At 34.5% G+C, this 69,419-nt stretch overlaps 8 protein-coding genes across 17 annotated transcripts; 6 read left to right on the forward strand and 2 right to left on the reverse strand.

The window, feature by feature from the left end:
- Positions 1-712: 712 nt before the first annotated feature.
- Positions 713-10,358, forward strand: LOC145558242 (protein CIA1-like). 3 transcript variants are annotated; one of them, XM_081619408.1, is made up of 11 exons: positions 713-871; positions 1,460-1,781; positions 1,886-2,032; positions 2,507-2,725; positions 2,869-2,930; positions 4,907-4,972; positions 5,059-5,130; positions 5,690-5,752; positions 6,892-6,961; positions 8,296-8,379; positions 9,967-10,358. In XM_081619408.1, the coding sequence occupies exons 2-11, from the start codon at positions 1,602-1,604 to the stop codon at positions 10,036-10,038; spliced, it is 1,035 nt and encodes a 344-aa protein (XP_081475534.1). In that variant the 5' UTR covers positions 713-871; positions 1,460-1,601; the 3' UTR covers positions 10,039-10,358. The 3 variants fall into 3 exon arrangements, with proteins under 3 accessions (XP_081475534.1, XP_081475532.1, XP_081475533.1); XM_081619406.1 differs by having other exon boundaries at positions 1,481-1,781; XM_081619407.1 differs by having other exon boundaries at positions 1,517-1,781.
- Positions 10,359-11,519: 1,161 nt separating this feature from the next.
- Positions 11,520-19,369, forward strand: LOC145559380 (uncharacterized). Its single transcript, XM_081620802.1, has 5 exons — positions 11,520-11,921; positions 12,976-13,098; positions 15,874-15,973; positions 18,010-18,209; positions 18,592-19,369. The coding sequence occupies exons 1-5, from the start codon at positions 11,565-11,567 to the stop codon at positions 18,937-18,939; spliced, it is 1,128 nt and encodes a 375-aa protein (XP_081476928.1). The 5' UTR covers positions 11,520-11,564; the 3' UTR covers positions 18,940-19,369.
- Positions 19,370-22,305: 2,936 nt separating this feature from the next.
- On the forward strand, positions 22,306-30,998 carry LOC145558243 (uncharacterized). Of its 4 annotated transcripts, XR_014092403.1 has the most exons (10): positions 22,309-22,588; positions 23,040-23,467; positions 24,538-24,637; positions 26,677-26,733; positions 27,187-27,310; positions 27,968-28,050; positions 29,557-29,627; positions 29,714-29,810; positions 30,165-30,232; positions 30,340-30,998. XR_014092403.1 is itself a non-coding variant. In XM_081619410.1 (9 exons), exons 2-9 carry the CDS (start codon positions 23,136-23,138, stop codon positions 30,397-30,399), a joined length of 921 nt encoding a protein of 306 aa, XP_081475536.1. In that variant the 5' UTR covers positions 22,306-22,588; positions 23,046-23,135; the 3' UTR covers positions 30,400-30,998. The 4 variants fall into 4 exon arrangements, 3 of the variants coding, with proteins under 3 accessions (XP_081475536.1, XP_081475535.1, XP_081475537.1); XM_081619410.1 differs by lacking the exon at positions 30,165-30,232 and having other exon boundaries at positions 22,306-22,588; positions 23,046-23,467; positions 30,343-30,998; XM_081619409.1 differs by lacking the exon at positions 30,165-30,232 and having other exon boundaries at positions 22,308-22,588; positions 30,343-30,998.
- A 2,407-nt stretch (positions 30,999-33,405) lies between these two features.
- Positions 33,406-37,946, forward strand: LOC145558245 (large ribosomal subunit protein uL23c-like). Its single transcript, XM_081619412.1, has 3 exons — positions 33,406-33,742; positions 36,768-37,095; positions 37,356-37,946. The coding sequence occupies exons 1-3, from the start codon at positions 33,532-33,534 to the stop codon at positions 37,450-37,452; spliced, it is 636 nt and encodes a 211-aa protein (XP_081475538.1). The 5' UTR covers positions 33,406-33,531; the 3' UTR covers positions 37,453-37,946.
- A 778-nt stretch (positions 37,947-38,724) lies between these two features.
- Positions 38,725-42,608, forward strand: LOC145559381 (uncharacterized). The gene is made up of 7 exons (XM_081620803.1): positions 38,725-39,435; positions 40,235-40,321; positions 40,444-40,488; positions 40,579-40,674; positions 40,833-40,934; positions 42,086-42,240; positions 42,340-42,608. The coding sequence occupies exons 1-7, from the start codon at positions 38,824-38,826 to the stop codon at positions 42,419-42,421; spliced, it is 1,179 nt and encodes a 392-aa protein (XP_081476929.1). The 5' UTR covers positions 38,725-38,823; the 3' UTR covers positions 42,422-42,608.
- Positions 42,609-45,863: 3,255 nt separating this feature from the next.
- Positions 45,864-52,344, forward strand: LOC145558246 (7-deoxyloganetic acid glucosyltransferase-like). 3 transcript variants are annotated; one of them, XM_081619415.1, is made up of 2 exons: positions 45,864-46,482; positions 51,243-52,342. In XM_081619415.1, the coding sequence occupies exons 1-2, from the start codon at positions 45,933-45,935 to the stop codon at positions 52,196-52,198; spliced, it is 1,506 nt and encodes a 501-aa protein (XP_081475541.1). In that variant the 5' UTR covers positions 45,864-45,932; the 3' UTR covers positions 52,199-52,342. The 3 variants fall into 3 exon arrangements, with proteins under 3 accessions (XP_081475541.1, XP_081475542.1, XP_081475540.1); XM_081619416.1 differs by lacking the exon at positions 45,864-46,482 and adding an exon at positions 47,833-48,500 and having other exon boundaries at positions 51,243-52,343; XM_081619414.1 differs by lacking the exon at positions 45,864-46,482 and adding an exon at positions 50,164-50,747 and having other exon boundaries at positions 51,243-52,344.
- Positions 52,345-56,344: 4,000 nt separating this feature from the next.
- On the reverse strand, positions 56,345-60,155 carry LOC145559382 (uncharacterized). Its single transcript, XM_081620805.1, has 4 exons — positions 59,540-60,155; positions 59,093-59,359; positions 58,874-58,938; positions 56,345-57,275 (listed from the first exon to the last, which is right to left on the reverse strand). Exons 1-4 carry the CDS (start codon positions 59,757-59,759, stop codon positions 56,625-56,627), a joined length of 1,203 nt encoding a protein of 400 aa, XP_081476931.1. The 5' UTR covers positions 59,760-60,155; the 3' UTR covers positions 56,345-56,624.
- A 2,107-nt stretch (positions 60,156-62,262) lies between these two features.
- LOC145558247 (DEAD-box ATP-dependent RNA helicase 53, mitochondrial-like) lies at positions 62,263-68,996 on the reverse strand. 3 transcript variants are annotated; one of them, XR_014092404.1, is made up of 9 exons: positions 68,437-68,996; positions 67,465-67,592; positions 66,900-67,308; positions 66,450-66,548; positions 66,121-66,348; positions 64,911-65,072; positions 63,755-64,236; positions 62,993-63,241; positions 62,263-62,584 (listed from the first exon to the last, which is right to left on the reverse strand). XR_014092404.1 is itself a non-coding variant. In XM_081619418.1 (8 exons), exons 1-7 carry the CDS (start codon positions 68,845-68,847, stop codon positions 63,796-63,798), a joined length of 1,878 nt encoding a protein of 625 aa, XP_081475544.1. In that variant the 5' UTR covers positions 68,848-68,996; the 3' UTR covers positions 62,263-62,600; positions 63,755-63,795. The 3 variants fall into 3 exon arrangements, 2 of the variants coding, with proteins under 2 accessions (XP_081475544.1, XP_081475543.1); XM_081619418.1 differs by lacking the exon at positions 62,993-63,241 and having other exon boundaries at positions 62,263-62,600; XM_081619417.1 differs by lacking the exon at positions 62,993-63,241 and having other exon boundaries at positions 68,437-68,993.
- Positions 68,997-69,419: the final 423 nt, after the last annotated feature.

Below are 69,419 nucleotides of genomic sequence, written 5' to 3' on the forward strand. Positions count from 1 at the left end.
AATAATAATAATCAATAAGTAATAAGTAATAAGTAATAAATAATAATAATAATAATAATCATCATCATCATCATCAATAAATAATAATAATAATAACAACAACAATAATAATTGAAATAATAATACTAATAATAATAATCAATAAATAATAATAATAATAATCATCAATAAATAATAATAATAATAATAATAACAATAATAATAATAATAATAATCAATAAATAATAATAATAATAATTAATAATAATAATAATAATAATAATAATAATAATAATAATAATAATGTGTACATTTGTATATACACATATGTATAGTAATAAATAATCAATAAATAATCAAAGATCACTAATCCATAGTTAAAAATCACTAATTAATAAGTTCAATTAAGTTCAGTTCAATTTAGCTGAGTTCAGTCAATCGGAACAGGCCCTTAGAGCAGATTTTTTCCTCTGATCAGGGTAGAGTAACGTTTTTAAGCCAGAAGATGAAACTTCTTTGCCCACTCAGGATTGGTCGTTGTGTGTCACCACCTCCCACCGATCTTACGCAGGTTCTGAAAGAAAGAACATAAAGACCCTGCCAGCTCAGGAAGCCAAACGCCCGATACCGAACCAAATTGTCATCCCTAGAAAGGAGATTTACTATTAGTCATTGTTTTACCTTCTACTCATACAAATTAGAAGCCCAATCCAAATTACCTCACAGGCTCATAGCCCAACCTTACACTTTTTTTTTTTTCTAACCTGAGCAAAACGACTGAGCGACATCCACCCGGACGGCAAACGATCAGAACTCCGGCGATCGGAGACTGACCAATTTCAAAGTCTCTCATTCGCTCACTTTCCTCAAATCCCTAATTCACAATTTCAAAGTAAGCTCTAACTCTTCCATCTTTACAAAAATTATTATTTTTTTCTTTTTATATTATGCTCGTAGTATAAGTTTATCATATGAATACTTTTTTATTTTTGTTTTTTTGATTTGTCTGCTTTTATCTACAAGTAATGCTACTTTTGGAGGTTGGAAGCTCATGATGTTTATTAATTCTTTTGAATTTGATATTAAACTTTTAAACCCATTATCAATTGATTTTTAATTTGATTTTACTTGCTGGGGTTTGATATTAAACTTTCTGAATTTGATTTTCAAAGATGATTTTACTTGCTGGGTTTAGGGTTTTAAATTAGTAATTTAGGGTTTTTAGAGATTTTAGGACTTATTAAATGCAGATTATTGGCATAGCTTGTTAATGGGGTTTAGTAAAAAAAATTCTGATTATTACCATAGTTTGTAAAATGTAAACTTGTTAATGGGTTGGAGTGTTGGATTCTATACAATTTGTCATTTTGTTTTGGTGTTGCACACTATATATATATTGTCATGAATTATATGTTAAAATAGGAGTAATTTTACAAGTATGAAACTTGAATAAAACTAAGCTGTCCTACATTTATTTTAGTGTGCATTTATGTGATAACAGATCCAAGGTTATATTTATAAAGAACATTTTCCATAGGAATTACGTCGCCATCATCATCAATCAAGACTGGAAAGTTTAAACCTTTTACAGTAAAGCAAGCAATCACAAGTTGAAATAGAAGATGAATTCAATTGACGAAATGGGTGAGCTGAGACATGTCCAAACCCTTGAAGGTCATACAGATCGAGTGTGGGGCCTTGCATGGAACCCCACGAACACCAACCTTCTCGCTTCCTGTAGCGGCGATAAGACTGTTCGTGTCTGGGAACAATCTCCCTCCTCTGCTTCCTTCCACTGCAAGGTAAATATAGATTTTTTGTTCCATTATCTGCGGATGTTTTTTTTCTGGCAATTCATGTTAGTCGACGATTAATCGTTAACAATGTGGGCTGTGTTATTATGCAGGCAGTATTGGAGGAAACACACACGAGAACTATCAGATCATGTGCTTGGTCTCCTTCAGGGAATATGTTGGCTACTGCTAGTTTTGATGCTACTACTGCCATTTGGGAAAATATTGGTGGTGATTTTGAATGCATCTCAACTTTGGAGGTATTCATTGCTTTTTAGATAAATACAGAGTAATTTTTAATAATCAGATATGATAAGTTGGAAAAGTAACTTGAATAAAACAGAGCTGTAATGGGTGAGATTTCAACTTCAGATTGTATAAGCTATGACATGTAGGTGGGATTGTAATGGTTGATAATGTTTGGATATGAATAAGGAAATGCTAACTTTCTAGAGCATTCATTGATTTCACTTTTACACTGTATTATGTTTGACTTGTTTTTTGGACTTGTGGTTACTGATTTTTGATCGACTAAAAATTCCTGTTCTTGTATTCTAGAGTGTAAATTATTGAAATGGTTAAATTTATACTTGATTGAATTCTCAATTGCATAATTTTATATTCCATTTTTTTCTTTCTTTTACTTATATATATTTATTTATTTTATTTTACTGATACCTACTTTCAGTTCTGCCTGTATATAATAGAGTTATGCTGACATGTAATTTGTTCAGGGTCATGAAAATGAAGTGAAAAGTGTGTCTTGGAATGCAGCCGGGTCTTTAATTGCTACATGTGGGCGAGACAAATCTGTTTGGATATGGGAGGTTGAGCCCGGAAATGAATTTGAGTGTGTGTCAGTTTTGCAAGGTCATACGCAGGATGTCAAAATGGTCCAGTGGCACCCTACTGTGGATGTCTTGTTTTCTTGTAGCTATGATAATAGTATCAAGGTACAAACTCTTTCTTTATTATGTGCAATCCTTTTTATGCGTATCAACAATGGTTTTATATCTTATACAAAGTAATGATTTTAGTTTAGGCATTAATCTTAGGATTTGATTCATATGATAATAGTCTACTTTCACTATGATAGATATGGGCCGAAGATGGGGATGATGATTGGCATTGTGTTCAAACACTAAATGAGGCCAGCAGGTATATGACTTTGCGTCATTTTTAGTGTTATCTTCTGTGTTAAAATTTGTGTTCCTCAACAAATTATTCGCAAATTTTTGGAAAGCATACTTCAGCAACAGAATGTAGTATGTTCAATTACATGTTGAATTAAGCATGAGCATAATTTTTGCCATCATTTCATGTCGTTATGCATTGAATTAATTATTCACAAATTTTTGGAAAGCATACTCCTGCCATTTACATTTCATGTGAGAGCTTTTGTGTGGACCTTTGCTTTGGGTGATCAAATTCAACGCTAGTGATACATTCCGAAGGAAAAGACCAAAAGTGGCAAATTTTGTGATTCCAATAGCATGTATTATTCACGCGTCTTTCTTCTTTGTGGGATTGCATTCAGTATCTGGAGGCGTCAATTTGCTGTATATCGGGAATACCGGGTACTGTTTTGGATCTGCTGCAAGTTTTCTTTCTGGGCTCTGGATAGGAAAACAAGATGAAGATATTGTGGTGTAATGCCTTAAAGTTGATTCTGTGGTGTCTGTGGTTCAAATGCAGTCTGCTCATATATTGAGCATATTATTACAGTGGATTCTCTGAGTTGACCAGGGATTGTTGGGCTTGCTTTAGTTAGGATTATATGCAAAATTGATATGCTATAACTCGGGAAAATTGAATCTTGAGAGCTCCTAGGATTATTTAAGGTTGTTTCTTCCTGAGAATTGTGATACAACAGTTTCAGGGGTGTTTGTGAGGAATTAGATGAGTTTAATCAGATATAGTAGATTCGTGAGTTAGGTTTTGCATTTTCCATCCTTCTCTCTTGCTCTGGTCTATACTGAATTGTCTAAAGCTCGTGTGGCAATGTACTGACTTTTCAGTATGTGTTCAATGCCTATACCTTGTCCTGTGAGTTGTGTCTGCTTTTGTCTTGGCATATGTTGTCAGCTCTTGCACACTGATATTGTTAAGGACATTTTGTTGTCAATGTTATAGTGACTACTCAGCTCTTTCTATAGCAGATCTCTAGTGGTATTTAATTTCTGTCTGATTTGACTAGGCAAATTGGTGAATATGAATCATAGATAAGAGCATTGTGTGGTTGCCATATCAACTTTTTAACTTGTGAGAAAAAGTGTGTTTTCTTATTAATCGTTAGATACCTTTCTTGTGCACTTATTGACATGGTGTGTTTTCTTATTTGGTCGTTTAGCAAATTTTTATGTTCTTTTGTGATGGCTCTACTGCTGCTTGATATGAAAATTTAGTCATTTTCCCGTGTCCTTCCACCTTCTCACGACGCCTTTGTTTATCTGGAAGCTGTATTGGAAGCCTCGTTAATGTTTGCATGTATTTATATTTCTGTTGGTATTACGGGTATCCTCAAGGAAACATGTTTTGTTATAGAATGGAAAATCAAATTTATAGGAATGAGGAAGAGGATGAGAATTTGGGGAAAATTTGATACTCCCTCTGTCCCCAATTGTTTGCCCCAAACTATAAATCTACTTTATTAAGGCTTTGGGCAAAAAATGGTGCACATGGGTTGTCACAAATATCAATGAGGAGAGAGATAGAGAGAGTGCAAGTGGGAAAACATGCCAAAAGTAGAATGGGGCAATCTTTTGGGGACACCTTAAATAGGAAAGTGGAGCAAACAATTAGGGACAGAGGGAGTAGATGATTGTAATGTTAATGCTAGTTAGTCATTAACAGTGGTGTTAACAATCCCAGTCCTTGTTGTGGCCGGACACTTTCAAATTCAAAGCTAAACAAAATAGAGAAAATAACTCTCCTCAACTTTTTGCTTCCCCCTCTGCTCCTTCCCTCTCTTATAATTATAGCCTTTCTCACTTCCCTTCCCTCTTAAACCTCGTAACTAACTAGCTGTCTTCCTCTTCAAGATATAAGAACAGTTAATCTGCATTAAAGTGCCCCTTCCCCCTAGGCTAGTCAATTCTTCTCAGCTTATTTAAACTTCTATTGTGCATTTTCAGTGGGCATACTTCAACAGTATGGGCTTTGTCTTTCAATGCTAGTGGTGACAAAATGGTAACCTGTAGGTACGCTGTGACCCTTTCTCTTGACCAATTCTTTCTCAAGCATTAATATAGCTGTAGCTAATGTGGTATTTAAACTCCTTCTCCAGTGATGATCTTACTATTAAAGTGTGGGGAACTGACAGCCTGCATGCAGAATCTGGTGATGGCTTTGCACCTTGGTAAGAAAATCGTAATTGATGTTTATTTATCTTTCTTTGAGATACTAAGATGGATGCTCGTGTGTGTTTCTATCAAGGTCAATACCATGCTGAACTCGGGAAGGTCTCTATCTAGTTAGTTAGAATGATTTTAACTCATTTACTATCAAGCTTTTGGTATTTACAAACTGTTGAATATCATGGTTTAGATGACGTCATCATGTTCGATTTGCTCTAATGTACCATTAAATTAGCCGATTTAAGTTCTAACAAGTGGAGGCTACATGTAATGTTAGATTTTGCATCCTTTGCCCTTTTATTATCACAACACATCCCAACCCACAACTTTTACTTTACTAAATTATTAAATTTTGATTATTTTGAGAGTATACATCAAGAAAAATCTAAAAAGGACCCACATGTTTATTTTTCCTTGTGCAAAAGTACAACGAATGGTTGAAGGGCAGTGTGTGAATAGTGTATTCACTTATTAGTTATTGCTATTGCTGCCCTTGTTCAGCAGCATTTTTTTTGGTATATAGATCTTGACATTTTGTGCTAATTTGTTATATTACTGCAGGAAACACCTTTGCACTATCTCAGGCTATCACGATCGCACGATATTTTCAGTTCATTGGTCAAGGTTGTATTCTGTTTTGCTTGAACCTTTGTTATTATGTGGTCTTGCTAATTCTTGTATGGGTGTATATGATTTACACATTGTTTGGATTGAGAGAATTGGAGGGAAAGGAAGAGAAGAGAAAAGAAGGGATTATCCTCCCTTCTTTGGGTACCTTTTGATAGGAGGGAGGGGAAGAGAAATGGAAAGATTCATTTTTACTCCCTCTTTACCAAATCCTTCAAATGGTGGAAAGATTTGGAGGGAAAATATAGCCTTACCTTCTCCCTCCCCTTCCATTCCTCCCGCTTCCTTCTTCATCTCTCCCTTCCCTTTCTCTTCCACTTTGCTATAGTTTAAGTGTCCTTGAACACTTCTTTTTATTTGCTGGGTTTTATATAATCGGGCAATGGGCAAAGAAGCTTTAAAATATTGATATTTGCAAGTGACACTGAAGCAAATTCTTAACGCAGTCTCGTAGATCTTCAAAGTTTAAGCATGTGTAATCCTTGTTTCTTTTGCATAGATCAGTTGCATCCAGTTAATCGAATTTACAAAAACAACTTTTTAATAATGTCTGTGATAAATATAATGCAACATCATATTATACTGTTTGTTCTTTTACAGGTTTTTTCGAAGGATTCCTGTACACGTGCATGTGTTCTTCTGGTAGAAACTCTAGAAAGCATAAAAGAACTATATTATGATGTTGATTTAATACACTAGACACTAACTCTGCAAGTGTGCAGTAAATATTTACAGGATTGGTTTGATGACTTTTTTGGCTGGTTTGGTTTTATTTGTTTATTTTTCTGAATGCTTTGTATTAAAACATAGAATAGAGACTCTTGTTTATTACTTAACAATCAGGAATTTTTGAAAGTGCTTGTATCATTGATAGACTGATGCTGTCCAGACTACAGAATGATGAGTGTCTAAGAATACAAGAATGAAAACATATTGATCCGAGTTTATTGTACAGAAATGCAACGAGGCTCTATTAAGCTTAATCACCATGCTTAGGAAGATGCTTATTCATGCCTAGTATATGTATTCTGTATTCATCTCTTACTCTTGATGTTTGCCTTAGATTTTTATCGCTTATTTCCCCTTTGTTTTCATCACTATTATTTTATTTTAATCAAGGACTTATGGCTTTGTAGGAATAGTGTAATTGCCACTGGGGCTGCAGATAATGCTATACGCTTGTTTATTGAGAACAATGATGGGCTGGTACGCTATATCTCCTGCTTTCTCTTTACACTTTAGTGGCTACTTTGTGACTCTAGGGGTAGAGAAACAAGTTATCAATACAAATGAGGCTACAACATGAACTTGAATTAATGTCGCTCCTGCCACCTTTCATCAGTGTTAGAAGTTAATACATTAAAGCCAACTTCCTTTGATGCTGGAGGCTTTGGACTGTTGTTTTGGTAGATTTAGTTCCAGCAATGCCCTTCTAGTGCATTTTCTTTAGATACACACAAGAAAGCAAGAAGACAGTCATTTCAAGTAGCTTGCTATCTGCCTGTAAAATTATTTTACATTGACTGGTTGGGTTATGGGTAATTTAAATTGAGATGTTAGACAGGCATTTTAATTGATGAATTCAAACATTGTAACAACTGCTCTCCTGCAACTACATTTATGGGGGTTGCTTTAATTGATTCACAAGACAATATTGTCAATGACAAGTATTTTGATGATAAAAAGTGGCTGGTGTAGACAGTAAAAATTGGCTAGATTTCTTTTATCAATCACCAAGGTGTTTAAATTTTCATTTATTCTGCATGAATTTTACTGTTACTAAGAGAAAGATCTCAAATTTAGCTAATAATATTGTAAATGAGTTAGAATTTGAGAAATTTTGTTTGCAGTTTTTTTTTTTTCTCAGAAAGGGAATCACATTGTTTTCCAAAGGTTAATTAGGAGAAAGAGGACGAGAAATGAGAAGGCGTAAAAAAGGAAACAAAACAATAAGCAATCGTGTGTGGTGACATCAATTAGAGTGGCCTAAAAATGGAAGTGAGAAGAAAGCATGAGAACATAAACTTTATTGACCTCGTATTGATATAGGGATATTTTTCGATGGATGGAAAACTTACTTTTGTTGTTATTTTTAAAAGTACTTCAGTTGCATTAAATGAAAATTTACCGAACTCAAAGATAACGAGGGTCTGTGTGCTTTAATTAGGTGGTTTTTGTGGCAACTTTTTTTTTTTTAATAATAATTTGTTTCCGAAGGATTGCAATATGCTTTGCTACCGCTGGAAGAAGCTGGATTGAACTGTGAATTTAATTTATGAACTTTTTCTTTAAGTTTGAGATGATGAATTGACGTTCACTTGTTCTGTTGGGCATTTTCTCAATTGAACATGAAGATGAAATATATTTTTGCATTTATGAGGTGATGTTTCGGTGATTAAATTTATATATATTTTTGAAGCCTCTAGCATAAAAAATTGAACACATTGCAAGCATCTTTTTAACTGTGTGGTTTATGCTTTAAGTTAACCTGTTTTCTACACATCTGAGGTGGTGATTCGCTCTGTTCTTGTACTTCTCAGGTAGACGGCCCCATGTACAAACTACTATCAAAGAAAGAAAAGGCTCATGAAATGGATGTGAATTCTGTACAATGGAGTCCTGCGGTAAAAACTTTTTTTTTTTTTTTTTAAATAAATGGCTAACATGTTAGTGCAAATCTGGCAAACTGATTAAGGGGGGTTGGGTTTCCTTTGGGGGGGGGGGGGGTGGTTTGACTGTTGAGGTGGGAACAGATGTTAGGTACAGGTTGTGTACTTTGTGTAACAAACTATAGAATCAAGCAAAAAGATTGAATAAAATTTTAAAAAAATCAAGTTAAGGGAAGCAAGGAGACTACTTCATGCATTCAAAGATCAGAACTTTCTTACAATGGTGGTGGCTTAAGGCCACTACACTCAAAAGGGTGACTTTAGGCCACTAGTCTCACAATGCCTATACATCCAACAAGCCCTACCCATCTTCCCCTTTTTATAAATACATTAAACAGCCAAAATTACAATCAGACAAAAGCTGCCAATGATACGCCTACCCCCCTACAGCAGTCATTTGTTGTTATTGCTGCTCGCTGAAATTGTTGCTGCTCCACTACCTCCTCTTCTCTTAACAGCGCTTTGTGTCCTTTCTTGTCCTTCCTCGCATATGTAATTATGCTACGTGGCTGAGCCTCTGGGTTCGTTGCACTTTGTTACTGTTTGGGTTAGTATGGCTGTTATGCCCCAGCCACTTTTCATGGCTTGCTTAAGTGTAGTTTTGTCCCACTTTTCAATTGCCATGGCTTGCTCAAGACAGCTATAAGGTTGATTCTTGTGGAATCATTTATGCTGTTATTAGGTTTTCATCATGTTATAAAAGGAACCATTGGGTGATCATCAAATTGAACCACATTAAAAAGACTCCTTGTAATCCTCTTGTTATTTCTCCATTAGAGGTTAAGAAAAGCTCCCATGATCCCCACCTTTGGATTAGGTTTCATTGACCGAACCACATAAACCTCGTGTCCTTTTTTGCTTTCCACGTGTTGGCTGTGGCCTCAGTCCTAGCCACGGTGTGATCGTGGAGTGTTTTTTCTTTTGGAAGCTTGTGTATTGCTCTTTGATGTTTGGGAGGTTTTTCTTTTTTTCTTTTTTTTTTCTTTTTTTTTTTTTTTTTTTTTTTTTTTGTGGGGGGTGGGTGGGGGGGGGGGGGAGGTGTTAACGAATCAGTAAATTTGTACTGTATGCCTCAACATGACGTCTCCTTCGTTCTTGTTTCTTTGTAGCTTTAAAAACACATATGCTTCCAATATTGTATGCAAAGGGTTACAAATTATACAACAGCAGATTCGGTAATCCACCCCTATCTGATTAGATATGTTAGGAAATGTTTTCTGAAGGTCCACTGAAAGAACATTTGAGCTATAACTGGCATACATCATGAGAGTGCCAATATTTAATTTGGATGTAAGAGCATAGCCTTACCTTGGACATTGGGCCATCCCTATGACCATCTTTGTGATCCTGTATGCTTAATTTCTATAGTTTGTGGGATCTTCCCATGATCGGTTATGAAAGGGGGATAAGAGTGCATGTTTCAGATGGTGCAACATCATCATAGTTGATTGACACCCCATCTGATGGGCGGGCAATAAAGTATAATTTACATGTCCAACTATTGATATTCTTGACATGTATTGATGCACTATTGTCATGCAGGAAAAACCGTTGCTTGCCTCAGCAGGCGATGAAGGAACAATTAAGATATGGGAGTACGCATCTACACCATGATTCTGCTTCTCCAGATCAAGAACCTGTTTTGCCTTGTTTCCTCGTTCTGTACTCTATCTGTTGAATTGATGTGGCTGCCTTTTCTATCCTTGCAAGTTGGAGTCGTAGCTAAGCTACATGTATTCCTATGTAATCTCAATTCCAAAATTAATATAGATATATAATTATATATACTCTATACCAAAAATTATTGGTGTGTAACAGAACCATTAGGATTTAGGTGAAGATTTGTAAATCTTATCAGGTTCTTTGATTGAGAATTAGTGAAGTGCTAAGAAGTGTCTTCCTAGCGATTTATTAATGTTGTTTTGTTGGGGATTTTTGAGTTTATCATCATCTGACATGAATATTTGTACTGTATATTGAATACTTTAGATCATTTCTAATAAACCAACTAGTGAGTGTCCTTGCGATTAATATAATTTCTACCAATAGTGAACCAATATACTTTATAAATTAAAAAAAGAAAAATCATTTGACGTTGATGTTAATTGAAGTGTTAGGCATATATCTCAAATGCATGGCTCAAAAAATAAAAAAAAATAAAAAAATCTAGAAAAATAAAATGAAACAATTGCCCGGATCAATGTGACTTTTGTCTCGTCCATCCAAAATAATCCATATTTTGATTATTTTTTAATAATCTGAAAATTAATATTAAAATCCGCTCCAAATGGTAATAGTATAAAATGAGATTTAGTTATGATTAGAGCAATATTATACACTTGTGTTGATTGAAGTGTTATGCATATAAATCTGTTGCATATGTCAAATGGTACAAATAGATCATCCAAATAAGAAATACAATTAGATAATCGATTAGGCAATGTTTGATGCAATTGGATTCCATTGGACTTTGTTACTGGGTTAGCCATCTTAGGATTGCAATTCTTGTTCTTAGAGAAAAATCTAAGTGATGGAAGAAGAAAAGGATCGAAAAATTGGAGATTTATTATTATTATTATTATTATTATTATTATTATTATTATTATTATTATTATTATTATGTTAACATTAGTAAATTACTCAAGATTTGGTTGTGAGTTTGTGAATATAAGAAGCAAAAAAAAAAAAAAGTTTACTTGTTCTTGTTAAAAATCAAACTAGATCATATTAGAAAATTTCACCAAATCAGATCATATCATTTTTTTGTTTGCTAATTACCGACTTTAATTTCATATTCATAAAAATCATATATTTAAAAAATACACGTTGAGACGTCTTACAAGATTACACTTAATATGAAATAATATATTTTTTTTCTTATACATTAATTTAATCTACGACAACGACTAAGTTATAAAATTTTAGTCGAATCAAATAATTCAAATCAGATCCGACCACAACAATTCAATACTACGTATTTGACCCGAAACGAAAATAAAAATTTCCCTCCCATTTTACCCGCCAAAACGAGGAACCTTTATATAAAAATTGAAAATTGAAGAGAAATTGTTCCTCTTCTTCACTCAAATCCCCAATCTCAAAAATCAGATCCTCTGCACTTTCAACATCAACCTACGATTATGAGCGACGCCGGCAACGGTGGCGCAGCTCCGACGGGATGCTACAAGTGCGGCCGACCTGGTCACTGGTCTCGCGACTGTCCTTCTAACCCTAACCCTAACCCTAACTCTAACCCTAATGTCAATTCAACTTCTTCTTTCCCAAAATCCTCCAACAATTTCTCAAAGTTCAACAATGGTGGTAATGGCAACAGCAGTAGCTTCCAATTGAAGCCTACTGCTTCTGCTTCGAAGCCGAAGAAGGTGCCTAGAACTCGGCCTAAGCTTACCCCGGAGTTGCTGCTTTCTGAGCAAGGTCTTGGGTACATTCTCCGCTATTTTCCTCGTAATTTCAAGTACAGAGGTCGTGGTCATGAGGTAAAGATTTGATTCCTTTTGTTTTCTGTTGATTGTTTGATTGAATTGAGGATGAATTTGGGAAAATGGTGCATTTGTTCATTTGAGAATTAGTTGCACTTTTTTAGCTAATTGAAATGAAAACACCCTTTTAGTGAAGGGTGGAGATGGTAAATTATGTTAGAATGGTGGTTGTTATGGTGAAAGATTGTGTGAAGAGATTCGAGCCGCGTTTTGGATTGGGATGTGGGTGTTGAACTGGTTGTAAAATCTACTATTTGATTGGTGTGATTCGAAATTAATTCATATATGGCCGTGTGCACGGCTTTCGCAGGCTAAAAAAAGTAATCAGAGCTTCAATAAATGACATTTCAAACTTGTCAATGGTAAGTGGAAAGAAGGCTTTAGTACTAGGTTGTCTTAATGTGTCCCACAAGAAGCAAACTTTGTTTAGAGTCCTTGTGTTTGGAAATGACACCAAGATAGGATCAACCTGATACTTGTACCTACTTGTGTTGAAGGAGCATTGGTTATAACTTATAAGAAATGTGAAGAATTATTTCATTATTTGTCATCATTCCATCTAGTTGTTCCGCGTGTTGTTAACAATAGCTCCCCTGTGACCTATTGTACTCGGATTTTATTTCACATTTAGCATCCGTGTTGGATCTTTGACATTCCATGGGTATGTACACTTTGACACTTATTTTGAGCAAAAGACTTGGCATTTTTTTGTAGAAAAATAGCCAAGTTTGACATGTACCCATGTCCAAGCCCAAAGCATCCGAGTAAGATAGCTTTTAACTTAATTTCAACTATCAAATTTAATGTACATTCTCGACTTTGTAGAAAGTCACTTGACTTGATTGAAGGATGAAACTGCTTAAATGAACCTTTTTTTGCTTTTTATTTTTTTGTGAGAAAATGCTCAAATGAACTTTACAATCTTTAGAATAGCTATGCTTGGTGATAAGGTCATTGAAAATTTAATGGATTACAAAATAATGGATGAACATATTTTTATTCGTTCGATGTATTGTGAATTTGTGATCATTGTTATTTATATCTGCTACAGGTCAATGATCTGAGGAATTTACTTCGTATGTATGCCGAATGGCATGCACAATTACTTCCATACTTTCCATTTGATCAGTTCATACACAAGGTAGAGGAAGCTGGATCTTCAAAACGTGTGAAGGTAAAATTTCTTTTCTGAGGATTAATTCTCCTAGCATTCTTAAATCAATCAATCAATCAATCAATCAATCAAAGCCTTAATCCCAAAAGTGGGGTCGGCTAACATGAACCAAATTTGATTATTCCGTGTAGTCATCAACATATATCTTTCTCCTCCATCCCTTACGATCCAAAACTTCATCCTCACGTAAATCCATGCACTTCATATCCTTCCTCACTCCTTCCAACCAAGTCATCTTTGGTCTCCCTCTTCCTCGTTTAATCCCTCCATGGTCCCACTCTTCCACTCTTCGCACCGGTGCACCCTCGGGTCTCCGTCTTACATGTCCAAACCAACGCAGACGATTTTCCCTTAATTTATCTACAATGCCCGCCACACCTACTTTCTTGCGAATAACCTCATTTCTGATTCTATCTCTTAAAGTGTTTCCACACATCCACCTTAACATGCGCATTTCCGTAACCTCCATCTTTTTAATATGCTCTTTCTTAGAAGCCCAACATTCTGTACCATAGAGCAACACTGGTCTTATGGCAGTCCTGTAGAATTTTCCCTTCAACTTTAAGGGAATGCTGCGGTCGCATAGCACTCCCGTGGCCGCTCTCCATTTAAGCCACCCTGACTTAATCCTGTGGGTCACGTCTTGATCAATGTCACCATTCTTCTGGATGATCGACCCTAGGTACTTAAAACATTCACTCATGGTCAAATCCTTTCCATCCAAACTCACCACTTCATTGCTTGTCCCCCTCTGAGTGCCAAAACGACATACCAAATATTCAGTCTTACTCCGACTTAGCTTAAACCCTCTAGATTCCAACCTTTGCCTCCATTGCTCCAACTTGACATTAACCCCATCCTTAGTCTCATCCACCAAAACGATATCATCTGCGAACAGCATACACCATGGAACCTCATCTTGAATTGGTCTAGTTAATTCGTCTAGAACCGTTGCAAAAAGAAAAGGGCTTAATGCAGACCCTTGATGCAATCCGATTGTAATAGGGAAATCTTTTGTCAACCCTCCGCATGTCCTCACATTTGTTGACACATCCCGATACATATCCTTAACTAGGTCTACATACCTTCGTGGGATACCTTTCTTCAACATTGCCCACCAAAGTATCTCTCTTGGCACCTTGTCATATGCCTTCTCTAAATCAATAAAGACCATATGAAGATCTTTCTTCTTTACCCTATAAAACTCCATCATTTGTCTTATCAAATGGATTGCCTCCATAGTAGATCTCCCAGGCATAAAACCAAATTGGTTATCTGAAATGCTTGTGCATGCCCTCAACCTTTGTTCAATCACCCTTTCCCACAACTTCATAGTATGGCTCATAAGCTTAATTCCTCGATAGTTAGAACAATCTTGAGCGTCTCCTTTGTTTTTATAAACCGGGACCAAGGTGCTCTTCCTCCAATCTTGTGGGATCCTTGTAGCCGTCCATATCTTGTTGAAAAGGTTTGTTAACCAATCAATACCAATCTTACCCAAACACCTCCACACCTCTATCGGTACCCCATCAGGGCCAACCGCCTTCTTAGGTTTCATCTTCCTCAGTGCAATCTCCACCTCTACTCTCCTAATCCTTCGCACATACTCCATGTTGATTTCTTCATCACTCATAGAGGTATCTCCTATCACAACTCCATTACTTCCATTAAATAATTCATCGAAGTACCCCTTCCACCTGTCCTTGATGCCCTCCTCTTGCACTAGGACCATTTGGTTCTTATCTTTGACACACTTCACCATGCCAATATCCTTCCTTGCCTCTTGTCTTCTCTTTGCCATCTTATAAATGATCCTTTCTCCCTCCTTGGAATCAAGCTTTTCATAAACCTCCTGATATGCCTTTTCTTTTGCTTGGCGAACAGCTGCCTTTGCCTTACTCTTAGCCTCCTTATACGCTGCAAAGGTTTCATCACTCCTACATTTTCCTAAGGCTTGATAGCATTCCCTTTTTTGCTTAATTACTGCTTTCACCTCTTCATTCCACCACGAAGTATCTCTCTGTACCGAAGTTCTTCCCCTTACTTCCCCCAAGACCTCTTTGGCCACTCTTAGGAAACAGTTCTTCATTCGTAACCAGGTCATGTCCGGATCCACCTCTCCATCCCAATCCGCTTCTTCAATTACCTTTTCTGTAAAAACCTTAGCTTTTGCATCCCTTAGGGTCCACCATCTTATCCTAGCATTCTTAAATGCTTGCTATTATCTCTGTATGTAGTCTGACTTTTCTTTTGTCAAGTGTTTTTTTCTTAATATTATTATTCTTACTTTAAAAATTTTGACCTGAAGTTTCCTCAAATCAAATTCCCAGATTTGTAATTTGGTCTTAAGTTCTGCTTAAAATATACAAGTATTTTAGTTTCATTGGTGTTCCTTGTCACCAAGCTGCCTGATCTAAAGTGGTGAATGGCCTTGACTAATTGAATTTCAATATAATTGTGTGATTTTTCTCTTTGTAATAAACATTTCAAAGGATATAATGAATTCAGGCCATTGTTTTCAAATAAGAAAAAGCTGAGTCAATTAATTTTCTTGAATTCATATCGGGTACGTGCATAAGTGATGGAAGTGATAACACCCTGGCAATCTTTCTAGAATTTTTATCCCCTTTGCGTCAGCATGTCATTATTTTAATCTACTTTGGGATTTAAACTATGTTATCGTTGTGTAAATGACAAAATCTCAGGTTGCTAGATTAAATTCTACTTTTCCTGGTCTACTTTTTGATACTGATCTCTTTGATTTGATGTTCCTAGACATGCATTGCTGAGTTAAAAGAAAGAGTTGCTAATGGAGGGGATCCCACGAAACTGAACGAGTCAGTTACTGAAAATGAAATCTCGTACGATAAAGAAGGTATCCTAATTTGCTTTGCACATATTCAGAGTATTATACTTGTCCTATGTGTTAAATTGTCACTGTTTTGAAGATGGAGCTACTGTTAATCTTATTCCTTAATGCTTACAAGGAGAAGTAAAAGTATTATTTTATTGGTTGAAAATGTTAACATGTTGAAGTAAACAAATAAGAGGCTCAATGAGGTTATTTTATGCCACAAAAGAACATTTCTTATTTTGTACTCCCTCCATTATTGTGTTAATCTACACACTTCACCCTTTTATGCTTACCGAGGTAACAGTCTAAGAATTAATATCTATTATTATGCTCGCGCAAAAATTGTAAAAAGTTTATATCTAAAATTACGTATCAAGACAAATCTAAAGTTACTTTGTAAATAGTGTCAATAGTCAAAGTGAGTAAATTAAAAAAGGAAAAGGAGGAGGGTTTATTTTCTTTATATGTTGCTGTCAGTCATATTAAGCTGGTTTTGCAATGGTCTTGAATGGATAAATGACATGATATAATTCTATAGTCTGGTTTCTGCTTTTCTATTTTGTGAGAAGGGAATCCAATATTAATCAGACCTTTAATTATGATGAACTAAGGTTGAACATTATATTTTGGTCCATCTTAGGTTCGTCTTTATGCTTTTCAATCTATGTCTGTCCCATCAACCTGGCTTGGAATTTGAGAGAGCTCTTAGGTTCATCTTTGCTTATTATTGTCTTTTATACCTACAGACAATGATGACCAATATGACTTAGAATGAAATTCTGATTAAAGGATGAACCTTAAAATGGTTAGAGTGAGTAGTGGCTCAGGTTAGTAACCAGGAAGACCCAGCCCTACACAAAGCCACCTTGTTAAGCCATGGGCCGTGCCTGGGCTGCATTTTCAAAATTTGGCCTGACATGGTTGTTAACTAATTGAAATTGGGGATTGCTTAAGGGATTGAAGCCTGAAATAATTGGCAGCCTCACTTTAAAATCGTGGCGTTTGTTTTCATTCTGATTTACCTACAACCTCTAAAATTTAAATAAAAATGGTGGGAAGGGATATTAGTGTGAGCACTGAGCAGTAGTTTTGTTAACTGACAAGGTTCATGTCCTGCCCATCCAAAGATGGTGAAGAAACTGATTTCCTGATTAAACTTATTGGCCTGTTTAATTGTGATTTGAAAGGTCATTATGCTAGGGCCTTATTCTACTTGGCTCTCTTGAAATCATAGCATGGAAGCTGGTATTCTTGCATGATGATAGGAAGCTCTTTGAACTTTTTTCCTTTATATACAAGTATGATTGGTTTTCTGATTGACATGATGAGATAAGTGTGTGTCTTGATATCATTCATAGCGATGGTGGGGGGATGGGAAAGGGAGGAGAGGGGGGAAGTGAGAAGTAGGCTTGCGTTTCCTTCCAAGTCTTTCCTTCTTTGGAAAGCAAACATGAATTCTAAATTAATTGCATAAGAAAATTAATACTGCACTCTCCCTTCCCCTCCATTAATTCTCTAATCCAAACATAGCTGAAGGGTTGAGGTTACTATTGTTAGCCATTCAGATGAGGTTTGGTTAATTTCAAAAGCATTTTTCTGTAACAGCATGTATCTGTTTTTAGTTTTCTTCACAAGAAACCTTTTGATATGCGATGTTAGGGAATATGAAGAAATTCATTTTCTTAACAATGAGCTGAGGACCCTTTTGCCATAAGATGGACTTTGATCACATATTTATGTATGTTCTCTGAGCTGTATATCTGTCTTAGTTGAAGCTTAAATATTGAAATGCGCCTCAAAAGGAAACTTTATGAGTGCTGAAGTAGGACTTGAGTTACAGGTTTTAAGGTTCCAAGAGAAATCAACTCTAAGGCAGCTTTATATAATGTTTGAAGAAGTTTTTTTTTTTTTTTTTTTTTTTTTTTTTTTTTTTTTTTTTTTAATTTTTTTAAATTTTTTGGTAATAATCAATCAGTGATATTAATGAACATCTGCACCTAGAAATTTCTAGATGAATTTCAGTTCTTCACATGCTTGTTTCCATTCGATTCTTTCAGATGTCCTAAATGTGGATGAGCCCACTCATAACCAAGAGGACTTACCTTTCAATGGAAATGATGCTGATGAGATGCATGACCGGACATTTAATGGGACTAATGTTGATGAGATGCATGACATGCCTTTCAATGGGAATGATGATGATGATGATGACATGCATGTAGACATGCTCAATGAAATATATGACAAGACTATTGAAGTAAGTTCCAAACCTCTTCCAGGGTCTCAGACTCTTGGTTTAATTTAATTTGTTATGTTTTTTTTTTTTTTTGTTTGTTTCTGAAAAGCATAATTTCAATGATACCGTTTTTCTTCGGAACTTGGAAAAGGAAAAGCGTAACTTCTTCTAGACTTGTGATTGACAGTCTAGAAGCTATTTGGCATGATTAACTTGTCAAAATTAGATCAAATGCAAGCAATAGAATGGAATAATTATTGAGATTAAGGAAATTAATCGAGGCATTCACTTAAGCCAATAAACTAATAAATTGATCATAAATTAGACCTGTGTCAACCTTTTCCTTTTTTATTTTGGCTGGGATACCTAAGTTTTTTTCTTACTGATACTTGTTTTGCAACAGGAAACATCCATATCTAGGAAATCTAACGCTATAAGTGCTGATCTGCCACCAAGTGACATTTCAATCGAACAAAGAGATCAATCATTAGGTGATGGTGGAAATTCCCTCTCTATTGAGATAACAGAAGAGCAAAAATCACTGATGGAAGCCAAGAAACTGAAGGCTCTTGAAAGAGCTGCTACCCTGGGTGACAAATCAATGAAGAATTCAGATCAATCATCAGTTGTAGGAGCTGGCAGCCCCAACCCTACCGAGATTACAGAAGATCAAAAATCACTAATGGAAGCCAAGAGACAAAAGGCACTTGAGAGAGCCCGTGCTCGCAGTCGGCTGTTGCCAGCTTCTTGACCTTTATAGGTGCAGTAGACATGCTCTTGGTTTTGCTTTTACTTCATCTGCAAATTATAGGACTCTTCTGTGGTTGGAGCAATATCACTGTAAAATCTCTGATATGCTTTTGTAAATTTGCTGTTGTGCTTCTATCCTGAAATCCTGTTTGCTTGCTGATAGAATCTTTAACACATAGCTTTGTCTGTTCAAAGGATCCGCAGCTGGCAGGATGTCTGGTTGACATTGGGCTATAAGCATATAAGTGACAGGATTAAAAACCGGCGAAAATGGGTTGAATGTTATATACTAGTATGTGAAGCATTCTCATAGATGTCAATTCTTGTTTTATAAAAAGTGATGTCCTGATCCTCTTTCTTTTTCCTCTGCAAAGAATTGTGCTTGTGAAAATTATGGAGTTATCAGAGATAAAACTCTTTTTTCCTTTCTAGAGTACATTGTTTTGATATGATTGATATAATAGTGCGAAATTAATCATTACTGCACTCAAGTCTAGGATGGAGAGTGAGTGAGAATTATTGATGATGCATAGATGTTAGCTGTAAATAATTATAGAATATAACTAAATTGGATTTTCAAAATTCATATATTTTTTTTGCAATTCTAAAAATAAGAAAAGGTTGAAATTATCTATAACTCCCCCCCCCCCCCCAAAAAAAAAAAATAAATAAATTAAACACAGTTTTAAAAGGAGCATGGAGTACAATTTGTAAATTTATGACAAAATCACATGTTATTGGTGTTATTAACATGTTATAACTTATAATAGTGAAACTTTCTTTTTGTATTTTCTTATATATGAAAATAGATTTGAAGAAAAACTTGTCATTTTTTAATAGTGACAAAACGAAAAATCATGATAGTACATGAGACTATGAATGCAATTTTTCTTTGTCTTGATTTAGTATTAATTGCTAATTATGTTTCTTCAAGATAGTGACAATATGAGTGATAAAACACCATTAAATTTGGATATCTATTATTAATATACATGAGTCATATATTCTAATGTGCAATCCATTATTGATCGAGTTCAAACAAGTTGTAGAATTAATTATAATCCTAGTGTTTTTGTCATTGAATCAATGTGGTTGTGACACATATAAAATGTACAAATTGATGTTTAGAATTTATATTCTAGCTACACTTTTGAAAGTTAGGTTTGAAGCTGCATGAACTACTCACACGTCATTATCTTCAATCCCACCAATGCTAAACAATCACTGTACAAATCTTGTGATAGTCATATAAGAGCTTTTATGCAATATGAGCTAATAACTTGTATGTTGAACTTGTTTGCTTCCATTTAGATATTAGCCCGTAATTTCAGATTTTTAAAAATTAAACTTTTTTTTAGTGCACCATAACACTTTATGCGCAAAATTATTATAACACTGCTTTATGACTCTTCACTTTTAAATACCAATGCAATAACTAAGAGGAGGAAAAGAGTTCAGGGTAGTTGATCAAACTTATAGTCGTAACTTTCTTGCGGAAACATAAGATTGAGTCTTACCAAGAATAGTTTGAGATATTTATTCCCCTTTGAGTAACTTCATCTTACTATATAAAACAAAAACTCATGCAAGTACAATAAATCCTTATTTTATATAGCCTTAAGGCTAGATATAATTATGAAGTTATATGAAAAAAGAAAGTAATGGATTTCTGCTACTTTGTGCAACTAAATAAAAAAATTGTAGTGTGCATGTGTATATAATACTAGTAGTTATGCACACCTCTTTGGCGCACTTTGTTTGTTCCTTTTCATTTCTTTTTGAGCATTGTTTCTTCTTTTCCTTGCAAGTTGCAAAATGGTTGGGAAAGAAGGGTGGAAAGGACATATTAGAAAAAAGCATGTAAATAACACATTGCAAAATTAAAAAGAAAGCACACAACACTAATAATAATAAAGAATATTTATACTACTATAACAAAATCACAAACCAACACAAATTAAAAATCCTATGGGTAAGATACATGATCATCGGAAAGTACTAAGGGTCTATTCCGATTTACTGAAAACAACTAAATTGAATTGATTGGGGCTGAACTGAACTGAACTGAATTGAATAAAGTTGATTGAAATGAAATGTTTATGAGAGAAGGAAATAAGGACTGAATTGAACTAAACTGATTGAAGCTGAATTGAAATTAAGCTGAACAGAACAGACCCTAAGTCTAGTGATAAATGGTAAGAGATATCACTTATGATCTTAAGGTGATGAATATAGGAAGTAATGCTTAATAAGTTAATAAAATCAACTACACTACTTTACAAAGATATTACATATTGTCTACGCTAACCTAATTTTGTTTAAATTTTAACAGGTTTATTAATAACACACTAATTGATGTGAATATGTTTTATACTCTATCACGCCCCTCACACGAGAGTCCATTAGACTGTTCTTGCTGCAATGTTAAAGGATCAACTTAATCAAAGTTTTAAGTTAATGGTTAAGGCTATGAATATGTAATATACTCTCCTCTATATCAATTAATTTAGTTAACCACTTATTGCTAACATGGCTAATAATACTTTGTACTATGTATATAAGAAATTTTGACATCTTTTAGTACACCTGTAGTAAATGCCGGTTTAATTGTATTGTATACTTGTGAAAGATGCCGGTTCAATCGTATAGTAAAGTAAAGGGGGAGGAGAGAGAAAAAGGCGAGGGGTGTGAGGTAGGGCTGAGCAAAACTACCCGAAAAACCGAAAACCCGAAAAACCGATCCGTAACCGTTCCGAAAATTAGGGTACCCGATCCAATAACCATAACGGTTCGGGTACCCGTTCCGATAATTTGTTATCGGGTATGGTTATGGGTATCATTTTAAAATTAACGGTTACCCGATCCGATCCGATAAGCATTTTTTTTGCTTTTTTTCCCTACTTAAATCTATTAATATAAATCTAAATTTTTACTTTACTTCATAATCACTTTATTATATCAATGATTAGTAATATTATTAATAATTTAGTCAAGATCATATGGTATTGTTGTTAATTAGTTGTAAATTATATCATAATAACTACGTAATTAAGTATAATTATCATTATTGGATATCTTATTGGGTACCCGATAACCGATCCGAAAATCCGGGTACCCGAAGTCCGGGTACCCGAACTTATCGGTTCCGGTTATGGGTATCAGTTTTAGTGATTTTGGTTATCGGGTACCCGAACCGTTAGTACTAACGGTACGGGTACCCGTCCCATGCTCACCCCTAGTGAGGTGAGGCTCCACAATAATTGGCATCAAATGCTGCCTTATTGGGATTCTCACTGTTGCTGAATTCCAAGATCTGCAACAACACACACTACAACAAAACCTGGAAAAATAAATTCATAATTTTCTCACACACCAACGCATACATTCACTCTCTCTTTCTCTCTCTTCCCCCACCCACCTTTTTGCCCCCCCTTCTTCGTCTTCCCATTGGCAGATACCCTTCTTTCTCCAATCTCTCTCCTCAATTCACAATAAAGCAACACACTTTAAAGTAGTAGCGTTGGTGGTGCTTGGGTTTTTTGTTTTGTTTTGTGGGTATTTTAATTTTTCCAGGAAGATAAAGAAGAAATCTCATAAACCCCCTTCAATTAGGGCTCTTACTATTTTCCCCCTTTTCAATTTTTCTAGGGGTATCTTCTTTCTCTACTTTTGATTCTTTGTTAGGGTTTTCTTGTTTATTTGATTAGTACTTTCCTTAAGTTTTTTTTTTTTGAATTTCCTTGCTTCCCTTTGATTTCTACTTCGAGCTGCTTCTGGGGTTTTCTGGGAATTTGTAAATTTTAGCTGGGTTTTGATTATTATCTCTTCTTCTTTCCTAATTTTTGTGGGTTTCTGGTAAATTTTCAGTTTGATTTATTTTTAGCTGTTTTCGGTATCTAATTACTAATTAGATTAAGCTAATTAATTTTTGTGCTATAATTAATTTTTTGTTTAGTTAAAGTTTGCTCCTTTAGTGATTCTAGATGAGGTTATTAGAAGTTTTGAGTTGAATTTTATGTGTTTTTTCTTTGAGTTTCCTTGATTACTTATGTGTTGTTATAGACTTAAAAGTGCTTTTTATGATTTGATTCTGATTTCTAGGTGTAGAGTTCACGCAATGTGAGCATGTGACATTTGAAAGTACGATTCTTTTGTGGGCGTAGTTCTTTGTGAATTTTGTGATTGGAGCCAGTAGAGATGGCAGCTGAGTCTAATACAAGCTTTCATCAGGAAGACGCCCTAGCTGCTAGTTTGCATCGACATGCTATATCGTTTCAGTCGGGGGCAGTAAATAGCACGTCGGAGATGATCCCAATTGGTAACTATTATGGGATGAATAGTAGTAATGGAAATCTAATGTTTTGTGACAATTCTAGCATCATTAGTAGTAGCAGTCCCACCACAACTCCTGTTGGCAGTTCATCTGGTACTCTTCTTTTGGATTCGGTGCCTGGGCTAAAGCACGATGCTGGCCTCGCTGTTGAATGGACAGAGGAAGAGCAGTACAAATTGGAAGATGGCCTTGTCAAGTTAGTACTCTATTCTTTAGGTTATGTTTAGTAGTTAAACCTACACTTCACATATATACGAAGTATCTTGTGGATTATGACTTAACTTAAACATATGTGCTATGTTAATATTCCCAAATTTTAGAAATGTGAAGTAAATTTTCAAGTATAATGTCTTCTAGCTAGTTGAAAAGAACAGTTTCTGTTGCCCTGCTACAGTAATCATTTGCTGTGAAGTATATAAGTAGAAGATTGCTAGTGAAGACATGCATACCTAACTTCATCTGCAAAGCTTGTCAACATCTTGATTGTCTTTAACAAATCTATAAATTTTTATTACTTCTCAAATGTTCTTTTGGTTAGCCTTATTGTTTTGATACGTCTATTTTTTGTCAGATTGAGCTTGTTAGGGAAACTTGAATATTAGGGTATAGGGAACATTTTATCTGGGGGTCCTTGAGAAAAGGAAAGAGAACTCTCATTACTAAATTTTAATCTATGTATTTGGTTGAGATGTTGTAATGCCTTTTGCTGATTATGCTGCATGTAGCTGTGTACTCATCATAAGAGGTTTTTCCTATTATTGTTCTCCCCTAGGCATTACAATCTACAAGAAAATATTTTTTTGGGTGCTAGAGGAAATGTGTCTCAGGTATAAAGTGAAGAACTAGGGATGGCGGCATTGTGGGTAGTGTGAGATGAGGTAGGGGGTGGGGTTGTTAGGGGATTGAAGCATTCACATTGGCCATGATAACTATAAGGGTAGAAGATTCTGAAAATGAAAATTTTTCATTTTGGTGAGGAACTAAACATCTTGAAAGGGAATAAGATTCAATTCCTTAACTAACTACATTAGTTAATTTTCTTTTTTAATATCTTTCCTGATTCCCCTTCCTTATCTTTGTACTGTTGTACGTTCCATTACTTACATATGGCCTCGCAATGTGGTCTCCAAAGCTATCCCCTCAATATAGTCATTTATGTTATGAGCCTATCATTGCTATTCTATGCCTTTATACTTGCCATTATTTTTAAGTTGGCAAAAATCTTGTATTAACCCTACTGCCCTACTTTTAATATGTGATTGTCAGGTATAAAGATGAGCCTAGTATCTTGAAGTACATCAAAATTGCCGCTCTTTTACGAGACAAAACTGTACGTGATGTTGCTCTCAGATGTCGGTGGATGACGGTAAGCTGTTCAATTTTTACTTAATCTACTATCTTCTCTCCCATCCTTGTAAGTTTACATAATAATGAAATCTACGAGCCTCATCTACTTTTAGCGATGATTGTCTAGTATGAACTTTAATGGGAATATGATATAGGTTGTCACTTAAATATCTGAGCTGGGATTACAGGATTGGTAGTCGATATTCGTTTTTTTCTTTCCATTTACATATGGTTTATTTTGGAGTGGATAATAGGGGAAGTATAGGCCACAGGACAACCTTTGTATAGACTTAGCTTCATATTTAGCGAAAAATTTTCAAGTGAAGATCTTTGCAACATGTAAAGTAAAGATGCAAGGGCTGAAGGTTTCTCACTTGGACAACCAAGTAGACCAACCTGCTCTTCTTTTTCCTTGTGATATTGCCATGATCCCTTCTTCATTATGATAGGTTGTTGTACAATAGCTACCACCAGCTCTTTCCACTAGTATTTCATAACGCATTTCTCCACTAAAAGTACTTCCGTTACATATCAGGAATATCCCCTTAAGAAGTCTGCTGAAGTGCTGAAGAAACTTATATAAAAAATAAAATAATATTGTAATGGGAACTTTCCCTTACCTGCACATAAGGGACAGAAGTCAGTGACTCCACTTTTTTGCTCCTTCACAGAGCCTAGCAGATTAAGGCTTCTAGTGCCATAGTTGTATAACAAAATTTCGTTTCTGGCCTTATTTGTTGTAATTATTGATGCAAGACTTCATAGGGCCGTGGTGAATTGCAGAAGATCATATCAGAGATATCCCTTGCCCCAAATGAGAAGATATTGGGGAGTAATTGAAGGGTACCACAATTAAGGTAATCCACTGTTCTGGGTGGATATGGATGTTTATTATGTGTGATGCGAGGGTAAATTCCGCACCATATATTCGAAGAATGAGATTTCAGTATCACCTTTTATTTAGTTTGCGAAAGGCAAGTGTCTCATCAGATATGTCTCCAATTTGATGTCATTATCAAGTATAACACTATTTCCAACCATCTTTCCTATTTCACACCTCAGTGGGTAGGGATTATGCTTAATGATGATGTTAGATCAGGTGAAAAGTTTTGGGTATTTTTATTAGCCTGATCTCCCAATAAAAAATATAGTTTGTTCTGACTTAGAACATTTTTGCTAAAATGCCATTAAGGTCTTTCAGCTTCTCTGGTAAAGTGGGGCAGCTCATGCTTCTTTCCAGAGGTCTGCAACTCTGTGCTTGTTTGTTTCACTAGTGTAACCTTATGTGTACTTTTGTGAGAAATACATTTTCATTTCTTCTGACAATTATCTTATTGGGACACTTTAGTGCTGAAGGCTTGCGTCTTTGTTTGATGCAAATGTGCTCTAAAATACAACAGAGGTAGTGACTTGTGCAAAACTGTTCTATAAGGCAGTTTTAACCAAAAAATGGGTACCTACTCACAAGAGTTCCCATAGGTTTGTAGTTGTTTGTATGATACCTAAGATTGATGGAAACCTCTATATCTAAGTTGGTGGATGAATTAGTTTAAAAGTAAATCCAGCTTTAAGATCCCAGCCACTGCCTTGCTTTAGTGTCAAACAATGATTATACCACCTAAAGCTCTTTGTACTTTTAAATGGGACCTGTCGTCATTGGCCCATACTGTGTAACCAGTTTCAACTGGAACACCCTTAATTCATTCTCCTTCATTGTGCATGTGATATCTCCCTTAGTTTCCCTAATCTCTAGATTCTTCTTTCTTTCTTATCCCCTCCTCTCCATAAACCTGGCTACCATATATAAGAAGCAAAAACTTAGGTCACTAATTAGGATTCCTCAAAATTAAAGGGAAACCAGAACCCTAATTGTACCCCTGTGGGAAATACATCTACTTGTCAAGCTGTCATTATGAAGATCGTTATTTTATTGTGTTTTCAGCTGATGGAATGCTAAATAATTATGCATAATAGGATTTAGTAGATTATGTTATTTATATAAACATTTAACTAGATATGCATTTGGTTCTGACAAATAAATTCTTTGCATTTCCACAGAGAAAGCGAAGAAAACAAGAAGAATCACACTTGGGAAGGAAGGGAAATTACAGAAAGGTATGGTTGACGATGTTTGTATGAAGCTGTATGCATTTCCATCATGGTTTATTCTCTTGTTTGAAGTAGGCTGATAAGTGTTGTGGACATGTGGGTTAAGGTCTGTATGGGTTTTCCAATAAATAAACTTATTAAGTGCACTTCATGCTTTAATGTGAATGTGTTTGTTACTTCCTCCGTTCTCTTATTTTTGGTTTACTTCTCTATGCTGTTGGTGAATTTTTCCAAAGCTTGTAAAAACCAATGAAAAGCAAAAATGACTTGCTTATCAAGTAATGCAATACAGAGTAGAATTTTCTTTGATACATTTTATCTGCCTCTTAGGAGACAGTATGCTAGTACTGTATAAATCATGCTTGGTGAACTTGTAAGGCCACCTATGTAATTCTGTTGCTAGTTTGATATTTTTTGTTAATGATTGGTTATCTAATGATATCCTTCACACTTTCCCAGGATAAATTCGTGGAATCATCTTCAAAGACTAATTTACCATCACCTTCAATATCTAACATGAACATGACTCCATATTCTCTTCAGCCGAATCAGATGGATCATAATCAGCGTGTAAAATGCCAAGGTCTGTCTTTCAACAATTATAAATTTGGACATCTGGTGTGTAACAGTTACTTTTTACGAAGCATATTATTTGAAAGAAAGTCTCTGTCTATTATGTTAGAGAAAGTTTGTCTATGTCCGTTTGCATTGATGTATGATGACAATTTTCTATCAACTTTATCATCATAACTTTGCTTCTTGACATACTTCATATGCTGTTGACATTTCTTTCTAAGTTTAGTGGTTGTCTCCTTGGAGTTTGGAAAATGCTGTCCGTATCTGAGGGAATTTTCTGAAATATTGATGCGAATATGTATCATATTCTCATGTGCGGGATATTTTTTTGCAAAATAGTTTCCATATCTTAAGGACTTTTTCTGCTCAAAACATAGCAAAATTCTAAGTTTGCTGTTGTGAAATAGTCTAGAACCGATCTCCATGTAGATCATTTTCAGAAGCAGTTTGAGGCATCATCTCTTTGATGAACTTTCACTTTTGGAGCTGTAAAAAAAAAACTCAAAATTAATTGACACACTCATCTAGACAATATATATCCTATATTTGGTTTAAGTTGTAATTTAATAAAGGTCTTGGCAGTTGGCCAAGTACACACTTGTTTACTCTATGCAATTGGCATTTTGCTCCTATTAATCTCTTTTTGGATTTTAATTGATAACAGTGTTGACTGGCAAAGCTAAGCATCTATTGGAGCAGAATATTCAAGCCCTAAATCATATTAACAGTAATATATCATTGCTGAAGGTGAGCTTCTTCTGACTGGAATGGAAATGTGGAAGTTTGTATTTTTTTTTTTGAACTCAAATTTTACAAACAGATTTATCTGCATCTATCTTGTTTGCTTTGAGAATATAAGTACTACTCCTTTGTTCTATATATGTTCTCAACTTTGGCATTAAAAGAAAATACTCCCTGTATAAGGTGTCGAGTTTCCTATTTCAACTTGTCTCAAAATAGTTGTTATGACTTTTTACTCATTTACCAAAGTATTTGAAACTTTCACTAATCTAAAAGTTGACCGGGAGAAAGTAACATAGAAGGGAGGGATTCTCAAAAGGTGGTGAAAGACAGTGTATCAAATTACGCTTTCTCTCTCTTGCTTTTTCTCTCCATGATGCTTGACTAATAACATAGAAGGGAGGGATTCTCAAATTTATGTGGACTCCACTTTCTCATTGAACAAATGGGTTAAACTACCTGTCTAGTTTGTTCTTCTATGTGTTGTATGCCATGTGAGGAATATTCTGAGCCTTGATTGTTGGATATATTCGCAAGTAACAGCCAGCCATTCTGCTATGACTAAGAATGTAGGTTTCCTCCTTCCTCCAGCATCCTAGCTGAGAACCTTGTTAGAGGCAACTGAATTATAGTACATACAAATAATATGGAGAGATTTGGCCACGAGTCTTATAATTACAACTGAAAATCTCCAAAATTTATTACTCTTCCCCATAAATGACCCTAATAAGTGCCTCGGCTGCAGATTATAAATGTCTACCCTCTGCATCCTTTTTGACGCTGCATGAGTGCATGGTTTCCTATTTTTTAATATCTCAAAATAATTTGCAATTTCAGTTCCTATAATTGCTTTGTTTCTCCACTCTTGTTCTCTTACTTATTTATCTCAACACAATTTCTCTTACACCCCCCCCCCCCCTCTAATAACTTAAATTTTTATTTGTATTTAACAACTATTCTTGATTTTTGCAAAATGAAACATGCACTAATTCTAATGAGGGAGTACGAATTTTCTGATCCTGTAAGGTTTGGGTTCCACTGATTTATTCAACTGTGGGTGGTAATTACTATATAGCGGAAAATTGCCAACTTCATATTTCTCTCCAAGTCTTGCTTTTTGTGTATTTAGCCAAACTGCAATGATATTAAATTAAATTATTCCTCTTTCAGTTGTCAAAGTCCTCAAAGACACTGTTACCTGTACTTGCCGTTTCCATTTGGTTGCCTCTTTGTAATATTGTATAATGTTCATGAGATACGAGGCGTCTTTTTTTTTTTTTTTTTTTTTTGTCTGGAGTGTTGCCATTTGAATCTGAATAACATAATAAATAATGTGGTGCACTGGTATCGTATGTTGGTCATCCTCCTTCATGTGAACTGAACACCGCTTTTGGGTTCTTTTAATAGTGAATATAGCTCCTCAATATTGTCCTCTTTTGATTTGGTTGGTAGATTTTATTTTATTTTAATTATTTATTTATTTTTTTGTTTTAAACAAATCTTTGTGTTCAGTTGCAGGATAACATCGATCTCTTTTGTCGTACAAGAGACAACATTAACAATATCAATGCCATCTTGAATGAGTATGTATTCTTTTTTTCTTAATCATTAAAGTAAAATTGCCATGTTTTCTTCTGGTTTTGTAATTGCAAACTTTGATCTACTGCAGCATGAAAGAGCTTTCAGGAAAACTTGGCCAGATGCAAGAGCTTCCAATATCTATTGATCAGAATCTTGCAAATAGTATCTTGCCACGTGACAATTCGGTAGCTTCTTATGTCTTGTCTTATTCTTATTTCAGTCGTTTTGTACGTTTAGATAGTCCCAAGGATTGCTTGTAGTTGGCTATGAAGATTGTTTCTGTAGAAATTTATTGAAATATGAAAAGTAGTCTCCATCACATTCATCTTTCTCCACTTCCAGTGTCCCATGACTCCTGTCTCACTTCATTTCTTTCTCCACCCCTGTACCCCTCTACCTTTTCACCACAATCATGGTTCTCAACTTCTCATCTTGCTGATTATCCCATGCATTATGTGTGAAGGGGAAACAGCCTGTAAATATTTTCGACTTGTATCTGCTAAATGGATTCATTTGCTTACCTCTCCGTTGTCTTACAGTAGTAATGAAGAATGCTGCCATCTAATGCTGATCTCATACAATCTTCTTTCCTTTCATATATCAACCTGTAAGGCAAAAATTTAAAATAAAGATGACCTATCATGCCTATGTATGTATTCTGTGGCAAACATAATTTTAATGCAAACTAACAATTATTTTTCATTGACGTTCCAGTAGACAATGATATTTGGAATGCATAGAGGATTGCAACCCAAGCTGGAGTCAAGATGTTGATAGAGGATTCGCAGGAGTATTGGGTGAAGATCTGAACTACAAGTACAGAAGCTTTTGCTGTAAATTTATTTAGGACCTCCTTTATGTTGTGTACGATTCAGTTGCATATATTCGGTCTGTGTGTAGAGAACACAATTTTGAACCTGCCGATTGACATCAGAAGAAAATGGAATCTGGGCATCACGTCACATCATGAAAATGCAGAGGTTGCCGACTACTTAAGAAGAACATGTGTCTCAGAGCATCTGGCCATCCATGCTGTCTCTTGATCATGAGCTGAACTGTGTATAGGATGATGTCACTGAAAAGTATTAAGTAAAGAAAATAACATGCTAGGGTTGCCATTTACACTTTTAAGTTATAACCCTGTTCTTACCCCAATAGGCCAGTGTGATGGTAGTTGCTCGGTCTCGAACAAGGATGATTCTGTAGCTTTCGTTTGAGCATTTCGCCCTAAGAAGCTTTATTTTAATTTTATTGTATATTATGGTGGATGAGTAGAACTAATTTCTCCATCTTTGTGCTGCTGCCAAAGACAAGGCATTGTTGTATAACTTGTATTGTTGTAGAAGTTGTACTGATCTGATTTTTATTTTATTTTTCTACATTGTAATCTAATTTTCTCACTGAATTGGCCAAAAAGTTATCAATTAGCTGTTGAAGTGTTGATATTAGAACAATTGTTTTTGCTAAGTTTATTTTAACAATTATACTATTGAACTAGATTTGCTTGTTTATATATATATATATATTTTTTACTCCCCTTGGAGAACATACAAGTTTATTTCCGTGATCTAATAATGTACTTTTGCGGAGAAAATGGATATACCCGCTATTGCCTTACAACCGCTACTTCTAAGTAGCGGTTTTACTTTGTGATGAACGGAATTTGTTTATCACGGAGATTAACTGGAGGTAGCCTACTCCCCTTGCCTATTAATTAATTCGAAAGAATTATTTCATTGCCTTGCTGTTGGTTTATTGATTTTTAGAATGTAGCCAATTTTCAAAATCAGATAATACGTATAAAGTATGACTTTTAATGTCAAAACCATAAATTAAAATTTGGCTGTGATAGAGTTATTGTTTTATTGATACACAATAAATGTTGGGATTATAAATTGATTGGCTGAATATATGGAAGAGCAATCAAAATCAACATTTGTGGATGTTTAGCTATTCATTGCTAGCTAGAAAGTTGTTATGTACGAGATATTGTTTTTCATTACTAGCGAGGTTTTTTTTTTTTTTTTTTTTTTTTTTTTTTTTTTTTTTTTCAGCAAGGGAGGGGAGTGGTTTAAGGAGTAGGGTTGGGTCAGCTGACCATTTTCAGGTAGTTCGGGGAGGTGGCCGGCCAGATTCCGGTGGCCTTGGCTTGGGTCTAGGAGTTTCACGGTGGGAGAGGCAAAGTGGCTTTAAAAAAAAAACATCATTTTATCAGGTTGTCAGTCATTGTGACTATTAAGGGTAAAGTGATTGCAAAGTTGGGATTAGTAGAAGTAATTCATCCATAGTTCAGATTATTAAAGTGAATTTTTTCGATTTTAAAAATTATTTTACTACCTACTCTTTTCAAAACATTAAAAATTCCCACTAGATTGCCTAAGCCCTCACACATGATGTCATTGTGTGTTCTTCTATAGCTTCTCGATTTACATGTTTAACTGCATTTTTTTCAACAAACATTAAAAGTGAATTAGGGAAAACATTTGGTATTTGACATAATTCCAGCTCACACAAAAATAATCAAGTCACTAAACATGTATCAATTATTATTTGTTGTTCTTTCTATAGGGTTTATCTCAAATTTGGGTAATTTTTCAAATTGATATAATTTTTTAAATTAAACATTATTCACATTGATTAACTCTATTTGAAATAATATATATGCTCAATTTACGATTATAAATCTTAATTTTAAAAAACAATTAAATTAAAGAAAACCCCAAAATACACATGCATTAACCCTAATTCTTCATAACTATAGTATTGATTTTGGTATGATTGAAGACATAATATATCATTAAATATATTACATACCCCAATTTCATTTAAAAACACTAAATGAAGAGCACCACCTTATAATTAGTCTTTCCTTATTTCGTTAATGCCTAATTTTGTGTTTAATTTAGATTTACAATTAAGGAACTGAAGAACATGTGGTAGATATAAAAAAAATCGAAAAAATGTGTCGATAGGTCTCACAATGACGCTATGTAACACCTCGACCAAAACAAATTAGGATGAGGCCTATTGTCACGAAATGCGTATCAAGGGCCAAGTGGCCAACAACTGTCCTCACAGACCAACACAAGTCCTTCCAGACAACTCCCAGCCAAGCACGCTTAACTGAGAAGTATCTTAACATATGAGCTACCAAAAAGGAAGATGCACATTGGTTGTATGAGTAGTATATTAAACTTCTTTAAAGCAATTATGAGGGTTATTACACGCTATATAAGAGACTTTGGGCAATTTGGTGAGAAAATATACAATTGGTGGTTTGTAAACCCAAGTGTGGATTAAAGAGGAGAGATTATAATATACAAATCTCTCTTTGTTTTTTCAAGTGTTATATTTATTAAATCCGGACGTGTTTTAATAAGTGTTACACTTCCTTTTTTGACAAAAAGCTACATTAAAATATTACTATATCTCTCTCCTCTCATGATCCCCCCCAAACCCACTATTACTTTATTTATTTATTTTCTATTATATATCTCTTCTCACATTCGTTACTTTTCAATAAACTATAGAACTCCACTATCTTTCTTTTACAATTTTTTAATACTCCAAATCCCCCATTTAAACACGGAGGGAGTACGTATATAATTAAAATGAGTTAGAATTTTAAAATAGGTCGTTTTCGACAAAACTAGTTGTATCTAATTAGTCCCTTATAGACTTTCCTTTCTTTTTTTATAAAATAGAAAAGGTGAGATTCGACTCTTGACCTCACACCTAAAAGTCGAAGAATTAGCCGATTACTCTAGCCTCCTATCTCCATTATAAACTTCCCTTAAGATAGATAGGGGAAGATGTTTTAAAGTGGAAAGGGGCGCAACTAAGGCTTATCCGATTACCACCCGCTTGTCACTCTCTAATCGTCTTCTTGAGTTGAAGCTATCAGCAATGGCTACCACCGCACCAAACCTGCATTCTCTCTCCTCAACATTCACCCTTTCTAACCGTTCCTCTAATGTCTCTGCTACTTCTTTCTCTTTCCAAATTCCCAGAAAAACCCCACAAATTTCCTGCCTTTCCTCCAAAAAACCAGCATTTCTTCACCCAACTCACCTCACCACTGCTGCTTCTTGTACCCAGAAGGGTTTCAATGTTCTTGGTATGTTCCCTGCTAACTTTGACTTTGTTTAATTTTGAATGATTAATAATTTCATTGATTGTTGGTGTTAGTTATTTATTTAATGTTGAATTGTTATGGGTGGAAATGTTTCATAATTTTTGTAGGATTATTGTTGATGTTTATCCTCCAAATTGGAGCATAATTTTCTCTTGAATTGCTGAGTTACAACTTACAATTTTTGAATTTTAGAAAAAGTTAGTGAGGCAATGGTGTAGATAGTAGACGGGATTCGATACCCCAGACTTTAGCCAAATAAGCTAGTTGGTATCTGCACGTTTAAGCATTTATGATGTTAAAGGTGAAGAAGAATTGTGTTGGGTTTTTCTATGTTTGTCTGAAGGTATTCATGTTCAATTTGAATACCCTTGGTTAAGGAAAAGCACACATTTCTAAGTGTACCTTCTATTGTGGAAATCAGTTGTTTGTGGGAAAAATATGACTGAAGGGTGGAGTTCCTTTCACATTATTGATCACCCAGACAGTCTTTTTGGCAGAAGAGAGCAAAATAGTGGGAACTGTGATGAATTATTGCACTTAAACTTGGAAGGTTATGAGCTTGCCTAAACAATTACCTGAGTATGACTTATTGTGTTTCCGAATGTAATGGAATGCGCATGGTAGGGCTTCTATGGACAGTCAGTATAAGTGGTTTACTAAACGTTTGAAGGAATTCTTGGTTGTGTAAAGGATGCATTACTTTAGATACTATAGGAAGGATTTGCATACATGAGAATGCAGCCTAGTCAAGATTGTTCACTATATTGAACCCTTTGATTTGTCATTTCAAAAGTAAGAAGCTGTACCCGTAGATGCTAAAGTTATATTATAGGTTTTGAAGCTTTCGGGTCTAAATTTCAATTCTAGAGATCCTTTTGGGCGGGGGTACTATTTTAATGTGAATTGAAAATGGCATCTCAATCTTGTGATTGTATAGTTTACTCTTTTGGGCTTTTGGACTTGGTTTTCTTTATTATTGACCTTTTAATGGCCATAGCTACTTTGAAACTTTTGATGAATACACTTACCATTTCGGAGTATCGCTTGATTAGAGTGCAAGATACATTTTTGATTCATGGTTTACTTTGTAGGAACTGGGTTAGAAGCGAAACTAGGTAAAGGGTGAGACTGAAACTTTGCTCTTTTGATGTTTGTAGTTTGGTCACATGAATTATGGAAAGAATTCTATAGAAACTAATTGTGTCTTTTGCTAGTGAAATTTTGAGCTAGCTGTGATGGGCAGATCAACTTCATTGTTATAATGTAAGTGGCTTATCAGCTCGTGTGTTACATTCACCAGCAATGTAATTGACAAATCTGTTGTTTTGCTTGTCTACCATGATGATTCTATAGCTTATTTATACTTATTCTGTGACGTTGAATCTCTGCCGACTTATCCTCAGCAATTGGTGGTATTATGGGTTTGGAGGAATTTAGGACAAGTTTTTTCTGTCTATAAATTTTTTTCCTCCTTTAGGCATTATGTTGTTAATGAGGCTTAGTAGTATTAAAAACATTGTCGTTTTCCTCATATAGATCCTAGATATTCTTGGCGCGACATCAGGAAAACATTGATATTACTCAAACTAGTTTGAATCATATGCTTAGGTCAAAGACATGTCTAGTAAAAAAGATTAATTTGTAATCATGATAACTTATATACTGTTCTAGACCGCCATGATTAGTTTGTAAAAACAGTGCTGCACTTTTTCAATCTCTTACCAGCTTTATGTTTACGGTTCTTAAGAGTGATACCAATTTATTGGAACATAGTAGGGATTCAGTAAGTGTTTCAGCTTATGGTTAAGCTGCACCCTTTTGCTTCTAATTAGTCAAAGCATGCTACATAATAGTAAATTTCTTCTGTTTTTCTCCTCATAGCTTTGAGTGAGTGTGTGTGTGTGTGTGTGAGTAAAGGTGTGCACAATACTCTCTCAAATGATTGTGCTATGCTTAATTTCTTTATTATTTTTTTTTGTTTGAGATCCCATGTCATTTCTTGAGGTTAATAAAAATATTCCTGCATTCAATTTGAATACTAAAGGTCTTCTGTAGATCTCATGCCTAATCTTCTTGACATGCTCAGTGTCTACAGAGTATACTTCAGGTTGATCTTCTGTGGAAATATTACCTTATAGTTCTTCTAACATACTAGGGTGTGTCTGAGCTATGTGTTGGTCTTTCTTCTAGTGCTTAGAAGCAGGCAATCCCATGGTGCTCATGCTCTGGTATGCATTCTAATCTGTCATCAGATTGCTCTAGTGATCAGTGAGAATGCCTAATACCCCTCATATACTATAATTCTGATGCTTGTAAAGATGATGCTGATCTAGATGGTGCTATTAGGAATTGAGTTGTCGTTAAATTACATTCAAGGTATTTCTGGTGCGTCATCATTGTTTAGTTAGGACATTGAGTGACATCAATTTACTGATGTACTACATCCTTTCCTGAAAGTTCGACCTTTTGTTTTGGGGTGTTTCAAAAAGTTCAACTTACTCTCAGTTTTTGGGGGTAGTTCAAAAGGTTCAAGTTTTACTTATTTGGGCAACCTCGTATTACCACCTTACTTCCCTTACCCCCACAATATTTACACCTTTTACTGTCCGTCTTACTTTACCTTTTTTTTTTAAACACCGACCCACCTTTTATACTATATCTCTTATTTTATCTATCTTTTCTTACATCCTCTCACTTCAAACTTTCCTAGTTCGGGAAGAGGGAGTTTGTTATGCCATTTTTTTTCTCCCTCATCTAATATAATTGAGCTGTGTAGTCCAGTTTACTACTGTGTTATTTTGATTGTCATGCTATTGCATATTTATTAATAACATGACAGACTTGAAGCTTGTCAAATTAGATTTCAGTGGTCAATCACTCAATCAGTCTGTTCAAGCAGCTCTTATTGGGAATTTGGGATGTCTGTTGTGTAAAATAGCAACTTTTTTTTTTTTTTTGACATTTAATTGTATAACTATTGGCTAATCTAACTAAATATTACTTCCAGACGCAGTTTCTCCGATGAAGAAGCCTGGTTTTGGCAGGAATCTGATGGTTGCCCAAGCCACCGAAGCAGTTGCACCAACCACAGAGGAAGCAGCTGCTTCTCAACCCAAAACCTCGAAGAAGAATAAAAAAGTGAAGTATCCTCGGAGAGTACTTGATGTGTATCAGATCCTTCAAGTCCCTATCATTACTGAGGCTGCCATAAAGAACATTGCTGATGAGAACTCACTGATGTTCACTGTTGATGTTCGTGCTGACAAAAAGATGATTAGAGATGCTGTCTGCAACTTTTTTGGTGTGAAAGTTCGCAAAATAAACACTTTGATAAGGTAAACTTTTAAGATCTTTTACCACCCATTATGCTGTTGCTAAATCATCCTCTGACTAATTAGGCATTCTATACATGGTTTTCATAGGGTATTATTACTTGCAAATCGCATTATGATGCCATAATAATGACTTTTTTTTGACGAAATAATAATGCCTTTTTGAACAAATGCATTATCACTCATTTTCTTTCAATTGGATTCCCTAAGATCTTGAGTTTTCAGCTTATTCTTACTTTATACATTTTTATGTTGTTTTGCAGACCTGATGGAACCAAGAAAGCATATGTCATGCTAAGTAAAGAGTACAATGCTTCTGATCTCGCGAAGAAGATAGGAATCTTCCCAAGCAGTAGCTAACTTTAAAGTTTTATTAGATGTATAGTTGTGGCCGTCTTTCTCCTTTCTTGACGAGGGCAGCTGTGTTGGAGCCTTGTTTAGAAATAGAATCACTAGCTATTTGCATTCATTAAGTATTCCACTGGTTGTCTTTCAAGTCTCCAGCTGTTGTAAGGTGAATGTTTTTTTGGCCATTGTGTATCAAGTGTGTAACTAATATTTCTCAAGTTTTAGTCATTTCTTTGTTTTCTTCTCGAGCACCCCGGTTGCTGTATTCTGTTATGTATTTTTGTATTTTGCATACACTGTTGTATTATTAAGGCTGAGGCAGGTAAATTACTGTCTTAGTCGGCGGATGAGAGCTGGGTAGAAAGAGTTCATATCAGATTGGTCAGGGTGGAAGCAAACAATGCTGCCTATCAATTAGGAGTTTTAGGACTGGATGTACTTAGCAAATGAATTCACCTTCTAGCTTTTCTTTATTTTTATTTTTTTGGTTTGTTTTATTTATGTTATTTATATGCCTTCCTATCAGTATTATTTTCCACTTCTATGCACATTTGGCTTTCACAAATTTGCACGCATCAAAGATCATTTATTTAATCAAGGTCGATGTAAGCTTGGTCAAGCGCAGGCTTTTTCGTTTGGTCAAACATCCTTTTTTTTTTGGATAAATGGCTTTTTAAGCTAGTTGAAAAGATGACTTTTATAAGCCAAAATAAAAAAAGTCCTTTGGAGTAGCTTTTGACTTTAGACATTTGGATACCTAAGTTTCTAATACATCCAATAATCAACTTTACCAAACATATTATTAAATAAATAATAATGAGTAAACATCAAACATAAACCAATACAACCAATCAAATTAGCTAAGCCAAGTAGCCAACAATTGCCATCAAGCAAGGCTTTAATAAGCCAATATTGAACAAAAATCACACATCCTCGTTCAAGTTCGAGCTAACCTTACAAGTTTAAAACTATTTATGAGTACATTTTACAACCTTACAAGTTTACAGCCATATACGATTATACGAGTACATTCTATCAAAACTTACTTGCACAGGCTAAAACTCGAGTCTAGTAACTTGTTTGCACCTCCAATGGTAAGAATTCAACTTGTCCATCTTCATTCTAAAATACCACATTTGTTTCCAAGTCAACATTTAAACTCCCATCCTCCAAAACCTCAAGCAATTGTCCTTTCCTTAATAAGAAAAACAAATAAAATCCTCTATAATTAATATTTTTTTTTTCCTATAATAAAAAAATTTTAAAATCCAACAAAATCCCATTTCATTTCATATCATTTTCCCTTTCAAAAGCCCTAAACACTTCCTCCACTTCCACTTTCTCTCTCCTAAACCCCCACCACCTTCCGCCGCCGTTCTCACAATGTCCGCCGCCATGAATCTCGCCGCCGGAAAACTCCACTCCCCCTTCCTCTCCGGCACCACCACCACCATCTCAACCACCTCCCTCCGCCGCACCCTCCTCCCTCTCCCCCGCACCAGCACCCCATCCTCCTCCGCCATCCGCATGTCCCTCCGAGACGACGGCCCCTCCCTCGCCGTCGTCGGCGTCACCGGCGCCGTCGGCCAAGAATTCCTCTCCGTCCTCTCCGATCGCGACTTCCCTTACCGCTCCCTCAAACTCCTCGCCAGCAAACGCTCCGCCGGCAAGGAGATGACCTTCGAAGGCCGAACTTATATCGTCGAAGAGCTCGATGAAGATAGCTTTGATGGGATTGACATTGCTCTGTTCAGTGCTGGTGGTTCCATTAGTAAGCAGTTTGGACCTTTGGCTGTTGAAAAGGGTACCATTGTTGTTGATAATAGCTCCGCTTTTCGAATGGTTGATGATGTTCCTCTTGTTATTCCTGAAGTTAACCCTCAAGCTATGTCTCATATTAAGCTTGGTTCTGGAAAGGGTGCTTTGATTGCTAATCCTAATTGTTCTACTATTATTTGTTTAATGGCTGCTACTCCTCTTCATCGCCGTGCCAAGGTTTAGGATTCTTCTATTAATCTCTTTTTAATTTGTTTGATTTCTTGTAATTTTGTGATTTACAGTTGATGATCTTAAAAGGGTTTGCAGTTCTTGGTAAATGTTGAATTGGGTTTGTTTTGGATTGATTGATTGATTATTGGTTGTAAATGGGCAGAAGTTTTTAGAGCAATTGGGGAAAAAGAAAAGAAAAGATGAAACTTTGTTTTGAAGTTGGATTTTAGGATATAATGCTGCTTGAACAAATTGAAATTAGGATATATATTTATGTTACACTGTTGTTTGTGTTCTGTTTTGATGATATAGTATTGGTTGTTATAAAGTTAGAGCAGAGATGTGACATTGTCATTATAGGTTTGCAATTTTATTCGATTGTTCGGATGTTATTGGATCGATAAGTGTCGTGATCTTAGCAATGATATGCTAATAGTAATAGAACTTTTTTTGCAATGTTGATTTGGAAAAGGGGTTGCTAATTTGTAGGGGCCTAAGCAAGTGGTATGCTAATGGCAATAAAACCGTTTTTGCAATTTAGAGTTGGGAAAAGTTTGATACTTGGGAAGTTGGGATATAACTAAAGGGCTAGTGTTTAGCAGTAATAATGTTGCAATTTGTATGACAGGTAGCAACTATACTTGGTTGTTGAAAAATTTGAGGCTTTGAACCTTGATTAATAAGATACCTATATAACTAGTTTCCTACTTGAGTTTCTAATAATGCACATCTGAAATCGCTTTTTTTCCTCTCTGATTCACTTCCGTCAAATCTTATTAATCAATCTATGTTGTGTGTTTTGCAGGTTACTCGCATGGTTGTTAGTACATACCAGGCTGCTAGTGGTGCTGGTGCTGCTGCGATGGAAGAGCTTGAGCTGCAAACTCGTGAGGTTTATTGTAATTCATATTTCAATGTTTATTAATTTTCCATCTCTAGTATATCCATTAGAATTGAAAGCAATTTTTCTTTTGACCCATGAATTTATCCAATATTACATCGTTCTATGTGAAGGTTTTGGAAGGCAAGCCTCCAACTTGCAACATCTTTAGCCAGCAGGTATATATTTTTCTATGTGGCATTCTTGATTATGCTTTTACTCTCTTCTCTTTTCACCATTTGTTGTGCTTATCATTTTCTTTTATGCAGTATGCTTTTAATTTGTTCTCCCACAATGCACCAATTCTTTCAAATGGATACAATGAAGAGGAGATGAAATTAGTAAAGGAAACCAGGAAAATTTGGGTAAGCATATGAAGGGCTATCTATTGATTAATTATCGTACCATAGTGTCAGTTTTTGTTGTTGTGGTTTTGGTTTATTGCTCTTCATTGTACTCGGATGTTTTTGAGTATTTTTTTGCCATGAAACATTTTTATAACCTTGCTCTTTTTATTCTGTAGGATGATATTACTGTCAGGGTTACTGCTACATGTATTAGGGTCCCTGTTATGCGTGCACATGCCGAGAGTGTAAACCTTCAATTTGAGACCCCCCTTGACGAGGTACATACTTCATTTTTTTTATGATCTGATTGTCACTGAGCCACTCTTTTCTGTTTCCATGAGATTTGTGAAAAAATCTTCTTGTAATTACAAATGTGCATGTCAGAACTGATTTGTTGATGTGCCTTTGCAATGTAAATACTTGGCAAAGAACTTATGTTTGAGTGAGGATTGTTGCTTGTTGGTTCAGAAGTACTTCAATCAATAATGATTACTGACATAGGCCTCTGAGGGAATTGTTTTGAAGGAATATGTTTTGGGTGGGGGTTTAAGTAATCTGTCAAGGTAGCTTAAAGGAGCTCGAGGAGGGATTACTTAAACTAGTTATTCTTATTACTGACAATGATCTTAAGTAATCTGCCAAGGTAGAATAAGATTTTCAATCAATGAGTATTGATGTCAGTTATTCTTATTCTCACAGTCAGTCAGTTTCACAGCAGACATCTTAGAGTAGAAACCTTTTGGATGACTTGAGCTTTAAAGTAGTTTGACTTTGCACTGTCAGCCGATTTGGCCTTGGATTTGCTTAGGGAGAGGGAAGGTATGCCAATTAACCCTATCATGTAGAAGCAAGATAAACATATACCTTTTAAAAAACACTAATGTAAGAGCACTCTGCATTATAATAGCACCATGTTCCATTTGCATTGGTTAAGTTTACAGGCCCCACAAGGCCTTACTACTAGATTACCATTGTGTTCCTATATCTGGAATTATGAAACTATAGTATGTTTGGGGGCATAATCATCATTCTCTCACTGGAAAAATGCCCCAAGTTGTTGGTTACTTGTTCTCTTACAAAGATAATGTGCTAATAGCTTATGTTTAGCAGTACTATTATCCCTGGTCTCCCTCTAGGACTTCTTATTCACCATTGTTCTGTGACATAAAATATCTAATTCAGCACCTTTAAAATGCTAGAGTTCCGACTACCTCCCTGACAGTCAGAGGCTCAGAGCATGAGGTGCATTTTTGTAGATGATAAACAACTCAACACAACTGTGTACAAATTAATATTTTATTTTATGAAATAAAAAGTGTATACTCCTTTTATTCTTATTTTGGACATCTACAATGATCTTTATTTGTCTTTTTATTTTATTTAATATGAAACCTCTAATTGATCTACTCCTTCACTGAATATTAATTAGGACACAGCAAGAGAGATTTTAGAGAGCGCTCCTGGCGTGGTGGTAATAGATGATCGTGCATCAAATCACTTTCCCACCCCCTTGGAAGTTTCCAACAAGGACGCTGTTGCTGTTGGCAGGATAAGGCGTGATGTCTCTCTAGATGGAGATAATGGGTATGAGCCTCTCTTATTAATCTACCCTTGGCCTTCTACATATCATATTTAATATTTTAATTTAGTAAGTAAGAGACCTAAGAGTGGTGATTTTTGCAGGTTGGACATTTTTGTATGTGGTGACCAAATACGCAAGGGAGCAGCACTTAATGCTGTCCAGATTGCCGAGATGCTGTTATAGACTTGTAGATTTATTTCTAATTTCTGATTTTGTTTTTTCATATTTTTTTCTCTTTGTGCTGGGGTATATTTGGTGCCCCCAATTTTCTGAGAAAATTTTGCAATTAGCAACCTGTATCATGCTGATCTTTACAACTGATTGGATTACTTGGCTTATTGAGGTGAAATAAGACGTCTCTTGTGTATGACTATCTATTCTTTTTTACCCCAAGTACCAGGTAACATCTCATACCGGGTAATCGGTTTCCCAAATTCTAGTATATTGAAATCCATTCCCTCTTTGAACAATGTACCTGTAATCAACCTTCTATTCATAATTTTAGGATTTATGGAAAAGTTGTCCTTTCCTAAAAATAGTAACTATTCGTGATTCAGTTTTCTAACACATTGTTATTTAAATTATGCTGTAATATTACAAGTGTCCCAAGACTCACAACTATTGTTTGAAATTGTATTATGTAATATCATGTCATATCCTTTAGATGTCGATTATTAGAAGTTGGGATAATGTGTCAACTAATTACGGATGTATTATGTGTATTATTCTAGCATCCTACCTGAAGCGCAAGTTATTCTCTTCATTGCCTGCTATTATTTTTTCTGTCAGAAGCTACAAACTTATTCTTTGCTTTTGTCAAGAATATTCTATATGAGAAACATAAATGAATCAATGCACGCACAAGCGAGGTATAGATTATTATGAGGGTAAACTGTTCTTTATAATTGCTACTAAGATTAATTATTGTTAATTAAGAGCTCATCGATGTATAAATTAATTCATTTCGCTTTGTTCTACCTGTACATCTATTTCATATCTCTATCACCAAAATATTATCCAACAGTTAAACATGGGAGCAGAACAATCTACTGCAATCGAGGAAAGGATAACCGAGCTTGAGAGACAGATTTCTTGTATTAAGATCGAGACATCTTTCACAAACGCTAGTTTGGATGCCTCGAAGAGGGAAGCAGAGGAACTCAGAGAACAGCTTTCGACATGTGAAAAAGTTCAGAAAGACATGGAAATGAAATTGCATAAGGTATGTGATCAACTCTCTTTTACTGAGTCTGAATTAAAGTCTAACAAGGCTGAGTTAGAAGTGTCTAAGAAAGAATTCAACGAGCTCCAAGATCAACTTTCTGTGTACAACAATCAAAGCCAAAACATAGAAGTGGAATTGCGAAAAGTACAGGATCAGCTTTCTTCAACGACTTCTGAGCTGCAGTCTGCAACAAATCAATTAGAGATTTCGAAGAAGAAGGTAGCAGAGCTCGAGGAAGAAATTAGCAGTTGTAAGAAGGAAAATGAAGCTGTGGAAACAAAGTATCAAGATGTTCAGGTTCAGATTACAGAATTTGAATCAGAGTTACAGTCTACCAAGAATGAACTGAAATCCTCGAATGAAAAGGCAGAACAACTCGAAATTCAGATTTACTCCTGTAAGAAGGAAAATGAGGACATGGTAAATGATATACGTAGGATACAAGATGAAATTTATTGTATGAAAACCGAGTTAGAATCTACTAGAAGTGAACTAGAATCCTCAACTCGAAAGGTAATAGAGCTTGAGGATCAAGTTTTTACCAATGAAAACGAAAGTAGAGATGCAGAAGAAGAGTTACGAAAGGTACAAGAGCAACTCTCTGCAACCAACAATGAGCTGCAAGCAACCAAGATGTTGTTGAAATCGTCTGAAAACGATGTGCAGGAGCTGAAACATCAGTATAACTCTTGCAAGACAAAACTCGAACATATGGAAGAAGAACTGAAGGAAGTGTATGATTATCTTTGTTTGAAGGGAGACGAATTTGACACTTCGAGTTGGGTTCTTCCTAAGACTGATGATAATGATCACATTGTTATAAACAACAAACCGATGTCTATAACAATTGATCATGAAGAAGTTCGACTTGATGATTAATTATCACTTGAAATGGGTGTTCATAATTTGTTTAATTGCTCATTAAAAAACTTTGATTGTGAACCCTTTTTATTTTAAATTTACACAATGATCTTTCTTTTTAGTGAATAAATTTGAAGCAAAATCAAATGAATAAAAAAGATGCAGTTGTATACTGCATCTATATATCTTATAAACAGAAGCATCTTTATCAATTGTATGTAGTATACTCTCTTTTATATGTAGTACGCTAAAAAATGCAAGTAATTCTTCTCAAGAAATGAATTATACTCCCTCAGTTCCATAATAATTATTAGCGGTTAATTTAGTTTTAGTTTGATCACAAAGTCAACTACTTTTGGTGTTTTGAAAATAAATTATTTAAAAGAAAAAGATATATGCCGCCCTTATTGGAAAAAATTAACAATAAATAAGCATTTATTACACCGATTTACTCGTGAATTGTCGATAAATTCTCAACTTAATACAGAGTATTAAAAATGGAAAGATTTAAATGCTTATATGCTACCCTTCATTACCGTTATTTAAATTATATATTGGAGTTCGTTTAATAAGCTGATTTGGAAAAGTTGTCCAACTCAATTTTTTGTAAGATGTGTACGAGCTATTCATGCAGTTAAGTTAGAAGAATCTGCTAAGGGCCTGTTCTGATTATTAACTGAAATGAACTGAACTAAATATTTTATGAGAGAAGAAAATTAAAACTGAACCGAATTGAACTGAACTAAAAATAAGCTGAAGAGAATAGTACCTAAAATTACAAGATTTTGTGAAAACGCACCCAAGCATACAAACACATTCAAAGCAACCACGAGTTTAAGCAAAATTTATAAGTAAATTAATTAGCAAAGTTTTATTATAAAAAATAGTTAAAACATCTAATGCAACTAGTAAGTCAAACTAGTTGTATTATAATAATAAGTTAGTCAAAAAATTCTGGCTGGTCGATTTATTTTAACTACGCTAAAATTTAATCAATTATTTATTTGACAAACAAGATCAAGTTGCCATATATTTATCATATCTTATGTTTTGTCAATTTAGTTGTGGGGACCTTAAGATTCCCATTTGTTTTTAGATTTGAGGTGGGGATATTCTAAAATTACTTTGTAGTTAGATAAGAACAATTTCTCCAACATTTGGTAAAAAAATATAATCATCCAAACATTAATCTATAATTATATTTAGTCAAAAAGATGCGGATTGATAACATATTCTACTACTACTTGGTATTTGTTAGGAACCCTTTTTTTTTAATTATTATGAATCTAAAGTAATAAACTATCAAAATCTATAATCTATAATATTATTAAGGAAAATTTGCCAAGAATAATACCACCTTTCACCGGTCTTCCAATAATGGAACCACCTTTAGATTATCTCAAAATAACACGACCTTTGACACACATCTTCTATAAATATTACTCCGTAAAAGACTAGAATCCTTTGAACCTAATATATTCAACTCATTCCATTAACCAAATATATAGCTAATTTTAAGTAAACATTGTAATTATTATAATCTAAAGAGATATATTAGCCTAATCAAACACCTCTATACCATACATTATTCATACACTTTCATTAAAAATGGAAGATTTTGTAACAAAAAAGACTACCACACCACATGTAGTGATCTTTCCATTACCAATCCAAGGCCCCGTTAATTGTATGCTTAAACTAGCCCACCTCATCCTCTCCTTAAGCCGAGCCACCGTCTCGGTCACCTTCCTCTCCACCACCTCCATCCACAACCGCCTTGTTCGCCACTCTAACGCGGCTGCCCGACTAGTCCACTCCTACCCTAACTTCCGGTTTGAAACGGTTTTGGATGGGGTGGTGGAACATGATGGGGATGCCCAAGGGGCACTCAAGCTTGTTGAATCGACCATTGCGTTAGAGAGGCAGGCACAAGAGGAAGGGAGCAAGCTGAGGGCGGTGTTGCGTTACGGCTCGGCCGAACCGGAGTTGATGACACCGGTTACGTGTGTTTTAGCGGATGGGTTTTATGGGTGCATGGTGGATGTAGCCAAAGAGTTGAGGGTGCCTCTTGTTTATATTGAAACTATTAGCCCTTGTGGTCTTTGGACTTATCTTTGTGTTCCTAACATGGTTCGAGCTTGTGACCTCCCTTTTCAAGGTTAGCTTTTCTAATTTTTACACTTAACTACTAATTTTTTTTTTTTTTTTTTTTTTTTTTTGTACATGGCATTAGAGTCAACATGACATAAAGGTCACTCACAATTAGGTTCAAACCTCATTCATCCCCTACTTTCAAGTGAAATATTTCACAGTGGGTATGGGGGTGCATTCACGTTTCTAGTCCAGTGAACTCGCATGTGAGAGAAAAAAGGGCGGATTTGGAGAGGGGAGGGGGGAGATTAAGGAAATCTATCCCTTAAATAAGTCTCATGAAATTTAATCCCGAAATATTAAAGATATGAGATGAAATGATACCACTACTCCATCACCTCAACCTCTTACATTGCACTAGTATGAAATTATCAAGTAGATACACATGATGATGATTGCAAATTTGTCAAATATTGGATACTTCTAGTATATTTTAGTTGGGGCATGGAAAAAGGCCAAAGTATACACACTACCGACAAAATTTCTTAGTTTTCGATATTTGGTCTACTTGATCAATAATTGTGTGATAAACAAATAATCATTAATTTATATCAACTTGTCATTTATGGAATATGATCCTACTCCTTTAAAATAATTTAGTCAATGGATGCGATTTCCGCGATTTGTTAGCATAATTTTATACTTATTTTAGCATCCACTTGTGTTCCTCTGCACATGGATCTAATAACTTATGAATTACTTCGTATTACGAAAGCAACATATAAAGTTGATTGGTTAAAACTTAAAAGAAAATTAGTTTATTCTCTCGTGTTAACTAATCTCATGACCTCTCTTCCTAACTTGCTCAATGTTTTTTTTTTAAATAAAAAATTACTCGTACTTACCAAATGTGGCCGAGTTTTTTTAAAGCGTTCTATTTTTATTATTGACAAAAAGTTAAATTTTAATATTATTATATCTCTTTTTTTTTTACGGTTCCGATCTAAATTCACTAAGCAATTTTTTTATTATTTATTTCCTCACTTTTTTTTTCCGGTGAAATCTTTCCTCACATTTATAACTTTACAATACGGAGTAATTTATATTTAACCTCATTATCTTTCTTTTATAATTTTGTAATACTCCAAATTCTCATTAATCTCTTAAAAAAACACAAAAGAAGTGTTTGTTGGTATCAAATTTTGTTCGATAGTATATCATCCTAATTAACCCAAAAACTAAAACTACTACAGGTTGAGTAATTCTTACTTTAGAAGTAGCAATTTTTTCATTATACTACCTCCTTTTTTTTAAATTTAGGAGGAGATCCGAAGAGTTTGGTCTACAAACTAGGCTCAGGAACTTCCATACTAAAACCAATTAACAATAATATGAGTAACTCCTCTACCTGCTGTCATCTTTTTTAAATGTGGGACACTCAAAAGTGGACTACAATGAGTTTTAACAATATACTTGGTGATATATAGAGTTTAGAAACAAACTAAAGCAAAATTAGACAACAACTACATTTCCTAGAAATGGAAGATGATCATCTAACAAAGCATACTCAACATCATCCTCATGTAGTAATCTTCCCTTTACCAATCCAAGGTCCAATAAATTGTATGCTCAAACTAGCCGATCTCATCCTCTCCTTAAGCCCCGCCACCGTCTCCGTCACCTTCCTCACCACAAACTACACCCACCGCCGCCTACTCCTTCATTCTAACACGGCTGCCCGCCTAGAACATGACTATGAGCCTCGCTTTCGATTCGAGACAGTCCCTGATGGACTTGGACCAGATGACAATCCCCGTGAGCTTCCTGACTTGACCATGGCTCTAGAGGGTCAGGCTCAAGCTGAGGGTAGCCGGCTCAGGAAGGTGCTGGCTTTCGGGTCGGCCGAAGCTGGTTTAAAGAAACCGGTTACATGTGTTATAGCAGAAGCGTTTTATGGGTGCATGGTTGATGTTGCTAAGGAGTTGAGAGTGCCTCTTGTTTATTTTGAGACTATTAGTCCTTGTTGCCTTTGGACTTTCTTTTGTATTCCTAACATGATTCAAGCTGCTCAACTTCCTTTCCAAGGTTAGAGATATTTGATCTAATTCTCATCTTCCTACTATTGGTTGTTAATTAAATACCACTTTTAATCACTGTAAGGCCATGTTCACTTTACCTTATTTAATTATGTTGAACTTAAATTATTTTTACTGATTCCCTATAATATTTTTTCTTTAGAGTTATTAGTTTTTACTGAACTAAAATTAATTTTATTGAACTAAAATTATTTTTACTGAATATAACTTATTTTTATTATTGAACTGAAATTATTTTTACTGAATATTTTTATGTAAGGTGAACTGAGCAGGGTCTAATAGTTTGTACTTACATGTTACAACGTAAACATTAGCTTATGGAAAAAATCATAAGTAAATTATATTTACATAAAGGTGATTGTTTTGTAATTTTTTTCCTGTTACACCACCCATAGGTTTATATACCTTATAACTAGCTCTTACTATCAATTTGAAATTTTAGTTGATTTGGCCCTTTAACATGGTATCATGGTTTAGATTAGATATTGGGGTTCATAAAAGTTTACCTTAAAACACATATTCGATCTTTAATTAGCTTTCAATAATTCTCCTTCAATTATATGTGCGCCACCTTTATACAATATTGGTGTTCTTTATTTGATTGGGCACACATCTTGAAACTTTTAATGTCTATCAACTTATCAAGTCTCAAGTGTCAAGAGGCTTCGGTCTTATCCTTCATACACCGAAGGAATTACTCCAAATTATATGTTTTGTTATTATCTCAATAGTAGGCAACTAGGCATATATTGTATATGATTATATGGACCATGATCTCGAAGTAAACTTCACAAACTTCACATTATTAAATCGATCTTCTTAGGATTAATTAAGCTAAGCACGCATATTAAATTAGGACGACTTGATATGATAATTGTTCTTGTTGAGATTCGACAGCCCGTATCCGAGGTCCGTGAAGACCCTACCGTCCAGCTAAGCACCTACACATGAAATTAGGATTAGCTAACCCCAGGGTGAATCCGGGGATAACTACTTCGCCGATGGTAAAGTTAAAAAGTGTTTTAAGAGAAAGAAGAGATGATATGAAGAGAGAGAAAGAAGGAGAGACAGGGGGCCTTTTTATAATGACTTCAACTGCCAGATGGTTGCATGCCATGCAAATCACTTTATGCCAAGTGTTGATTAATTAACGCCACGTGCTAATGTTCAAGAGGCCGATATCTATGTCGTTATGAGATCTTACCAATATGAGTTTTATGACTAAAAACCCGGCACGTACTCGTTTAGCCTGTGAACCAATAAATATCGGCACTATACAAGTTATCAGTATCTCCCCATACAATAATGTAACAATTTGTTTGTAGTTATTTATTGGATTGACAAAGATTTGATTGAGGAAATAAAAACAAGTTAATTAATAGAGTCTAACAGTAATTACATTAAGTATGAAGAACGACAGAAAATTTATAATTTTCATTTCATATCATTATGTCATACATAGAGTATTATGCTATATTGTATTCATTAAACAATGTTTAGTCAAGATTACAATAATTATGTTTTTTTCTACTTAATCACAGACTATACCCTACTATTTTTTAAAAGTTTACCAAACTAACACACACATTGTTTAGGTACGTAGCTAGGCAATATAAAGAGTTATAGAACAATGCCAATTAAATTCAACATCAACTAATAAATTTCTTAAAAATGGAAGATCATCTAACAAAAATTATTACTCCTAGTAATAATATCACAACAATATCACCCCATGTAGTGATCTTTCCATTACCAATCCAAGGTCCAATCAATTGTATGCTCAAACTAGCCAATCTCATCCTCTCCCTCAGCCCCGCCACCGTCTCCGTCACCTTAGTCACCACCGATTTCATCCACCGCCGCCTACTACTCCACTCTAACACGGCTGCCCGCCTAGCACATGACTATGGGCCTCGCTTTCGCTTTGAGACGGTCCATGATGGGTTTGGACCCGATGAGAACCCTCGTAATGTTTCCTTGTTGACTATGTCCCTAGAGGCTCAAGCCCAAGCTGAGGGTAGCCGGCTCAGGGAGGTGTTCGGTTTCGGGTCGGCCGAAGATGAGATGAAGAAACCGGTGAGTTGTATTATTGCAGAAGGGTTGTATGGGTGCATGGTGGATGTTGCTAAAGAGTTGAGGGTGCCTCTTGTTTATTTTGATACTTGTAGTCCTTGTTGCCTTTGGACTTACTTTTGTATTCCTAATTTGCTTAAGGTTGTTGACCTTCCTTTCCAAGGTTTGTTCATTATTTTAACTTTTACTTGTTTCTTTCTGGTTAATTGCAACACTTTAACTTTTATGTTCATTAACATATATTTTTATTTACTTTTTTTTTTTATTATTAAGAACGTATATAAGAAAGAGATTTTCTTAAAAATAAAACTACATTAAATGTTTAAATTTAAAAGTCAACATGTTACTAATAATCAGGAACAAAGGATGTAAAGTATGTTCATAAATTTGGTTAATTTCAATTAAGTGCAGATAAATTCAGATAAAATAAGTCGATTAGATTTGAACATCTTTATCCTAAGTGAAATGGTTGTTACAAAATATGTATTCTCTTCTCTAATGTGAATCAAGTTATGTATACACATTTATAACATAAGATCTCAAAGTCAACATGACAAATAAAGTTGATAAACTTATTATTTTCTTCCTTATTTGATGAATTCTTTGTCAAATTAACAATTAATCACTTGATAATATTTCCAATTTCACTTGTATGTAGATGATGAGGAAGGCTTAGATGCATCAATAACAAGTATACCAGGAATGGAAACTTACCTAAGGCGCCGAGATCTTCCGAGCTTCTGCCATGCTTATGATCCCAACAACCCTGTTATCCAACTAGTACTTAAGGAAGCTCAAGAATTTCCAAAAGCTCAAGGGCATATATTGAACACCTTTGATGAACTTGAAGGCGACTATTTTGCTCATATTCGAGCATTATGTCCTAATCTATACAACATTGGACCCCTTCACTTAAACCTTAAGTCTAGGATCCAACAAGAAACAACCAAATCTATTTCAAATAGTTTATGGCAAGAAGATAGAAGTTGTTTAGCATGGCTTGATGCTCAACCCCCAAAATCGGTCCTTTTCGTGAGCATTGGAAGCCTTGCATCCATGACAAAGGACCAACTCATGGAGATTTGGCATGGTTTGGTTAATAGCAAGACTAGATTTCTATGGGTTAGAAGGCCTGGATCAATAATCAACAAGGACGAAGACACGAGTCAGGATGACTTAGAGATGATTCCTGATGATTTAGTTGAGGGTACAAAGAAAAGAGGGTGTATTGTAAGTTGGGTACCACAAGAAGAGGTCTTAGCACATGGTGCACTTGGTGGGTTTTTAACACATTGTGGTTGGAACTCGACTTTAGAGAGTATTGTTGAGGGTGTGCCAATGATTTGTTGGCCATTCTACGTCGATCAACAAGTAAATAGTAGGGTTGTAAGCGAAGTTTGGAAGATTGGACTAGACATGAATAAGGATAATTGTACTAGAGTTGTGGTTGAAGAGTTGATCAAAGAACTTATGGAGACTCGTAGAGACGAGTTTTCGAAAAGGGCTGATGAATTGGCTAAGTTAGCTTCCCAAGCTGTGGCTGAAGATGGATCTTCCTACAATAGTTTGAATCGTTTAATAGATGACATTGTGTCCATGAGATTTTCTATATAAAACAATGCTCTCCAAGACTGAATAACAGCAAACTAATTAAGCAAGTTCAATTCATCAATGTAGAAGTTGCTTAAAATTTGCTCATAATTTCATTATTAGCATTTATGTATTCAATCTTTCTTTTAATGTCTGATGTACTTTCAATTTTGTCTACGAGATGATAAAAAAAACAAGTGTATGTTACTTTTAACTTCATAATAAAGGATGGATGTTATATCAAAGGCAATATTTTTGTTGGAATGCGCTGACTGATACGAGGTTAGCGTGCAGTGTATGTTGACCTGTAAATTAAAAGTAATTTTTTTTTTTAATTCTTATTTTTTTGATAAATTAACTACGTTAATTATTTTAGTTTTTTTGAGATTGCAAATCGTATATATTGAGCTTATTTTTAGAAAACTTCAATAACATGAATACACTAATACTAGTAAATGAGTCTAACTTTTAAGACATGGTAGTATGAACTCATACAATAGTACCAATACGATCTTGCTAACGAGCGCCCCGGGGCGTTAGTTAAGGATAAATTATATTGGTTAAAATGGTATTAAGTTAGGAATTCATGACAAAATCACGCGTCGTTCGGTGTAATTAATGTTAATTTTAGTCTAATATTTGCACTTTAATTCTCTTATCTAACGCCCCGGGGCGCTCATTAGCTTTTGCCTAATAACAATTGCATGCGTTATGGTCATAGGACATAGGTACACCTATTGGTTACATTTTCTTACTTGTAAATACTACGAAGTATATAACACGATTGGTCCTTGGTTGGATCAGCATGGCTAATTGGAATTTGGGCTCCTAGAGATGGACTAAGCCCACTCTTGTCTCGACATGACATGAGAAACACTTTCATTTGAAATTAACTTATTTTCAAAATTAATATACTCCGTATTTCGTATAAAATATTATTGCTATCTTAAATTTTATAAAAAAAATATATATTGAACATTAATTAGGGGTGGTACCAAGCAAGCTATAATCGGTCCCCTATGTTCCCACCCATGTCAAAAGGTATTAGGTATATGAGTCGGAACATATATACGAAATTACGAAGTATGTAATTCTAAAAATCCAACATAATATTAAAAAAGGGCCCACTATTTCTAATAAAAATAAATAATACATATATGTAAAGAATATAATAGACCCAGTTTACAATAACTTATTGTAGACCCAACCTTCTAGTATACCATACGAATGTGATTATATCATACGAAATGTGATTATATTACTACAAAAGTGATTATATCATCCTCAAACTATTATGTAAATATATCACTCAAAAAGTGAATTTATCATGTAAATTACATTATTCAAAAGATGATTTTTAAATTTTATCATCCTAAAGATAATTATATAATCTCATTAAATGATTTACTATGAGATTATATAATTCAAAATATGTCTCACAAAAAGATAATTATATCATCTAAAAATGTGATTATATCATCTAGAATGTGATTATATTATTTGAAAGTGTCAAATTTTAGGTTTACAATAATTTATTGTAGACCGGGTCCATACAAGACCGACCAACTAATACATATATAAGCAGATTGTAGCCTATGACATCGTGCATAAATCGGACCCTATCCATTTAGTAAGCATGGCCTCTTTCAGGACCAGAATGGATTGTGTCTAGCCTAAGCCTAATCCACTTACAAATACGAAGTATGTACTATGTACAGTTGTACACTATCAAAGCACGTCAATACAACCCCATGCCTAAAAATGTCGTAGAACAATGAAAGAATAATAATGTGTCTACTATTGTACTCTCTCTATTTCATAATTATCGCAACACTTTCTCTATTTCATAATTATCGCAACACTTTTCTTTTACATTCGATTTAAAATATTTTTTAATGCAAGTGAGGGAAGAACCCAAATAGAATAAACGGAGCCTGGAAGCTAAGTGGTCACCCCTCCAAATGAAGATTTTTTATTTTGATCGGAGGTGAATCGAAATAAACAATCCTCTCTTCAAGCACCACTCCCAAGTTGGCTAAGCGATTAGCTACCTTATTCCTTTCTCTAAAGCAATGAATAAAACGAAAATTACAACCAAAAAACTAAATTAAACGGTAAAATCTATTATTATTTTATTATTTCTCTATCCTCCTAACAAGTAAATATATATCCACAAATTCATCCTATATTGTCTATCCTATAAAATTTATAAAACTTTGTACAAGACCTATCATTGCGATTATTACGAAACAGAGATAGTAGTACAAATTTAAAAAAAGTCTCCTACATTGACATGCAAATAGAATGATGAAAACCTATAAAGAAGAAACAAGCAAGTAAAAAGTAGAATGTAGAAGCTTAGCTTAGATGATTTAGATGACTTTTTTTTTTTTTTTTTTTTGATAAGAATGATTTAGATGACTTTTGGGCGAGCATGAAAGTTGAGACATGCATGCAAATGCAATAATATAATATAATTGCAAGTAACAAAAATCTCAAACTCTGGAGTTTCCTTTTGTAATCATACGTCAACATCACTTGATAACAAGTCATACACATGACAATTACAATTACAATTACAAATACAAATACAAATACACCCCTCAAATTTGATTTTTTTGTCTTGGAAAATTAAAAATAATTATTTATGGATTTTCTATCTTTTCTTACATTCTCTTTTTTTAATTTTCAGATTTTCTCTCTCCTAAATAAAGCTACGAGTAGTATAGGTAAGTTATTAGGGTCCTGAGAATGTAAACCCTATTAAATATGACTCGTCAACTTAGGCGACCAGACCCATCTCTTTCATCTTCTCTCCATTTCTATCTTCCTTTGTTTTTTTCTAGATTTCAATTCTTATTTCATCCATACTTTGTAGTACTACATATATACGTGACTATCTTATGACATGTGGAGTAACATTGTTCACGTGTAATTTAGGGTTATTATAGTTAGGCAAAGAATCAATTAAAGTTAGTCTAATGGTTGGAGGTTGGTGAATTTTTTTCAAGCCGGTAAAAGAGCGAGATTTGATTTTCTTCCCTATCAAGTGAGATCCCTTGTAATTTTCACTCTATTTTCAATGGATTTCTTTTATATGAAATATAAAACGGGGTCAACTAGACTCATTGACCTAGGTATTGTACATCATCACACATGTTTACCAATCTCTAAGCTAAGGGTTTGTTTAGAGGTGAGCTGAATTGAAATGATTGGAGCTAAACTGAATTGAACTGAATATTTTATGAGAGAAGGAAATTAAAAACTGAACTGATTCGAGCTGAACTGAAATGAACTTAACTGAAATTAAGCTGAAGTGAACAAGCCCTAATTCCATTGACATTGACATACATGCTTAGTAGAAACATTATAACAAATGAATATTAATTAATAACTATTTTTACTAAGACGATTTCAATAAATACAAGACTCTAAGAAGAATTTTTTTCTTCTTATGTATAAATTAATATTAGTCAAAGTGAAGTGGGTGAATAGTGTAAAACTTCAAAACTGTTCACTTTAGATAAATATCTATCACAGAGGAAGTATGATAATCTTGAATTTTTTGCAACCTTGGGTTGAAGAATATCTATTTTACTCCGTAGAAGCTAAGGTAACCCTCCCAGATTTTATACTGGTATGTATAGTTGTATGTTTTAAATAGCTAGTGAAGTATTGTGTATAATGTATTCTTGTAATAAGTCACATCAAAGTTAAAAGATAATTTTCATTATACACTCAATTTTATCATATTTAAGTTATTTTAAAAAAAACACACACACGCATTTGTTCATTTCATCTGTTCTAATTATTTAAATATACGTATAAAAATAATACTGGATATACCATGTGCACGCGTAAGTACACTTACGTGTAGTTTTTATAATTCATACCCTAAAAGTTAAGTACTCCTTAGTCCTTACTTTGTATGTTGTCCATTTCAATTCCCCTTAATACCACATAAACCCATAAATCTATTAGGGCAACAGTCCATTGTTGTATTTGATTATATACTATACCAATCAATATTGCATTTTAAATTTTATACCTCAACAATAAATATAATAAAATAAAATAAAATAAAAGGCATAGTATATAAATGTAACATTGTCCAAGTGCATTACAAGGAAATTCTCCATTTCCCTATACCAACATTATAAGATTGTGTCTTTCTGTGATATCTTAACATCAATCAATCAACATAACACTATCATACTTTGAAAACTAAAAATAGATTAATACTAAAAGTAGTTATAAATCAGTCATACTCAATATTTATGATACTACTACTATAAAACATCACTTACTACAAAAAGGCATCTGAAAATTGTCACTCCAAAATGAAGTCAATCACGTGACTTTCCCACAGTTTAACAATAAGTAAATAAACTACTATAAATAGAAACCTAAATACATTTACTCTAATAAATTAAAAAAAAAACAGTCTCATTTAAAGAAACTGATAATAAGGAAAAGGATTGTTATTGTTACACACCAACAACTTAGGCATATGATGAATGCTACTACTATTACTACTACCACCTTTCTCATGATCATTGTTATTAGTCGTTGTAAGACACGAATTATTCTCAACATTCTCATTCTCATCCTCATCCTCATCCTCATCCCCATCACCATCACCATCACCATCGTCGTTGTTGTTGTCTCTTACAACCGGGAAGAGTTGTAGGGTAGGAGACGATGGCGGTCTTTCACCAAAATTACGATCTTTAGAAGTAATAAAGGATGGTAAATAATTATGTTTAGAGGAGAGAGAAAACGGAACAGAAGAAGGGAAACAACAAGAACAAGACGAGGGTTGGACCATCATAATATTATTATTATTATTATTATTATTATTATTGTTATTATGAGTAGGTGTAGTAGTAGTTTGCCACGTGGAATTCCTTTCTCCTGCAAATAATAAATTTTTTTCACTTGAAATAATATTGAAATTATTAGAATTATTATTGGTAGCATGATTATGTTGGAAATCATGGAATTGGATCCAACCATCAGATGAAAAAGGATTTGTCGTGGTATCTGATTTTGTTAGGGCTGCTGCTTCTTCTGATATTTGTATTGGTGGATCAGATTCATCCTGCTCACCATGCAAAATATAATAATTCAGTAATCATAATATACAATTATACAATTCTATATAAATATAAAATCAGCCATATATATTTAATTTAACAAGTTTAATTTGTACTCCATAAATTTTTTCATTCCAAATCAAATAAAAGTTTGTACTCTCTTTGTGTTTTAATAGATGTTACGGTTTAACTAAACACGCATGTGGAGATACGACTTTGACCATTAATTTATCTAATTATATGCTTGTAAAACTATAGAAAAATTGATATTACCAAAGTATACATTATAACGAATCTAACAATTTATTATATAATACAATATTTGTTTTTAAACCAATAGTAGATTAATCAAGTCAAAACAATTATGTAAATAATGAAAAAAGTCAAAGTGTACACTTATTAAAAAACTATCATTTGCACTTATTGTATGTGTGCGAGATGAGTTATAAAGTTATAACTAAATGTATAGATATGATATAAGTAATACATTATACACTCGTTGTATACAAGAGGTACCTAACGAGATAAGATAAATTCCGTCCGTGTGGAGTGTTATAAGATGTGAAAGCACACACCAAAACAAGTCAATAAATACTGTGAACATGTTGTACGAGTTATTGTTGTTGACAAAATTAAAAACTTACAAATAAGAAAAAACACTGAATTTAACCCTAGGATAGCCTTTTTCCCTTCACATGCTTAAAAAGTGAGGGTAATTGAGTCAATTAAGTAGGTAAAAAATCATGAAAAAGGTAGGGTTTTGATTTAATTTTAATTATAATATGTGGGTGAAAATTGAAATTGAAATTGAAAAAAAGATGGGAGTTGAAAACAGAAAACACAAAAACACAATCAGAAGGAATTGAAAGAAGAAAAGGAAAAGGCATGCAAAGGTCCCCCGACAGAAAGAAGGAAGGCAGCTTTTTGATTCTTTTCATTTCCCAACAAATTTTGCTTTTTCTCTATCATTCCACAAATTTTTTTTTATTTTTTATTTTTAATTTTATTTATTTCTTAATCATACAATATAAGGTCGCACAAGTTTTTAATTACATGAATCATAATGATTATCTAATCATCAAATAATGGATTATCATCTATCCTAGGACATGGCTAAAAATATGTACCATGCACATTATTATTATGACATAATTGTAATGGATAGACTGGCTAAAAATATGTTACCATCACTTTAATTATGAAATTTGAAGAAATTAAACATTATATAACACGTACACGTATATAAAAGATACTTAATCACCAATTATTATAAATTGTTTTCTACTAGTAGTAATGAGTAAAAGCTTAAAACTTTATACCAAGTACATTTTAATTTTCTACTAGTAGTAATGAGTAAAAGCTTAAAACTTTATACCAAGTACATTTTAATTTTAATTAATTTTAATTTATTGTGAATCTACTAACTAATTTAGTGGGTTAGAAGTTTGACTATAGCAAAAATTTTACAAGAGTATATTCTTCTTTTTGGGAGGGAAGATTCATAAAGGGGATTACTCATTGAATAAGGAAATATTTTCAAAAAAAAAAAAAAAAAAAAAAGGTAGTTAAAGAAAAAAGAAAAGTTGAAAATTGGGATTCACACCTTGTTTGTAGATGATTGTGCCCATTTGCAACTCTTGTGCTCACCTTCAAAACCTATCTTGTTTCCTTATTATTTTTTTAAAACAAATAAAATCAACAAAATCATAATTAGGAAATTAAATATAAATATAAATTTAATAAATAGATAAATGACTTAAAAGTTATACAACATAAAAATGAACCAACTTAATTAGCAAGGTACACTATTATATTATTATACCAGAAGGTGGTTGAATAGGAAGTTGAAGTTGACGACGTCGTTTTTGGCGTTCCCGGGCCTTATGATTTTGAAACCAGTAGAATACATTCTTGCCCTCTATCTTACCATAACGACGAAGTTGTGCGGTGATGTGTTGAATTTGCTCGGCCGAAGGCGTTCGAGTGCCACGCCTATACAACTCCTCCAACGCCCTTAGCTGCTCCGGCGTTGGGTTCCACCTTGAACTCACCATGACTTGGTGTGTTCCCACAGCCTCCTTACCTTCTTCTGATCACGTGAAACAAATTATATTAAAATTCTTATACTTGTAACGCTACATAATATAATACGTATTTAAAAGTAACAGTATCAACATGACTGAATATTATGTACAAAGTTAAACATGTAACGTTACTAGTTAAAAGTTACAGTATCGACATGACTAAATATTATGTACGAAATGCTTACCAAAGTGGTGTTGGTGGCGAGTGGTGGTGGTGTTTAAGGAGAGAAGGTGATGATTAGAAGGGTTATGATGAAAACCCGTTAAACAAGTGGTGTTAACATTGTGATTAGGAGTAGGAGATGAGAGAAAAGGCCTAGGAACGAGTGGTCGAAGCTTACGACCGCCTTTGAAAGGATCTCCTAAGCTAAGATCTTGGTTAGCAACTTCATTAAAACCCATCATAATTCTTCTTCTAGCTCACTCACTTTGTGTAGAAAATAAAATGCAATGCAACAATATATTGTAACTAAAAAAAACCTAAGTAGTAGTAGTAGTGGTTGTTGTTTGCTCTTATAAAGAGAGAATATAAGTAATAAATAAGGTGCAAATATTTATGAAAATAGTAAAATTTAGAATGAAAATGGAAAATTGTGCAAGAGTAAGTGAAAGAGATGGATCACATGAATAGTAGAAAGAGAAGGTTAGAATTAAGAGGAAGGGTATGTTTTGGGAGTTTTGAATAAAAGGGTAAAAAATTTAATAAAATGGTTAAAGAATATAGAGACAATAATCCAAGTTGACTGCAATAAAAGGCCAAGAAAAAGACAAAAAATTAAAGGAAAAAATTAAGAGTGGCCAAAAAAAAAAAAAAAAAAAAAATGAAGGCGTGGAATTCTGAAGTTATTGGGAGAAGGGAAATAAAAAGGACGTGACGAGGAGGAGGGAAGGGGGTTATGATAAGCCTCATCATTTCATAAAAATGCAAATATAAATAGTGAGTGATTCATATAATATGATAAAAATAAATACAAAGTATATACAAAAAGTGTTACTAGCATACATAAAAAGGCATTAAATTTGATTGTTGGTCTCATGTTTAGTAACTTTCACACTTATTCTAAATCCCAACTGCCCCCTTCTTCTTGTCTATTTCTCTCCTTAGCTTTCTCTCTCCTCCAAAAACACTTCACAATTTTCCTTTTTATAAATCATTTTTCAAGGGTATAATAATATAAGGTAACGGAAAAATCTTGTACTCCCTCAGTCCCTCTGTCCCTTATTTATATGCATATTTCTAGTATTTATTAGTCACAAAATGGAGAGAAATAGGTATAAAAATAAGAGACGAAACTAGTATCATACTAGTTTTATCCCCGTGCAAATGCACGGATTTATAATAATAAGACTTGAAAATAAAAATAAATAAATTAATTAATAAAATTCAATTAAAATGGAGTTAGTTTAAATGAAATGGCTTATATGTAACATTTTTTATTTTTGAATTTGAATTCATATCATGTCTATCCTTAAAATTCTCATGTTAGATACATTATTTAAAATATTTTATAAATTATTGTAAGTTTTTTTTCATTAAATTTTTTTTTATCATGTTATTTTTTAAGGGAAAAAAAGAAATTTAAAAAAAAGCTAAAAAATATTTGGTTTTTGTTGTGAATGTGACATGTGTACTTAAGGGATAACTCTGGTGATTACTTTAGTATATAGTATAGATATGAGTCTGATAAAAGACATAGATGACACGTGCTCCACCATTTTATAAGAAGAAAGTCAAAATAAATTACGGAGTATAAAATGAGACATGCATTGAATTGACATTGCTTTACTAGTTTAATACAATAATCTTGAATTCGCTTTTACCTCATACTTTCTCCGTTTTATTTTAGTTGACACGTTTCTTTAGTCACGTTTGCCAATACACAACTTCAACCTTTAATATCTTTAATTACCGTTTATAAAAAATTATAAAAAGTTGATATTTTAAAAATATATATCGTGACGAATCTAACAAGACCCCACATGACTATATTTTTCATTACGTATAAATCACAAAACACGGTCAAAGGGAAGAGTATGAATAGTGCTAAAGTTAAAACGTGTCAACTAATAAAAAACGAAGATAGTATAAAGTAAGCTTACAACATGTTAATAGCCAAATGTGTGTATCTATCTAAACGGTAATCATTTAAATTTATTCGATTTACATAAAGTATATGAACAAGGCCTGTTCTCATAAACTGAACTGTACTGAACTGAATATTTTATAAGAGAAGGAAGGAGCTAAACTGAACTGAAAATAAACGTATGAGAACAGACCCTTATATGTCCTTTATCCAAACTTTTTAGAAGTTACTAGTTGAGTAGCTCTAATTATTTCTAAGCATACCTTGAATTGGACTTCAATTAGTTGTGTCATTACTTGTTCAAGTTGTAAAAAGGATCAAGGTTTTTATATGATTAGTGAATCATGACCATTTTTTTTTTTTAAATATAACAATCATATGATATGATTGATATCTACAATTATTTTATCATCTAAAGTTCTAAACAAATCTCTGATTAGAAGTCTTATCTTGCTATCTGCTCATATAAGCTAAGATTTAATTCTCCACTCGAATATATCTAAGTTCTATAGTCCCAGTAATCAAGTGTTACGTGCAAATTAGCCACTCAACAAGGCCAACAAAATCACTAATTGGCCCCAAAAGATGAAAGGATTAACTCTCAGGAACCCTTACGGAATTAAAACTTCACATATTAGGTTAACATATCAATCGAGCTAAAAAATTATTCAAACTACTTCCTAAGAAATGATATTAGGAGTGAAACAATTTTGAAAAAAAGCCCACAAAAGATCTAGAGTTCAACTCTTTATTTGTGGGTAGCGGGGTAAGATCGTTTATAAGGTTCCTCGGAGGACAACGTACTGTACATCACCAAAACTTTGAAACAAAAAACAAATAAACGTATAATTGAATGGCATACAAGCTCTTCAAAATACCTTATTTACTTATATAAGGACAGAGCCAAGATCCCAGAATAGTCTTAAGCATAAATAATTAGGTAGTGCCTACTCTAACTGGTTATATACTACAAACAAGGTATTACGTTCATAAAGAAAAAACTATATTTTTCACCAAGACCACTTGTATGATTATCATCATGACTTCGATTAACTATCTGAATTAATTGATCCACACTCCATAATTGTTCCAGAAAATGCTACTCATGTTCGTTTCCATATAGCAATCAAATATCCTTGCCTGCAGCTGCAAAAGAATTAAACTAAGAACCTGAAGTTGGTCTAATTGATCTTACGAAAATATGCATGATTCAACACAACTCCAACATAAAACAACAATTTTAGGGTTCGTTTGGCATCACTATGGTTTTATGTTTTTTGTTTTTTAGAACCATATGATTTATGTCATATAATGAATTAAAAATTAGTCAAACTTAGTAAAATCATGATAATTTTGAAAACTGACAACAAAAAAGTGAACACACCTTTTTCTTGTTTCCTGTTTTTGGTTTTAAAAAAACATAAAACTAAAAACAAAAAACGATGCCAAACACACCCTTAGATTTTAATTAAATCAACAAAATTTATCAAAATATTACAAGCATATTTATTAGCTTCTAACATGGAAATAAGCAAAAACATCACCCGGCATTACCTGAATGATGCATTGACCTTTTAAAAACATAAAGTAGCATGAAGAACAACTGGGAACATATATGGAATGTGACCCAGTTGAACCACAAACAGGGATTTGAAAGGCTAAAACTGGAGGTGAGAGCCATCCTACTGGCTTCAGGTAGGCAGCAAATTTGCTCACCCACCTGCACGCCTGTAGAAAAATGAGCTCCAAGTCTAATCCAGGTAAACCCAAATCCACTCCAGCAACCATAGAGGTTTGGGATCCCTGGCAGAGGTACAAATTATTATTAGACTTGGACTCGCAGATGCCACAGGATGTATATCAATCAATCAATCAATCAAAGCCTTAATCCCAAAAGTGGGGAGATGCCACAGGATGTAGCAGTAGGAAAACATCTAGAAAGAAGGATAACGGTGAATGCAATAACATGTTGAAAAATATGAACAGCTGTGTAACAAGTACAAAATCAAACAGGGTACAAGTCAACCGTTTTCCCTTTCTCTGTAATGAATAAGGTTAGTCCCGAGCATTGTACAAATTTATTAAGTTTTTTTGAAATCCATCAATGATTGATCTTGTCTTAGTAATAGATATAGATTATGACTTATGAGAGACTTGAATTCCTCTTTTTCCCTTACTAAGGGATGAGAGAAGAAATGGAAGGAGAAATGCAGTCTTTTCACATAGTGATGATAGATGAATAGCCAGCTCTTAAAAGATTTAAAATACAAGCAGCAGCAAAAATACTAACATTATGCATAGAGGTAAAACACCAACCTGCTCAAAAATTGTTCGCCCAGCCAAAACAGGCTGCCGTCTTAAAATTTATCATCCCCAAAGCTGCCAAATCGACTAGAATTAGCATTACCAAACCCTCCACTGCTCTGATTAGAACGTCCTGAACCAAAACTGCCGAAACCCCCGGATTTGTCTCTTCTCCCCATGTCACCGAATCCACCGCCACTGGGTTTACTAAAACCAGACCTACCAAAACTATCAGAGCTGCCTGAACCACCATATCCACCACCACCACCTGACCTAGAACCTCCATAAGAACCAAAACCACCTGAACCAGATTCCCTGGATCCGCCAGAACGTCCATAACCACCAGAACGTCCTGAATAGGAATCTCCGCCATAACCACCAGAACGAGAACTGCTTCCATATCCTCCAGAACGACTGAAGCCAGAGTTCCCAAATCGACCTCCACCACCCATGTTCATGTCCAATTCTGCACCATCAGTCGCAACTGCAGAAAGCTGATAAAGAAAAACAAGTCAGTAATTTAGCCTAGATGCAAGAGTATATTGCGGGCAAAACTAACAAAAAGATCACTCAATCAACTAGCATGCCTACAAGGAATATCATCTTGACTGCATACAATTTGCATCTGTACTAAATTTTTAGGAGTTTCATTTTGAATTGAAGCAGGAAGCAATATCCTTGCAAGTTTGATGTAAACTACTGTGGCCATAGCTTGTAAGCATGTTCTTAGCCTGTTTTCCAGCCCATAATTAACACAAAACTACCCAAGATAGGAGCAGATGGAAAAGAAAAAAACAAAACTAGATATATAAAGTTATCAGCTCATGAGCCAATCAGGCACCTCCAAAAAAGGTAATTGGAACAGAGGCGAGGAGAAATAAACAGACATGGAACCCCAAGTCAACAACAACCAACAATAATAATGTCAACATTACACCAACTCCTCTAAAAAGATCACACACTAGCAAGAGTAGGATGGAATTGTACACAGCCTTATATGTGTAATTACGGCAAAATTTACAAATATGCAATGACTATACAACCGCCCCAAAAAATAATTAATTAAACAGCAGGGAACTCGATAAGCCATTTATTTATATACTAGGCAAAAAAATCATGATATACATATACTTGAAGACATAGCAAATAACACTAGAAAGAAATTAACCTCTTTAAATTTGCATCCAACATCACGCTCGATACCCTTAACAGCCCTTGACTGATCCATTGTATACATGAGAATAGCAATTCCTTTTTTGCCAGCACGACCTGTTCGACCGGACCGATGAACGAAACTCTCAGAATTGTTAGGGAGTTCATAATGTATAATCTGTAACAAAAAATACATATGAGAAATTAGGAAAATGTTCAGGATATATTTCAGCCAAATAATTGGTATAAAATACATATACTTCCAACATTGAATGAAACTGACAGCCAAGAACATAACCTTTTTCAAGAACTGAACTTGCAAGCAACATAGAAAACACAATCAAGCTAACCATCAATATTTACTTCACAAGACTGAACAGATTCACATACTTTTGAATTAACATGATTGGTTACAGCAAAATGCAAATATTGGCACAATACTTTATATAAAAAAAAAAGAGGTAGCACACAGTCGCACACAGAGATGAAGAGCAGTGGATGACAAGAGGGAAAATGATTCCATACAAACAAATACTCCTCACTCGTCCCTCAGTGTATTTGTGCTAGTTTCCACTCACAGCACCACTTACTGATTTCCCATAATACAGAAATTAGAACACAACTAATCACATATGAAAGGTTGACACAACAAAGCCTAACCAGCAATTAATCTATTTAATTTCCCAAAACAAACTGAGACAAGTTCTCCACTCTTCAGCCTTCTCCCTTGTTAACCAAAGATTCAGATGAATCAATAAAGGCATTGAATAAGCAGTTAAGCACAAGACAAAGATTCTTTGTAATAATAGCCTCAGCACTGTTATTTGATAAACGCATCAAAACCAAGAGTTAATATTATAAAAAGCATACTGTGTAATTTTTTTTGTTAATATAACTTTTAGGAAGAACCAGTCTAGGAACAAGCGACAAGCCATACACACACACACACACACACACACACACACACACACACAACAGAGGAAGCAGACAAGCAAAAAAATAATTTATGAATTACAGAACAATTTTATGGAGAAAAGTAAATAAGCAAACGAAAGCACAAGAACAATTTCTCACAGGTATCAAAGTAAATGCAACCAGTTAAAAAAAAAAATTCTCCATATACAGAACTACAATTTTATGAACTATACACAATAAACAAACTCAAAGCTACAAAACAGCAGTACCGAAATTTTTAATTAAAGGGAAGGGATTTAAAATGTAATTACCAAGTCAACATTTGGTATGTCAAGACCACGAGCAGCCACATCAGTGGCAACCAAAATGTTGATGTCCCCATCTCTAAACCGCTTGAGCGTTCTCTCCCTCATATTTTGAGAAATATCCCCGTGTAAAGGTTCAGCTTTGTAATTTTTTCTTCCCAGTGCATTAGACAAATTGTCAGCATCACGTTTTGTTTGAGTGAAAACAATGCATTTCCCTCCATTTGCATGTTCCTGCAAGTAATGCAGAGCTCAGTAAATACATTAACAGGAAAATCTGTGTATAGAAATACTATGTGACCATGAACAGAGGAGATAAAAAGTTATAAATTTACCGTTACAAGAGGTCCAATGACACCTGCTTTCGTGCGATGTTCCACTACTACAGAATGCAAAGAGATTCCATCTGCCAGCTTCTGATCTGAATCACCAACCTACAAAAGAAGAGCAACAGAAAAAGGCTCAAAAGTGATTAAGAAGAAGAGGTTTATTGACATCTAACCAAACAACAGACAACACTGAGCCCTGGGTGATAGATAACACAGAAGAAAGGCTAGTTTTGCCTTCTTTGCTTCCCATACACTATTATTAATAGAAGGCCCTTCCCCCCACCCCACCCCCCACCCCCTTCCCTTTTTTTTTTAAACCTTGTTGGGGTGGTAGGATACTACAGAAACTATAATAGCTTGCACATTCCAAAATCGATTCTTCATCAATCTGAGACAAATAACCCAATTCTATATCAAAGCATAAGCAAATAGTGAAATCAATGATTTCAGTCTTACAAGATCAACCGTCAATGGATTTTTCAAATACTTCCTAGTCAACTTCAGGATCCAATTTGGCATGGTGGCAGAGAACATCAAAGTTTGGCGATTTTGTGGCAGCTTCTCTAATATAACCTCCACATCTTCCTCAAATCCAACATTAAGCATTTGATCAGCTTCATCCAGTACAACAAACTGAACGCGAGACAGATCTAATGCTCCTCTCTTTAGCAAATCAATAATCCGGCCAGGTGTACCAGCAACTACATCAACACCACGGCTAAGATCACTCATTTGACGACCAATTGGTGTACCCCCATATACACACAGAGTTTCTAGCCTTGAAGACTCATGGAACTCCTTCTCAACCTGCCGTGCAAGTTCTCTAGTGGGGGCCAAAACCAAGGCCAAAGGTTCTCTCCCAGCCCTGCAAAAGCAAACATATAATCAGATTTGGCAGCAATGGGAATGGACTAATCAGTACAGAAACAAGACACATATCAATAAATAAATCATGAAAATGGTCCACTGTAGAACTAGATAATAAGAGTTCTTATTCCTGGAGCTACAGAAGTAAGCATACCCATGTTTCGCATTATGGCTTGTAATTTTATCCAAGATTGGAATCCCAAAAGCAAGGGTCTTCCCTGTCCCTGTTCTGGCACGGCCAATCATGTCACGACCCTGCATTGCAGGTTCAAGAACAGCTTTCTGCACCAATAGAAACAAAAATTTTAAAAATCAGCCTCACCTTGCTTTAAACCCACTTAGACTTCAAAATAAGAAGTTTATAATTACTTGACATGGTAACATCCATTAGCAACCTTGGTCCCTTAGAGAAATAGACTTATGAAACAACATTATTTCTCATGAAAAGTACAACTTGACAATAACATTGACAAATTACAATATAAGAACAAACAAAAATCTCTCCCATGAATTCACCACCTAATAAATATAGAAATTAACCGGAAATAAGGTAACCTCAAGGAAAAAGACCTTCATTTCACATTTTGTTTATACCATGAAAAATTAGAACAAACAAATTGCTAATATTAAGCCCAATTGTCGAAGTTTCAAGGGAAGCAATAGCTACCCTAGTACCCTAGCTTAGTAAAAAAAAAAAGTAAAAATTAAGGCATCCTAACTACAAATGTTGAACTGGGAGTCCATAAACATAAGAGTTAAAATTCTAATACCCTATTAAGATTCTTCTCATAAAACACCTGCATACATTGTATCCCAAGTAATGATAAAGGCCGGACCTTTATAACACACTTCGTCTCCACTAATCGTGTGTCAGTGTGTGTATGCCAAATTGGACAGTATGGACACTATTAGCTAGATTAACCAAACTAGGGGTACAGGCCGTACAGCATGTTATTAAATCTAATTAACCCTGATCAATAAGATACACCCAATAAAATCCTTGATCGATTCTCAACATAAAATAGAAAAATAAATTTTATGTCCAGTATTTAAAATACCAATAAATCAGGCAAACATAATGATCATACATCAAATAAATGACAAAGATTGCAATTAAAAACAATACCTGAATCGGAAAGAGCTTAGTGATTCCTCTCTTAGCCAAACAAGAAATGACCTCAGGATGAATTCCAAGCTTAGAAATCTCTAGACCTTCATCACTCGAACCACCAGCTCTCACCTTATCATCATCCGAGTAATCAGCGACTGCGAAACCCGCCGCCTGCGACGCAAAAGGCGCTCGAAACTCCAGACGACCGGATCGCGAGTACATACTCCTAGCACCTTCAAAGCTAGGTTTAGAAACTGAGGTAGAATCGACGATACTGCCCAGAAAACCACCATTGTTGACCGCTGAAGCTGGAGATACCGTCAGTGGGTGGGTCGAGTTGAAGAGGGTGGAGAAGGCGGCAATAGCACGGCGAGATGATGCAGAAGAAGGCGAGAATTGCCTTCTGAGAAGCATAGAAGTCGCCATTTTTGGTCGAAGAGAGAGAAAGTAGAGAAACCCTAAATGGAGGAATTAGGGTTTTAGGGGAAATGGGGATTTTGGAGGAATGAGAAAGAGGGGTTGGAGTTAAACCCTGAGGGTTTAAAGAGCAGCCGCACGTTAGATATTTTTGGTTGATGCCTTTTTTTTTCCTTTTTTTTTAATTTTTATTTATGTGTTACAATCTGACCGGTTTATAGATTGACTTAAATAAAATATGAATTAATAGAGTAATCGGAGTACTAAAGGAATTGTAACACTAAGGGCTTGTTCTCTGTAATAGTACACAAATATGCACTGGAATCTTAAGCTAACTTCACTAAGAATCAAGTGAAATCAATGGAGAAACGCCATTGATGAGCTAAGAAGAATACAGAGGTTTTATCAGGAAGAAGAGAGAGAAAGCTCTGGTATTTTATTTCAGCCAAAACAATGAATGACTTTATTACAATTGTTACAGGCATTTATGCTCTGTAATTAGCCTAGAAGAATCTAAAAATATCTTCTAACTAACTATCCCACTAATTACAAGTATTGACCAACTTGCTGAGTCAGCAAAG

This window comes from Chenopodium album, chromosome 9, assembly GCF_948465745.1.
Source record: "Chenopodium album chromosome 9, dcCheAlbu1.1, whole genome shotgun sequence".
NCBI lineage: Eukaryota > Viridiplantae > Streptophyta > Magnoliopsida > Caryophyllales > Amaranthaceae > Chenopodium > Chenopodium album.

Coding starts and splice junctions, on each gene's coding strand:
- LOC145558242 (XM_081619408.1), top strand. CDS start 1,602: ATGAATTCAATTGACGAAATGGGTGAGCTGAGACATGTCCAAACCCTT. Junction 2,726..2,868: donor GCTATGATAATAGTATCAAG/GTACAAACTCTT, acceptor TCACTATGATAG/ATATGGGCCGAAGATGGGGA. Junction 5,753..6,891: donor TTTTCAGTTCATTGGTCAAG/GTTGTATTCTGT, acceptor ATGGCTTTGTAG/GAATAGTGTAATTGCCACTG.
- LOC145559380 (XM_081620802.1), top strand. CDS start 11,565: ATGAGCGACGCCGGCAACGGTGGCGCAGCTCCGACGGGATGCTACAAG. Junction 11,922..12,975: donor ACAGAGGTCGTGGTCATGAG/GTAAAGATTTGA, acceptor TATCTGCTACAG/GTCAATGATCTGAGGAATTT. Junction 18,210..18,591: donor TATATGACAAGACTATTGAA/GTAAGTTCCAAA, acceptor GTTTTGCAACAG/GAAACATCCATATCTAGGAA.
- LOC145558243 (XM_081619410.1), top strand. CDS start 23,136: ATGGCAGCTGAGTCTAATACAAGCTTTCATCAGGAAGACGCCCTAGCT. Junction 28,051..29,556: donor GTAATATATCATTGCTGAAG/GTGAGCTTCTTC, acceptor CTTTGTGTTCAG/TTGCAGGATAACATCGATCT. Junction 29,811..30,342: donor TCTTGCCACGTGACAATTCG/GTAGCTTCTTAT, acceptor ACGTTCCAGTAG/ACAATGATATTTGGAATGCA.
- LOC145558245 (XM_081619412.1), top strand. CDS start 33,532: ATGGCTACCACCGCACCAAACCTGCATTCTCTCTCCTCAACATTCACC. Junction 33,743..36,767: donor GAAGGGTTTCAATGTTCTTG/GTATGTTCCCTG, acceptor TATTACTTCCAG/ACGCAGTTTCTCCGATGAAG. Junction 37,096..37,355: donor AAAATAAACACTTTGATAAG/GTAAACTTTTAA, acceptor GTTGTTTTGCAG/ACCTGATGGAACCAAGAAAG.
- LOC145559381 (XM_081620803.1), top strand. CDS start 38,824: ATGTCCGCCGCCATGAATCTCGCCGCCGGAAAACTCCACTCCCCCTTC. Junction 39,436..40,234: donor CTCTTCATCGCCGTGCCAAG/GTTTAGGATTCT, acceptor TGTGTTTTGCAG/GTTACTCGCATGGTTGTTAG. Junction 40,935..42,085: donor TTGAGACCCCCCTTGACGAG/GTACATACTTCA, acceptor AATATTAATTAG/GACACAGCAAGAGAGATTTT.
- LOC145558246 (XM_081619414.1), top strand. CDS start 50,183: ATGGAAGATCATCTAACAAAAATTATTACTCCTAGTAATAATATCACA. Junction 50,748..51,242: donor TGTTGACCTTCCTTTCCAAG/GTTTGTTCATTA, acceptor ACTTGTATGTAG/ATGATGAGGAAGGCTTAGAT.
- LOC145559382 (XM_081620805.1), bottom strand. CDS start 59,759: ATGATGGGTTTTAATGAAGTTGCTAACCAAGATCTTAGCTTAGGAGAT. Junction 59,360..59,539: donor TCGCCACCAACACCACTTTG/GTAAGCATTTCG, acceptor TCACGTGATCAG/AAGAAGGTAAGGAGGCTGTG. Junction 58,939..59,092: donor TCCTATTCAACCACCTTCTG/GTATAATAATAT, acceptor AAAAATAATAAG/GAAACAAGATAGGTTTTGAA.
- LOC145558247 (XM_081619418.1), bottom strand. CDS start 68,847: ATGGCGACTTCTATGCTTCTCAGAAGGCAATTCTCGCCTTCTTCTGCA. Junction 67,593..68,436: donor CTAAGCTCTTTCCGATTCAG/GTATTGTTTTTA, acceptor CTATTGGTGCAG/AAAGCTGTTCTTGAACCTGC. Junction 65,073..66,120: donor ACATACCAAATGTTGACTTG/GTAATTACATTT, acceptor TTTTTGTTACAG/ATTATACATTATGAACTCCC.